At 44.7% G+C, this 72,089-nt stretch overlaps 2 protein-coding genes across 3 annotated transcripts in view; one reads left to right on the top strand and one right to left on the bottom strand.

The window, feature by feature from the left end:
- Positions 1-32,016, bottom strand: part of LOC116967832 (transmembrane protein 87A-like) — a 42,112-nt gene extending 10,096 nt beyond the window's left edge. Inside the window, exons 1-17 of one of the 2 annotated variants that reach the window (XM_033014448.1) lie at positions 31,865-32,016; positions 28,666-28,732; positions 27,785-27,876; positions 24,230-24,349; positions 22,862-22,912; positions 21,985-22,050; positions 20,239-20,307; positions 19,355-19,466; positions 17,886-17,947; positions 17,252-17,435; positions 15,593-15,692; positions 12,782-12,875; positions 9,742-9,813; positions 6,810-6,918; positions 3,737-3,795; positions 1,738-1,841; positions 441-514 (exon numbers count right to left, since the gene is read on the bottom strand). In XM_033014448.1, coding sequence (XP_032870339.1) covers positions 441-514; positions 1,738-1,841; positions 3,737-3,795; positions 6,810-6,918; positions 9,742-9,813; positions 12,782-12,875; positions 15,593-15,692; positions 17,252-17,435; positions 17,886-17,947; positions 19,355-19,466; positions 20,239-20,307; positions 21,985-22,050; positions 22,862-22,912; positions 24,230-24,349; positions 27,785-27,876; positions 28,666-28,732; positions 31,865-31,990 — 1,561 coding nt within the window. In that variant the 5' untranslated portion in view covers positions 31,991-32,016. Of the gene's footprint in view, positions 1-440; positions 515-1,737; positions 1,842-3,736; positions 3,796-6,809; positions 6,919-8,478; positions 8,548-9,741; positions 9,814-12,781; positions 12,876-15,592; positions 15,693-17,251; positions 17,436-17,885; positions 17,948-19,354; positions 19,467-20,238; positions 20,308-21,984; positions 22,051-22,861; positions 22,913-24,229; positions 24,350-27,784; positions 27,877-28,665; positions 28,733-31,864 lie in introns of both variants that reach the window. The other variant, XM_033014450.1, reaches the window with a different exon arrangement.
- Positions 32,017-38,126: 6,110 nt separating this feature from the next.
- capns1 (calpain small subunit 1) lies at positions 38,127-62,304 on the top strand. The gene is made up of 11 exons (XM_033014451.1): positions 38,127-38,240; positions 38,543-38,666; positions 48,459-48,477; positions 50,249-50,341; positions 52,989-53,046; positions 55,935-55,999; positions 57,001-57,069; positions 57,346-57,424; positions 58,726-58,842; positions 60,477-60,535; positions 61,717-62,304. Exons 2-11 carry the CDS (start codon positions 38,584-38,586, stop codon positions 61,741-61,743), a joined length of 669 nt encoding a protein of 222 aa, XP_032870342.1. The 5' UTR covers positions 38,127-38,240; positions 38,543-38,583; the 3' UTR covers positions 61,744-62,304.
- Positions 62,305-72,089: the final 9,785 nt, after the last annotated feature.

The following is a 72,089-nucleotide window of genomic DNA, read 5'->3' as shown; positions in this document are numbered from 1 at the left end:
TGCCTCATAGCCCTGTCCCACGGTACAAGTTCATTCCGAGAGCTTTCCTGAGTTTAAAAAAAATAAAACTTGTGGTAAGCATGGAGAATGAACGTAGCGGGTACGTCGGAGCTCGGGGACGTCTCTTGGCGGCTCGTAATGCGAACGGCAGGTACTCGGAAAGACTCGCTAACGGCAGGTAAGCACAGGAAGACTCGTGAAGAATTTTCAACATATTGAAAAATGTCCACGAGATCCCCGAGTACCGACGAGCGGCCATTACCGTAAATCTCCGAGTTCGAATCAGGGCAAACTCGGGAGAGCTCTTGGAATGAACTCGTACCGTGGGACAGGGGTTTTAGGCCTGTACAAAAACGACTTATGAGGTGCTTTGGAATACTCTGAGCCGAGTAAATAAGAGAATATTTTTAATGCATGTCACAAGAACCATCCAAACTCACCAAAAGCTTCACTGATCAACTGTTCCTCTTCCTCTTCCTCATCAATGTCATCTACCAAAGGAGAGTAAGCATATCTGAAAAATAGAGGATAGTGACCAGTCACCGTGAAGCACAGAATAACTAACGAGCAACTTCTAGGTAACACTCATTAAAAACAAATATTCATATAAAAATGGAAATGCCCGAAGGCAGGGAATGGAACCATTGAAATCGCCGGCCCATACCAGCTCACTAAAGAGCTGCTCAACATTTTCCCCCCATGCTGTTTCTCAAAGTTCTGTAAATTATTCCTTTTGATATACTCAATTACCTTTTGAACGTTCTTACTACATTTTGTTCTGTGCAGTGTTTCATGCTGCCTTTAGGCAAATAAATTCACATCTCCCGTCTGATTATTTTGTTGAATGTATCACAAATCTGTCCTCTCTGGTTATCAACCTTCCTGCTGGCAGAAACTCTTTCTTCTTATTTATTCTATCAAAAGCCTGTGATTATGAACACCTACATTAAATGACTTCTAAAACCTGGAAGAAGGAACTGCAGGTGCTGCTTTAAATCGAAGATAGACACAAAATGATGGAGTAACTCAGATGAAGTTTAATGTGGATAAATGTGATCTTATTGAAACATATAAGATTGTTAAGGGTTTGGACACGCTAGAGGCAGGAAACATGTTCCCGATGTTGGGGGAGTCCAGAACCAGGGGCCACAGTTTACGAATAAGGAGTAAGCCATTTAGAGTGGAGATGAGGAAACACCTTTTCTCACAGAGGGTGGTGAGTGTGGAATTCTCTGCCTCAGAGGGCTGTGAAGGCAGGTTCTCTGGATGTTTTTCAAGAGAGAGCTAGATAGCTCTCCTAATCTTAAAAATAGCAGAGTCAGGGGATATGGGGAGAAGGCAGGAACGGGGTACTGATTGGGGATGATCAGCCATGATCACATTGAATGGCGGTGCTGGCTCGAAGGGCCGATGGCCTACTCCTGCACATATTGTCTATTGTCTAATATGCATCAACAGTGAAAGTAGTACCATTTTCACTGAGCTGCTCCAAGTACCAGTTCAAGTAATGACAAACGATTCCAACGTGCGTGCACTTGAGCTGTGATTCCACTTGACTCATTTCGAGAGCGTTACATGGAACTTGGGTGGAGTGGAGAACCAATGGAAACCAACTTGAGGAAATAATTTTGAAGTCACACAAAGCTTTTATACAGCACGTTAAATTGAATGGGAATGTGTGTTTTTCCCTGACAGTAATGCTGGTAACATGGATGTCACCAACAACACAAAACTTACCTCTGGTTATTTGCAGAGGGTCTCCACAAGAACATTATGACGAGCAGCAAAATCGAGAAAAGGAACCGCCAAAATGCGTCTTCTATCCACAGCTCCCGCCAGTCCTGGTGCAACGAAAAGAAATGTATTTACATAGTAAGCAAGTAAGTTTATTGGACAAGTATTCACATACAAGGAATTTGCCTTGGTGCTCCGCCCACAAGTAACAACATGACATAGTGACAGTTACGAATGACTCAGAAAACACTAAACATTAATAATAAAACATTAATGATAAAACACCATTGATCAAGCATGTGAACCAACAAAATACCAGATCAAAGCACATTGTAAGTCTCAAAACATGAAAAAACATTTGGCAATTATTAGGGAGCTGCGTTGTATACAACAAGCAACATGGATGTCACCGTGATGAATGACCAGCTACTTGATATTTTTCATAGTCTGGGTTAGGAAGAACAGCAGCCACCATTACAACAACAATGTCCCTCTTCCATCACCACTGTTTCAGTTTGGTTTACAGACTGAGCATGGAAATAGGCCCTTCGGCCCACACCACCGATTATCTGTTCACATCAGTTCTATGCTATCCCACTTTCTCCTCCTCTCCCTATACATTAGGGACCATTTTACAGAGGGCCAGGGGACAACCCGCTCGGTCAAAAAACGTGCAAACTCCACACAGATGATAAGTTTGTTGATCAACTAAACATATCTATATTGAGATGGAGGATTTCTTTAGACAAGGGTTAAAGGAATGTGGAAGAATTAAGGCAAAAGGTAAAGACACAGATTATCCATGATCTAAACAAGTTAAGAAACAGGAGGAAGGACATCCTTGTGATTGAGGCAGTGCAGCGTAGGTTCACGAGTTTGATCCCTAGGATGGCGGGACTGTCATACGAGGAAAGATTGAAAAGACTAGGCTTGTATTCACTGGAGTTTAGAAGGATGAGGGTAGGGATCTTATAGAAACATATAAAATTATAAAAGGACTGGACAAGCTAGATGCAGGAAAAATGTTCCCAATGTTGGGCGAGTCCAGAACCAGGGGCCACAGTCTTAGAATAATGGGGAAGCCATTTAAGACTGAGATGAGAAAAAACTTTTTCACCCAGAGTTGTGAATTTGTGGAATTCCCTGGATGGATTTAAGAGAGAGTTAGATAGAGGTCTAGGGGTTAGTGGAATCAAGGGATATGGGGAGAAGACAGAATACCTCTTGGATAGGAAAGTACTACCCATAAGGAGGGATTGGACAAACCTGGACTTTTTTTCTCAGGAGCAATGGGTAACTTGACCGAAGCAGATGAAATTATAAGGTAGATAGGGTATCAGAGCCATTTCCCCCAGTGGTAATTTCAAGTACAAATGGGCAGGGGGATACGTACAAGTGAGAGGGAAAATGTTGAAAGGAGTTTTTCTTGTACACAGAGCGGTAGGTGCCTGGAACGTGCTACCAGGAGGGGGAGAAGTAGATATGATACCAATGTTTAAGACGCATTTCAACAGACATACCAACATACAGGGATTAGAGAGATACACACTATTGCAGGCGGGAGGAATTAGTTAATCTGGCATCATAGCACAGACATGATGGGTTGAATGGCCTGTTCTTGTGCTGTACTGTTCTACCTTCTATAATACATCAACCTAAGGGGACTAGCAGGCAAGGACATTTTTTTCAAACTTGAAGCGCTGAACAGAATTAAGGCCTCTTGATTGGAATGGGTTGAGCATAGAGCAAGCATGCAAGATAAACAGAATTATCACACAACCAGTCAAAATGAAAGAAATCATCCTGAAACAGATTCTTTTCTGAAGCTGGGTGCGACGGCCTGCATTCCGGGTGCTGTTTGGACGTGTCACTCGAGCAAACTTAACTTAAGGAAAAAAAGCTTCCAAATGGGTTGGCTGGCGTTGATCAGACAAATGATCAGAAGAGCCAGGGAAACGGAGGCAGGGCTGCAAACCATTTGCCGTTTGCAGGGTTTACTCACCGACTGGCAGGATACAAGTCTGAACGTCATGGTCACCCAGATGACAAAGATCACTGAAGCTGAGGAAGGAACACAAACACTTGGTCAAGAAACTCTTCACTCTGCAATAAAGCAGGAGAAAAAGTGAAACATTGTTAGATTGACATAAAATAACTGAACTTCTCTGGAAACATTAAAGAACTTTAAAAACAAATTCTGTCTCTCCAACTACCCTATTCTGATTTTCACCTTTCTACTTGATCATAACACACCATCCATATTCAGTGGGAATGAAGGCTACCCATAACTAACCCTCTATGAACAGCCTGTTATCTCATTGACTTAGAGAACATAAAACATGAGACTTCATTTTTAACTCCCATCTCTTCCTCCAACAGAAATGTAACAACCAAGATGGGTGCCCCAAAAGAATGAATGGGCTGGACTTGTATTCACTGGAATTTAGAAGGATGAGAGGATATCTTATAGAAACATATAAAATTAAGGGATTGGACAAGCTAGATGCAGGAAACATGTTCCCGATGTTGGGAGAGTCCAAAACCGTGGACCACAGTTTAATAATTTGGGGTAGGCCATTTAGAACGGAGATGAGGAAAAGCTTTTTCACCCAGAGAGTTGTGAATTTGTGGAATTCTCTGCCTCAGAAGGCAGTGGAGGCCGATTCACTGGATGCATTCAAAAGAGTGTTAGATAGAGCTCAAGGGATATGGGGAGAAGGCAGGAACGGGGTACTGATTGCGGATGATCAGCCATGATCACATTCGATGGCGGTGCTGGCTCAAAGGGCCGAATGGCCTACTCCTGCACCTATTTTCTATATTTCTAAAAAGGTTAGATTAATCGCAGACCCACGCAGGGATAATTGTTTGGATCAGCATCCAGATTTTGATGTGCCCCTGCTGATCCAAATACTTAGCACTGAGTGACCAGTTGATAGATCTGTGACTAATCCTAAATATAATCCAGAATGGATCTTTGAACCTAGACAGTTATTGCATGAAAATGCAGCACAGCTGTTTAATGCTGAGAACATAACTGCTGGGATGAATTATAAAATAGAATCAATGGATAAAGATCCTCCTCTGCCCGAGAGAAAGAACAAATACATTTCACTTGGCATCTTTCCCCATTCACCAGATCCAAGGAGTGCACGTGACTGCATTTTATGTTTGGACTTCACCCTGTGACCGCATGGGTTTTCTCCGGTTTCCTCCCACCTCCCAAAGACGTGCAGATCTGTAGGTTAATTGCCCATAGTGTGTAGGTAACGAACGTGGGATAACATAGAGCAAGGGTTCCCAACCTGGGGTAAATTTACCCCCCAGGGGGTAAATGTCGCCTACCCAGGGGGTAAATTTGTTGATTCTGGATTTGTAGATATTTTTTCTCATTGACTGACTGTGTTTGGTTCTGGTATACCGGTATCTGTTCATCGTTAGTTGTTCATAAATAAGTGAAGTAACATTGTTATGTGCTATTAAAGTTGCCAGGGGTAAACGGGACAAAAAAAGTTGGGAACCCCTGACATGGAGCTCGTGTGCATGGGTGAGCAATAGTTGGCGAGGACTTGATGGGCTGAAGGGCCCATTTCCATGCAATATCTCTAAACCAATGTGTGTTAATTTCCAGCAACCCTTTTGCTGTCTTTGTGATTCCAACATGCTTGGTGGCGCGACTCACCCGTTGCAGCGCCCCCTACAGCCTGTCTGTCTTTTTTTTATTTTTTGTCTAGTTAAATGTAGTGTTGGTGTTTTTTAATACTGGTTTTAAATGTGTATATGTGGGGGGCGGGGGAAACTGTTTAAAATCTCTTCCCTGTCCGGGAGACCCGACCTTTTCCCTGTCGGGTCTCCGTTGTCGTTGGGGCCTAGCACCGTGGAGCGGCCTCCAACCTGAACGACCCGGGGGCTCGGGAGACAGCGGAGCTGCGGACTACTCATCATCGTGCGGCTGGCCGGCCTCGGAACGTGGGGAGCGGTGGTGACTCGCTGCTGCTGCGACTCGACTCCTGGGGCTCGGAGGCTCCAGCAACGCAGCCGCAGGTCCGGTGGACTGGGACATCGGGAGCTCGCGGGTCCGGGGGGAGAGAGAGAGAGACCGCTTCCCGGAGCTCCCGCAACGCGACTTCTCCAGCCCGTGTCGCAGGGTTGGAACGACCTGGAGCGGGGACGTACATCGCCCGGCGCGGCTTCATGGCCGTGGGACATTCCAGCGCTCGCCGGGGGCTCCAACACTGTGACTTTTAGACCGGGAGCGGGGCCGTAAATCGCCCGGCACGGCTTAAAATGGCCGTGGGACTTAGCATCGCCCGCCTGGGGCTTGGACATCGGGAGAGACATGGAGAACAGGGGAGATAAAAGACTTTGCCTTCCATCACAGTGGGTTCACTGTGATGGATGTTTATGTGAATTAAATTGTGTGTATGTCTAGGAATTGTCTTTGTTTGTATGGCTGTGGAAACAGAATTTCGTTTGAGCCTCACTGAGGCTCAAATGACAATAAAAGGTATTGTATTGTATTGTATTGTTGTTGTTGTGCTGGCATCAGTTCTGTGGTCATAGTTGATTTCAGACCATCTTGAAAATGCTGGTTGTAATCTTAATTGTAAAGCATAATTTGTTTTTGGAAAGGGGTAATAAAGTAATTATTTCAGTTGGTACAAAACTGATGGCCAAACTGACACCTGACATGGAACAAGAACGAAGAAAGGCACATCAGCCCAGGGTTTGAGTGAAGTAAAATGAGACAGGGTTTATACTCCTGAGCTAAATCTAGCAGCTTCCACTGTGGACACTGGCTCAGGCTGAGCACTGAACATCAAACCACAATTAAAACATTTAAATCCAAGTGATTTTATGAAATAAAAGGGTTAAAATCGAAATAGTGTACAGGAATGCCCGGAGAAAACCCACGCGTCCACAGGGTGAACATGCCAACACCACACAGACAGCACCCGAGGTCAGGATCGAACCCAGGTCTCTGGCATTGTGAGGCTGCAACTTGGCCGTTGTGTCACTGTGCCATTCTGCTTTCCCTCCCAAACAACTCCCAATTAATTTACTATAAGACTCACCAAAAACAGCAAATATTAACGTGTTGGTAAAGTGCCTGTACAGCGAAAGTTTCACCAGAGTTCTTCGGAGTTTCAGCTGCTTCATTGTCTGGGATAGGCTTACGAAGATGTACAAGGAGTCAAGGAAACTATGTGTGTGTCAAAAAGCAATTGAGATTTCCTGGCTAGAAAATCCCTCATTCACATTACAGGTGCAGATTAATTACCACAATATAAGCAGCTCTTAACTGACATTTTGGGACCAACCCTTAACTGAACATCGTAGTGTACCCTTAACTGAACATAGCACATGTAGCAGGAAGAAAAAAAATTGTTAATTGGGGTACAGAGAACTGGAAAATTCAGAATGGAAAATTGAAACAGTTAAGCGTTTATAAGCGCACACCTCCAGATTCAGGTAGTTTCTTCCCAGCTGTTGTCAGGCAGCCGAGCCATTCTACCTACAACTAGAGAGCCGTCCCGAGTAGACAAGTCCACTTCATTGAAGACGCTCGGACTATATTTGATCAGACTTTACTGGACTTTATCATGTTAGTCACGTTATTCCCTTTATCATGTATCTGAACACTGTGGATGGCTTGATTGTAACCCTGTATGGTCTTTCCGCTGACTGGTTAGCACGCAACAAGCGCTTTTCACTGTACCTCACTACATGTGACAATAAATTAAACTCAAACTGTTTCCTGCTTAAACACGACTTGCTTGCACTTCAGTTTTGTGTGTCGAGGTGCTTGATGAGGCTAACATAATTCCCTAAAACTCTGCAACGGGTAACGTTTGACTGGATGTGCAAGTGGGTAGTTAGGGATGTAGGTGGTACAATTCCTCCCCAATTTGCATCTTGCTTCTCTTCCAATCAAGAGTCTGCCAATTGCTCTCCATCTCCATGTTGGTTGAGTGTGGGGCGTCAATTCCTATCAACCAGCTGGTGACAGAAACATAGAAAATGGGTGCAGGAGGAGCCCATTTGGCCCCTTGAGCCAGCACTGCTATTCATTGTGATCATCCCCAATCAATAACCCGTGCCTGCCTTCTCCCCATATCCCTTGATTCCACTAGCCCCTAACTCTCTCTTAAATCCATCCAGTGATTTGGCCTCCACTGCCCTCTGTGGCAGGGAATTCCACAAATTCACAACTCTCTGGGTGGAAACGTTTTTTCTCAACTCAGTTTTAAATGGCTTCCCCTTTATTCTAAGACTGGTTCTGGATTTGCCCAAGGTAGAGAACATTTTTCCTGCATCTAGCTTGTCCAGTCCTTTTATAATTGTATATGTTTCTATAAGAATCCCCCTCATCCTTCTAAATTCCAGTGAATCCAAGCCTAGTCTTTTCAATCTTTTCTCATATGACAGTCCCGCCATCCCAGGGATCAATCTCGTGAACCTACGCTGCACTGCCTCAATCACAAGGATGTCTTTCCTCAAATTAGGAGACCAAAACTGTACACAGTACTCCAGATGTTGTCTTACCAGAGCCCTCTACAACTGCAGAAGAACCTCTTTACTCCTACACTGAAATCTAGACGGTGTTACATCTTTTCCAAGGAGGTGTGGAAAACATTGTTGATATATATCCTCTACCCTCCTGGTATGCCAGTGTTTAATACAAAAAAAAAGTGATCTTTCCATGCACACTGAATGCAAACTAGCCAAGCGTCAGTAGGATATCCACCAGTAGAGTGAAGAGTCTAGTATAGCAAGAGGAATGGCAGCCAGGAGGACTACATCATCCTGATTCTACGAAACAGAAAGACAGAGAATACACAAGAGTAGAGCAGGGAAATAGCATTGCATACAATACACAAGCATACAGCGAGCAGGAATTTAATCTCTATCAATTAGCTATCAAGATATAATTGTTTAAGAAAGAACTGCAGATGCTGGAAAATTGAAGGTAGACAAAATGCTGGAGTAACACAGCGAGTGAAGCAGCATCTATGGAGAGAAGGAATTGGTGACGTTTCAGGTCGAGACCCTTCGTCTGAAGAAGGGTCTCGACCTGAAACTTCATCAATTCCTTCTCCCCATAAATGCTGCCTCACCCTCTGCGTTGCTCCAGCATTTTTGTGTCTACCCTCAAGATATAATTATTGCATCTGAGCAGTCTGTTTTCACTTGATGAAAGATCATCCACCTGAAAATTCCCATCAATTATCAAATGTTCTATCGGTCATCCATCTAGCTTGATAGTCCTTGCATAAGCTAAGGGATCGTCCGACCCATCTCTACCCCTTTGCCGACATTAAACTTTGCCAATGGACTAGTGTGCTGTTACTAAGAACTATATTCTGCATCTTCCTTATTGCTCTACCGATTGTAGTAGAGTTTAACTTGATTGTATTGATTGATGAATAGTATGATCTGATCATGGATAGGATGCAAAACAAAGCTTTTTTACTGTACCTTGGTACATGTGACAATTATAAACATAAACCTCAATGTTAACTCCGTTTTGCTATCTCTGCAGATGCTGCCTGACCTGCTGAGTGTCTCCAGCATATGTTTTTTTAAATTTCAGATTAACATCATTTGCGGACTTTCCCCTTTTCCTTGTCCAAAACCCAGTATTTAGATTATACTTTCATCCATAGATAGACGGGAAAAACTGACACGTCATCATTCCAATTCTAGTTAATACTTAGCATGTTTTTATTTTGTTTCAAGCAAATTTACGTGACATTTCCAATCTGAATTATTAATTGTAGCTAATTTTTAGCAGACAGAATTGAGGAGGAGAATCTAACTTTCCCCCATTTAAATGCTGGAGTAACTATTTAGTTTCTTGGGCATAGGTTTGACAAGCCATAGCGAACCAGACAAGCTGCATCATGAGTAGAACAAGCATTAACACAAAGCTTCGGAAAGTTGTGTAGAAAATAACTCATGAAGGGGGGGGAGGGGTGTGGGGGAGTGAGTGAAAAAAAAGGATATCCACCAAACAATGCAGGAGTCTATTAGCGCAAGAGAAATCTCACAGATGGTCATGGCTGCCAAGGAACGATCCTGAAGAGGGACATCAGAGTTAGTTTGCAACCAGTAGAGAGTAACCCAAGGGATGCTTTATACACCCTAAAAAGTTTTTACCTGCTGCCCAAAGGAATGGCATTACTACATCACGACAGTTATGTCGACTGAAGATAAGACACAAAAAGCTGGAGTAACTCAGAGGGACAGGCAGCATCTCTGGAGAGAAAGGATAGGTGACGTTGCAGGTCGAGACCCTTCTTCGGACTGGTCGACTGTCATGACTCTCAATCTTGTTAACCGAGTTGGATTTGGGATCTCTTTTGTTTAAGAAGGAACTGCAGATGCTGGAAAATCGAAGGTAGACAAAAGTGCTGGAGAAACTCAGTGGGTGCGGCAGCATCTATGGAGCGAAGGAAATAGGCAGCGTTTCGGGCCGAAACCCTTCTTCAGACTGATGTAGGATGGCCGGGGAGGGGGGGTGTGGGAAGAAGAAAGGAACATTGACTTCTGCAATTTCCGGTAGCCCTTATTGTCCCCTCCCCTTCTCAGCTCTCCCTCAGCCCTCTGGCTTCTACTCTTCCTTTCTTCTTCTCACCCTACATCAGTCTGAAGAAGGGTTTTAGCCCGAAACGTTGCCTATTTCCTTCGCCCCATAGATGCTGCCTCACCCGCTGAGTTTCTCCTGCACTTATGTCTACCTTGGGATCTCATCTGTAGCCTTGACTCCAGGTTTTAGTTTAGTTTAGAGATGCAGCGCGGAAACAGACCCTTCGGCCCACCGAGTCCGCGCCGACCAGCGATCCCCGCACACTTACACTATCCTACACACACTAGGGTCAATTTACAATTATACCAAGCCAAATTCACCTACAAACCTGCACGCCTTTGGAGTGTGGGAGGAAACAGGAGAAAACCCACAAGGCAAACCTCTGGATTCTTTCTGCATGGAGGGAAAGTAGCCCAGAGATGGGGAACTTGTCTGATGCACTGGGTTTGGGAAGTCGGTATAAATGACCCAGTATTCCTCTGGGTAGATCAAATGAGAATGTATATCCACTTTCACTGCAGGCAGTTTATAATCACACTACAACTTAGGGGACACATTGCTCAGTCACCATATAATAGTCAATTGTCGGCGATCATATTTTTGCTAGCCTGAATTTTCAATTTTGCATTAAGAAGTGTTCAACTGACCCAACAAATAACTTAGTCAAATTAGAGAGACATTAGAGTCATACAATCATTTATAGATTGACGTTGAGAGTTGACTGCATTTATTACGCATTCTTTATTGCTCTTGAGGAAGTGACAATGAATTACCTTTCTGAACCACAGCAATGAAGATGAACCAGGGGCTATTACAAGATTTTGATCCTGAAATGATGGAATGTTAAATCATGCACAAGTCAGGACTACATGAGATTTTGAAGTAACTTTAGTGGCGATTCCATGCATCTTAATGTCATGTGTTTGCGAGTTACAGAGGAAGACTTGGCAGGCTTCTGTAATGAGGCCATGCAGGACACTTAACCCTGTGAAGGGGTCCCATTTATCCCGTCAACCCTCCAGTAATTCACTGGTGGCCCCACAAAATGAAATTAACTGGCGAATTATAATAACAATAAATGTCGAGCAGAAAAAAGCATCAAAACCAATCTCAAATCTGTTCTTGTTCCATGTTCACTTTTCAGTCATGAATCAGAGATTTTTCTGGGCGATTCACATATTTCCTCATGAGGTTGTGGTACAGCACTGGGCTGTAAAGTTAAAAGTTAACACACTGACCCGACACAACTGTCATCCAATTTAACTTTGCTAACCTAGACACCTTAGTACAGCACTGCATTTTATTCAATGCATGAAGGAAATCCTTTATTTCTTTTTTGAAAATACTATAATCATAGGGTTGTGCCACCACACCTCACTTTGCACGTTAAGTTTGTGCAGGTGGCAGTCTTACTCAGCACTCTCACGAAAGCCCTCGGGGCCAGTTCAACAGCAGCATAGTCACAGAACTGGTGAATCAACTTTGAGAGTTGGAGGATGATTGAGATCAAAGATCATAAGGCTGACTGGACTCGAGGAGCAATAAGGAAAATAAATGACCCAGTCGACAATTAAGGACAAAACAAAGATTCAACTGGGCTCCTATGACTCAACACTGATCCAGAATCAAAGCTGGCATGTTTCTTTAACATGTCACATTCAATTTCAAAATTTGGTATTTCATTGCACACTTGTGTGTGAAAAGATCTTGGGTTTGTTAGACAAAAATACAAATTGCTTGTAGCTCAGCAGATCAGGCAGCATTCCTGGAGAATGTGGATAGATAATGCTTTGGGTCGGGACACTCCTTCAGACTGACTGACAGGGTGTGGGGGAGAGATAAGAGAAATCTAGAAGAGATTCTTAAAAAACTCTTTAAAATAGCAGAGTCAGGGGATATGGGGAGAAAGCAGGAACTGGGTACTGATTGGGGGATGATCAGCCATGATCACATTGAATGGCGGTGCTGGCTCGAAGGGCCAAATGGCCTACTCCTGCACCTGTTGTCTATTGTCTAAGAGAGGGGAGGGTCAGGCCAAAGCATGGCAGTAATATGCAAAGATCTTTGGTAATATGTGAACAGAGGTGAGGGGAGAGGAGGGTTGGGGCCTGAGCCGCTGAGTTACTCGAGCATTGTGTGTCCTTTTTTGTAAACTACCATCTGCAGTGCCTCGTTTCTACTTCTTGGTTATGTTAAATGAAGAAATAGACAGTCTCTGCAGAATCTCACACCCAACAGATCATTTACAGCTGTGTTTCCAGCTTGGGCTGTGCAGATACGCTACGTGAATTTAAATTTACGATAGTTAAAGCTGGATTACAAAATAGATTGGTTTAATTTAACAAACAGCTGGTTAAAAAAAAATAACCTTAACCAACAAGCACTGCCATACACTCTGTAATTATCATCCTCTTGCTGAATCTTATTAAAAATTCCAAGTTATCTCTAGTTTCTTACCACAGATACTCTTAGGACTCCCTCTACTGATGAAAACAGCAAGTACAGCAGGCCGATGCCAACTACTTGATATGATGTGGTTCCCAGCCGAGGCCTGTTTAAATGGCAAAGAATATTTAATTACACACACTATCTAACATCCACTTCCACAAATTACCTTGTGCTGAAGAAAAGCCTAACACAGGACACCATTCTGTCAGAGTGGAGCACTGGGTCGGAAAGAACTGCAGATGCTGGGTTAAACAGAAGATAGATACAAAGAGCTGGAATAACTCAGCGGGTCAGGCAGCATCTCTGGAGAAAAGGAATAGGAGGGTCTCGACCCCAAACTTCAGCTATTCCTTCAGAAGAAGGGTCTCGACCCGAAACATCACCTATTACTTTTCTCCAGAGATGCTGTCTGACCCGCTGAGTTACTCCAATATTTTGTGTCTATCTTCTGTTTAAACCAGCATCTGCAGTTCCTTCCAACACAGGACACAGGAGGGACCTCTTTTCTCTTTATCCATTTTACCTGCATGAACATCAGCATGGTGTTGGAAGGAAAATTAACTCGTGTTTGACAATCTCCAAGATAGCTTTAGAGCCCAAGAACATTTGAAATATAGTCAAAGTTGTAATGTAAAAAAAATGGTAGTAAACTTGTGCACAATGACCGGTAATGAGGACAAAGATAATGGCCAAGAAATGTGTTTCTCACTGATGTGGATTGATAAGAAACATTGACCAGTAGATATTCTACTTTCACCCGACTGGTCAGATGGACATTTGGTTTAATGTCCCACTTAAAGTTTAGAAGAATGAGGGGGACCTCATTGAAACATACAGAATAGTGAAAGGCCTGGGTGGAGAGGATGTTTCCATGAGTGGGAATCTAGGACTAGAGTGCATAGCCTCAGAATTATAGGACGTTATAGGAAGGAGATGAGGAGTAATTTCTTTAGCTAGAGGGTGGTGAATCTGTGGAATTGTTTGCCACAGAAGGCTGTGGAGGCCAAGTCAGTGCATATTTTTTAAGGCAAAGATAGATAGATTCTTGATTAGCACAGGTATCAGTTATGGGGAGAAGGCAGGAAAATTGGGTTAGGAGGGAGAGATGGATCAGCCAAGATTGAATGATGGAGTAGAATTGATGGGCAGAATTGCTCCCATCACTTATGACTTTCAGACCTAAAGGCAATAGTACTGGGAATCGTCAGCACAACAGTGGCTAACCAGACTCGATGGCCTTAATCTCAGGACTTTTACCTGCATCCTTGTGACACAGAGGCAACACTGTGGGATTACGGCCCGATTCTTGCATCACTCTGTGCAGTTATCCAGTGTTATTCACAGCTGCTTAGACTGGAAAACACACCTCATTTCCCACACTGCCAATACCAGCTGCTAAGTACCAAAGCCAATTTTAACACTCAAGGATAATGTAATAGAGGTTTTATAAAATGATCAGGGGCACAGATAAGGTGGATGGGTCAGGCTTTTTCCTCCAAGGTCAGTGAGATTAAAATAAGAGCGTATGGATTTAAAATGGGAGGGGAAAGATTTAAAGAGGATCAGAGGTTCTGATTTTTCTCATGAAGGGTGATGCTTATATAGAAACATAGAAAATAGGTGCAGGAGGAGGCCATTCGGCCCTTCGAGCCAGCACCGCCATTCATTGTGATCATGGCTGATCATCCCCAATCAATGACCCGTGCCTGCCTTCTCCCCATATCCCTTGATTCCACTAGCCTCTAGAGCTCTATCTAACTCACATGTAGCGAGTTGCCAGAAGAAGAGGGAGAGGTGGGAACATTTAAGACAGGTACATGAATAGGAAAGGTTGATAGGGAAGTGGGCCAAATGAATGCAAATGGGGCTAGCTCAGGTAGGCACATTGGTCGGCATGGATAGTTTGGGAAGGGCCCGTTTCCGTGCAGTATAACTAATAACACCCCCTGCTCTACCAACGCATCAATCTGAAAAAGATGGAGATTGAATGTCTTATTTTCATCATATCATCTTTTCTCATATTCCTTGATGACTTAGCTGGTGGTCATTTGGCCCACTGAGTCTATGCTAGCTCCAAGAGCAATCCTGTCAGAGCAATCTATTCTCATTCACGTGCCCTTCAACTCCAACATGACCCCACTATTATGCACCTAACCAGGAGCAATTTACAGTAACCACTTACACTCGCAGGCAGCACTGCTGAGGGATGTGAGGAAACTGGACCACCGGAGAAAACAGAGGCGCTCATAGGGAGAATGTACAATGCACACACTGCAAGGACCAGCTTGAATTTATAAAGTCATAAGGAATAGGAGTAGAAATAGGCCATTCGGCCCATCAAGTCTGCTCCGCCATTCAATCATAGAAACATAGAAAATAGGTGCAGGAGTAGGCCATTCGGCCCTTCGAGCCTGCACCGCCATTCAATATGATCATGGCTGCTCATCCAACTCAGTATCCTGTACCTGCCTTCTCTCCATACCCCTTGATCCCTTTAGCCACAAGGGCCACATCTAACTCCCTCATGTCTGATCTACCATTCCCTCCTAACCCCATTCTCCTGCCTTCTCCCCATAACCTCCGACACCTGTACTAATGAAGAATCTATCTATCTCTACCTTAAAAATATCCACTGACTTGCCCTCTACAGCTTTCTGTGGCAAAGAATTCCACTGCTTAAGCTTTAAGACAGCAGCAACACCTGCGGCATCATTCAACTATCCCAGAGGCATCCCCGAGGCTGCTTGGCTCAGCTCTGCAGTGCATGCCAGCTTTAATGTGCACGGCAAAACTCAAGAGAAACTCAGGAAAACACCTTACTTGACTATTCCGTAACCAAGTGCAGCGATAATGACCAGGATCCGAGCAAGGGTGCGCTTCACGGCTGACAGCAGCTCTGCAAAGACCACTGCCCCATGCACTGCAAACGAAAAGCAGGCTTTAATTCGCAATATTTACTAGTCAAGTCAAGTCACATTTATTTATATAGCACATTTAAAAAACAACTCTCGTTGGCCAAAGTGCTTTACATTTGTTATAAGAATAGTGTAAACAAACAAACTACATACATATATACATATAGCCCTCGCTCAGTGGACGTCAGGAAAGGCTTGGGAGTATAGATAAGATTTTAGTCTTGACTTAAAGGAGTCGATGGAGGGGCAGTTCTGATGGGAAGGGGGATGCTGTTCCACAGTCTAGGAGCTGCAACCGCAAAGGCGCGATCGCCCCTAAGCTTATGCCTAGACCGCTGGATATTCAGCAGCCCCAAGTCGGCCGATCTGAGGGACCTGGAGGTGGAGTGGTGGGTGAGAAGACTTTTAATGTAGGAGGGGGCAAGCCCATTGAGGGCTTTGTAGACAGAGAGGAGGGTCTTGAAATGTATACGGAACCGCACAGGGAGCCAGTGGAGAGAGGCCAGGATCGGGGTGATGTGGTCCCTTTTTCGGGTGCCCGTCAGGAGTCTCGCTGCGGCGTTTTGGACCAGTTGCAGGCGGGACAGGGAAGATTGGCTGATGCCAGTGTAAAGAGAGTTGCAGTAATCTAGGCGGGATTACTTACTGAACTACTCTCTTGCCCCAATCCACCATGCTAGCTCACATCATTAAAAAAAAATCCAGCAATAAAAAAATACAGATGGAGTAAAATCAAAGACATTTTTAAAGTTAATTTCTAACCCGTGCTCCTGAGCCATTATGGATTTGTGATGGTGGCTGGACCAACAAGTTCCTGGAGCATTTATTCAGCCCCTAATTGTTGGACGTCCATCGCACCACATCTGAAACCTTGCAGCTTTCAGCAAACCACCCAAAAATCTGGTTTCATCTTTCCTTGGCCACTGAGGTCCAAAGACCAATCCATTTTTGTCAAAATCAAGAAATGGGACATATAGGGATATGGTTGTTTAAGAAGGAACTGCAGATGCTGGGAAATCGAAGGTAGACAAAAATGCTGGAGAAACTCAGCGGGTGAGGCAGCATCTATGGAGCGAAGGAAATAGGCAACGTTTCAGGTCGAAACCCTTCTTCAGACAAAGTGTATGCAAACAAGGGTTTCGACCCGAAACCTGACCCATTTCCTTCGCTCCATAGATGCTGCCTCACCCGCTGAGTTTCTCCAGCATTTGTGTCCACCTAGGGATGAGAGTTATCACCTGATACACAACATTGTAGTCAAGACAATGAGTGGGAGCCCTGGTTGCTTAACATCCACCCACTCCACTTCTGAACCCATCAACAAAATTAACACGTGTTCAAGAAGGAACTGCAGATGCTGGAAAATCGAAGGTACACAAAAATGCTGGAGAAACTCAGTGGGTGCAGCAGAATCTATGGAGCGAAGGAAATAGGTAACGTTTCGGCCCAGAAACGTTGCCTATTTCCTTCGCTCCATAGATGCTGCTGCACCCACTGAGTTTCTCCAGCATTTTTATGTACCAACAAAATTAACACTGCGGATTTGCTCGGAAAAGATATATACCTGATACACCCAGCCGTGAGATACTTTGGAATTCTGCATAGAAGACGGCTTTTTCCAGCATTCCAAGCAAGATGATCCCTCCAATCCAGAACTGTATCCTCAGCAAATCCTTCCAGTAGCAGGCTAAAAGGAGGAGCCAAACCAGACTGTAGAGCACGTAGATGATACACATCACCATGTAAAACTGCAGGAAGATAAACAGCAAGTCAGGCTTGTATGATCCAACCTATGTAACACTTAGGGCAATTAACACCATGCACACAACATAAGCTGCACGGAAACAAAATGGAGTAGGAAATATCTTAGGATTGTGTTTTAATGTCTGTTGTATTCAGCTTCGAATTCCTTATTGAATTTATTGGTGGCCATCTTGTAATTCCTTCAGGTCACCGCCTATATCTGCCTCCATTTGCAAATGTGTGCACAGAAAATCTGACTGCCCTGATGATAGATTATGTGTTCGGTTGGATTTTTGCAAGCAAATCTTTTCATTACTGTTTGGCGTTTAATTACTGTCCGGCTGTGATTATTTCATCAGTTCAATTTTGAATTCACTGAAATAACCAGATGGAATTAATTATCCTTTAAAACAATGTTGGTAAACTGCTGCCCATGAGGCTTGTGCAAAACTTACGATCATTAGTGGCCATTGCGAGGCAGAGATGTATCCATAGGGTCCTACCATTTCCACTTCTACTGCAAAGAGATAAATGATAGCAATCAATACAGAGGCCAGGGTATGAAATAGGCTTATACAAACATGCATATATTGAGGCCACATACTCATTCACACATTGAACATTCCCTTCATTATTTGCATTGGAATGATTTATGCAAACATTATTGATCTGGGCAATAATCTATATCTCATCAAGAATCTATATCAACAGGTGGGATCTGTAGCAAAATTTAGTTATAACATCTGAACAAAATAAGCCACAGTGACGGGAGGAACAAGGACACCAGCCAGTGAGAAAATAAAATGCTGCCACACAGTCTTACGTAAAGACCATCTACCACATAACCAAAACGTGGGACTCAAAATGCAGGCCTTTGATGAGCTGCGATCACCATTTCATAATGTGCACTCTCTACACCATATCTGGTTGGAGCAATGATACAAATATCATTTCACGTAGAAACAAGGAAACGTCGATGCTAGGTTACAAAAAAAAGTGCCGGAGTAACTCAGCAGCTGCGGCAGCATCTCTGGTGAAGATGGATAGATGATTCAGGTTGGGACCCTATTAGGTAATTTAAACCACCCCTCCCTCTCAACCACCCCCCCCCCCCCCTCCTTTCTTCTATCTACCTGCTTCTCTCTCCAGTGCCATACCTGGACTTGCACCCATTTCTTCCCTCCCCCTCTCTTTCCACCCAAATTCCTTTCTCTAGCTTCACAACTCGCCAATCCTTTTGTCTCACACATTCATCTTTTTATTTCTGCAATCACCTTCCTATCAAAAACGTACCTCACCGACGTCCACCTATCACTAGCCAAGTTTTGTTCTGTTCCTTCTCCCTTCCAGCTTCTACCCTCCCTCCCCCCACACAATCAGTCTGATGAAGGGTCCCGACCCAAAACGTCACTCACTCAAGATCTCCAGAGATGCTGCCTGCCCCACCGAATCAGTCCAGCATTGAGCCACTCCAGTTATTCATGCTTCCCAGATTTAGTCCCAGTGGTCGTTCACAAGCAAAATAATACATTATACCAACCACTTTATCACAAAGCCATGTGTAAATTTAAATAGCTAAAAAACAAAATGGTACTGAAAGCCTGCCACCACCTTAATAATACTTCACATCTTGTCTCATCTACCCATTCCTCTATTCCAAGCTGTAAAGAGCCTTGAATTTTTCCCCCCAAAATTTTTGCAATCAATTGATTATGTTCCATTCTGCTTTCCCAGTTTTTAGCTTCACAAAAGATAAAGATTGGGGGCCCAGGCACAATTGATGCTCTTGGTTACAAGAGACAGTGGTTGTGGACTGTAACGGTAAAATGATTTCTTCAATCAGACCCATTCCTCTGCAGCCCACTTCTACCTTGTTTGAGATAACAATGTAGTGTATTACTTTACTGTTGTACTGGGAACCTACAAGTTAGATGCCAATTTCTGTTTCCAGGGGAGTCAACCAATGGCTTTTTGACTTCAATGATGAAAAGGTATGGAGCATCCTCCCAGGTCTTTGCCACGGAGTCCCGTAAAACCTGTCAACAGAAAGGAATTTAAAACAAAATCAATTCACTGTCAGCAGACTTGAACAATTTAGAATTCATCTTTAGCTTGTTTTAGAGATACAGTGCGGAAACAGGGCTTTCAGCCCACCAGCGATCCCCACAGATTAACACAAAGCTGGGTGGCAGTGTGAACTGCGAGGAGGTTGCTATAAGTCTGCAGGGCGACTTGGATAGGTTGAGTGAGTGGGCAGGTGCAGTATAATGTGGATAAATGTGAGGTTATCCACTCTGGTGGCAAGAACAGGAAGGCAGATTATTATCTGAATGATAGGAAAAGGGGAGGTGCAACAAGACCTGGTGTGCTTGTACACCAGTCACTGAAAGTAAGCATGCAGGTACAGCGGGCAGCGAAGAAAGCTAATGGCATGTTGGCCTTCATAACGAGAGGACTTGAGTATAGGAACAAGGAGGTCCTACTGCAGCTGTACAGGGCCTTGACGAGACCGCACCTGGAGTATTGTGTGCAATTTTGGTCTCCTAATTTGAGGAAGGACATTATTGCTATTGATTCAAGAGGGAGTTAGATTTAGCTCTAAAGGCTAAAGGAATCAAGGGATATAGGGAGAAAGCAGGAACAGGGTACTGATTTTTGATGATCAGGCATGATCATAACGAATGGCGGTGCTGGCTTGAAGGGCCGAATGGCCTACTCCTGCACCTATTTTTTGTTCCTATGTTTCTACCAAAGACTTAAAGACGCGTGCTCTTCAATGGTTGATAACAAGAAAGTAGAAAAACATACTGGATGTTTGATTACTCTGCTGGTCTTATTTATCTTTCGATCTTCATTCACCGATGGTTTGTTAGCTTTCTGGAAAAAAAGACAAAGATTATTGTTTGTCGGTATTTGCCCGTTTCTTGTCAACTTGAAGAAGCCACTTTACTGTACCTCAAAGATTTCTGATCTAAACCACCCTTAGAGAAAATGGCCCAGCAAGTCTTGGGTTGCATATACCGAGGACCCACTGAGTACTATAACGGAAAAAAGAAGAAAAAAAACCCAAAAAACTAGAGACAGACACAAGGAATTGCATATGCTAGTTTACAAAGAAATACACAAAGTGCTGGAGTAACTCAGCAGGTCAGCGTTTCTGGAGAACATGTATAGATGACGTTTCTTCTACGGAAACGTTACCCACCCATGTCCTCCAGAGACATTGCCTGACCTGCTGAGTTACTCCGGCACTTTGTGTATTTCTTTGTAAACCAGCATCTGCAATTCCTGTATTTATACTATATTTGTTATTTATCTTCACACTGTGTTTTTGATTTTCTGTTTTTGGATTGAACTATGTTTTTAATTTGTGTCTCTGTGATGTCTTTATTACTTGTTATATTCCGATTATATGTTATTCCGAATACTATGTAAGGTGTCCTTGAGATGTCTGAAAGGCGCCCATTAAATAAAATTTATTATTATTATTATTATTATTGAACATTTTCTTTTTTTCCCGTTATATACAATGTTTACATATTCACATATTCTGTTGCACTGCAGCAAGTAAGAATTTCATTGTCCCGTCTGGGACTCTTGACAAGTCACAGTGCCATTCGTTGTTTTGGACACCCAAGGTATGTAAAGAGTCACCACTTAAAGGGTGCTAACAAAGCTAGAAAATATCCCATTTAGGTTCAACTTCATTGGAAGTTTCAATCCCAACTAATCAAGGTACAAGTGAGCAGTAATCAGAATCAGAATCAGATTTTATTCGTCAAGTATGTTTTGCAACATACGAGGAATTTCACTCTGTAAAAAGATAATTTCAGAAGTGTGAAGGATAAAACATAAATATAATGGGGTCAATAACCTGGAGGAAGATAAATAAGAAAATAAGTAACAAAGATTGTGGAAGATGTCGGGACTTCCTCCGATAGATTCTGTCAATACATCTGCGCCAAATGGTGAACTATTTTTCCCCACAGATTAGCTTCCAATACCAAATAAAATCTTCACATTTTCACTTTAAGTTATTAAACAGATTTAATTAATTTTTGAATTGATAATCAATATTAAAAATCATTTTAATAAAGATTCATAAAAAAAGATCTTGCTGAAAAGATACCCTAAATATCCATGACAGCATCTTTAGACAGTAAAGACATCTTTTCACACACAGAGAGTGGTGAATCTCTGGAATCCTCTGCCACAGAAGGCAGTTTATTGGCTACATTTAAGAGGGAGTTAGATGTGGCCCTTGTGGCTAAAGGGATCAGGGGGTATGGAGAGAAGGCAGGTACTGAGTTGGATGATCACCCATGATCATATTGAATGGCGGTGCAGGCTCGAAGGGCCGAATGGCCTACTCCTGCACCTATTTTCTATGTTTCTATGTTTCTAGTACTCACACCCATGGACCGTTGGTATCGGAAAACATATTCCAGAGGAGATCTCGGCTTAATATTTGCTCTGGCCCATGATTATACTGCATAATAATGCTAAATAAATACCTGATATTGTCTATAAATACATCATGCACACTAGTCATACCTTCCTGCTGACTGCTTCTCTTTTGGACATTGGTTTGGGATTGGGCTCGGGTTCAGGTTGAATGTCCTGCAAAAAATCATTTAAACAACATTTAGTGGAAGAATTGCCGCATACAAAAGGTCACATGGCACAAATGACAATTTGATCAGGCAGTGAGGAGACGAGCTATTTAAACCGTAGTTCAGTTTCCAATTTATACAGATGTCAACTGGCATAGTAAGAAGGGTAAAGCAGATAGATTAGTCAATTTTGTACTTGTGCTTTTACATATATAGCTTTGAAGCATTGTAGTGGCACAGACATCGGCATCTGGGCGGCACGGTGGCGTAGCGGTAGAGTTGCTGCCTTACAGCGAATGCAGCGCCGGAAACCTGGGTTCAATCCTGACTACGGGTGCTTTCTGTACGGAGTTCGTATGTCCTCCCCTGCGTGGGTTTCGCCAAGATCTTTGGTTTCCTCCCACACTCCAAAGACCTACAGGTATGTAGGTTAATTGGCTTGGTAAATGTAAATATTGTCCCTAGTGGGTGTAGGATAGTGTTAATGCTCGGGGATCGCAGGTCGGCGAGGACCCGGTGGGCCACAAGTGCCTGTTTCCGCGCTGTATCTCTAAACTAAACATCCATCATGGAGCCTAAAATGGAACATCAGTACCAACATCCCTGGGACAGCTAGCTCCGCATTTCATTGGATTTTGTAGGTGATTCATAAAAAGATGCTTTTATTCCATTGAACAACAGACATTTTCAGAACTAGAGACATGAGAAGAACAGATTTCAAAAAGGTTACAACATTAATAGAACTTAGCAGAGGTTAAATCACTAGCATAATGACATAAATTGGAGAACTCAGCAACTTATTAAAAACTTTTTATTACCGGAGTCTCTTTTTTCAATAGCTCTGGTTGGTCAAATAATTTTACTTGTAGCTGCAAAAGAATTCAAACAGATGTATTCAGAATTGTATAAAACATGCTTGCATACACAGTGCCCTCCATAATGTTTGGGACAAAGACCCATCATTTATTTATTTGCCTCTGTACTCCACAATTTGAGATTTGTAATAGAAAAAACACATGTGGTTAAAGTGCACATTGTCAGATTATATTAAAGTGTATTTTTATACATTTTGATTTCACCATGTAGAAATTACAGCTGGAGTTCAAATTCACTGCAACCGCAACGTTCCAATCGATCGCGTTCCACAAAAACCCACTCGCAAGATGATTAAAATGTCCCTGAATTTACGGGAATTAAGCATTAAATTCCTTCCATTTGGCCTATAAATTCATGACAATGAGATTTTAAAATCATGTTATATTGTGAATTATTGTGTGAATGTTATTTGGACACTTAGGCTATTTAAAAATGTTAACCTTTTCTTAAGAAATGGATAGATGTTTCGATCTAGTAATTGAATTTTGCAATTAGCTACGATTAGGTAACTAACTAATTATATGCTTTAATTTCAGGTCATCCAAGTAAGATTGTTTCATATTTGTTTCAGAATGCTTCAATCTATAACAACTGAAAATTTCATTCAGTTCTCTTAATTTTTAAGAAAGTTATGGGCTTTTAACTGTCCTCGATCACAGCTTTTGAGTTAAGTCAATGGAAAAGCAATAGGGAACAAGATGCTAATTTCAGAGTATGAAAATGGCCATAACTTTTTTAATACTGAAGATGTGAGAGTGAATTAGGTGTCAAATTAAACTTATTTTTATGCTTTATCTGATGGGATAAATTGCAGACTTGATTTTTAAAATCTCAACATTTTGTGACATTGCTACATTAAGAAGAAACAGAGTGCTGCTGAGCTTACTAATTACAAAGGGCCAAGGAAGACCTCCACAGCTGATGACAGAAGAATTATTTCTATAATAAAGAAAAGTCCCCACACACCTGTCCGATAGATCAGAAACACTCTTCAGGAGTCAGGTGTGGATTTGTCAATGACCACTGTCCGCTGAAGACTTCATTAACAAAAATACAAAGGCTACACTGCAAGATGCAAACCAACGGTTAGCTGCAAAAATAGGATGGCCAGGTTACAGTTCGTCTCATCTGTCCACAAGACCTTTTTTCCAGAACTGTGGTTGCTCTTTTCAGTGCTTCTTAGTAAACTGTTAGCTGGCCATCCTATTTTTGCAGTTAACCATGTGGTAAAGTTGGACGAAGGGTTGGGGTGAAGTTATTGAACTGAAGAGAGCATAGAATATTAACATGCCAATTATAATGTTACCCACCTGTCCAAAAGTTTTGTTATTTCGACATACAAAGGTGCTGTATTGATGAAGTATGTAATAACCATTTCCACCAATTTCCTGCACAATCACAGAGCCAAAGTATTTTGTTGCCATTTCATCCTATGGAGGAAAAAAAACAAGAATTATTACTGAGAACAAGCAAAGAATACGACGAACCTAAAAAATACTATGAAATATTCATATACAGTAGTTTGCATTTTGTCAGCTACAACATGGCTTAATCATACGGAGATAGATCATAGAACAGTGGTTCTTAACCTGGGCGTCGTTTGGGTCTTTGCCGGGGACATGAAGGGGTCATAAATAACATATCCATTTGTTGAGCCCATGTTTAGGAACTAACAAAGCACACTAACAAAACTACATACCACATACAGTGTTTTGTTCACGTATATGCATACATATGCCAAAAAGGTTAAGAACCACTGTCATAGAACAACACAGCTCAGGAACAGTTCCTGCAGCCCGCAATGTCCATGCTGAACATGATGCCAAGTTAAAGTAAGCTCATCAGCCCGCACATGATCCATATCCCTCCTGTTTCTGCATATCCATGTGCCTTCCGAAAAGCCACTTAAATACCACTAGGGTATTTGTCTCCACCTGGCAGCACATCCCTGGCACCTACCCTTCACCTCTTTAAACATTGCCACAATCGCCTTAAAGTCATGCCGCTGGGTTCTAAACATTTCCACCCTGAGAGAGAAAGGCTCCAACTGTCTGTCCCATCTATGACTCTCACAATTTTATCAGGTGTCCCCTCAACTTCCTACAATCCGGAGAAAACAATGCAAGTTTGTCTAATGTCTACTTGTAGGTAACACTCTCTAAGGCAGGAGCTTTCTGGTAAACCCTCTTCTGCGCCTTCACCAAAACCTCAACATTCTTCCTAGAATGCGACAAACAGAACTGAACACAATACTCCAAATACACCCTGACCAAAGTCCTAAAGCCAGCAACATCCAGTATGATCAACGAAGACAAGCATACCATAAGCCTTCTTTACCTCTCCACCTACTTATGTTGCCGCTGTCAGCGAGCTCTGGACTCGGACCCGAAGATCCGTCTGCACATCAAAGCTCCTTTCCCAGCAACCCTTAGGAAGTTGTTTATTTATAATGGAAAGCTGGAAGACCGCCTGGGTCAAGACGAGATGGAGAGACCAGTGGATATCAGCAGAACCATCTAGGCTACACCATTACATCGATGACCCCATGGACATCCATTGCCAGGACCTGCCCCGAAAGCAGTGGACAACCCTCAACCACTTGAGGACAGGCGTCGGACTCTATGGAGTAGCGAAGAAGAGGTGGGGCCTCGTGGACAGCGACTCTTGCGAGTGTGGGGACCCAACACAGACAATGGAGCACATAATCACCAGTTGTACCAAACACCGGCCACCGAATGGTGAACGAGGTCTGATTGACCTGGACGATGACACGTTGGCCTGGCTCGCCTCAACGGAGCTGCAGGTCTAAAAGATACACGACAGAAGAATAATAATGCTGGGAAACTACCGTCCATCTATTCCCCAAGACATGAGGTTGATGACATTCTGCAATATAGACTTTTAACCACAAAATGGCACTCCACATGTTTAGAGATTATCACCAGCTGTTTGAGGACAAAAAACAACCACTTTATTCTCAGCAACCGAAATGTTAAAATTTCAAAACTTCAAAACATGAGCTGTAAAGTGACATTCATAAATCCTTCTCCCACTGATCACAGAAAGCACTTTGACGCATGGCTTATTTGACCCATTATAGGCACAATGAAGTTCACAGCAGGCAGTGTTAACAAAAAATTGCTTTAGTTCTTTCATTGCCTTGTGAGGCTTTGAAGTAGATTTTTATTTTTCTGTAATTATTCAATATACAATATATTATTACATGCCATTTGAACCTCAGTGAGGCTCAAATGAAACTCCGTTTCCACAGCCATACAAACAAAGACAATTCCTACAAGACATACAAACAATTCAATTTACACAAACATCCATCACAGTGAATCTCCTCCTCACTGTGATGGTTATAGCTTCTTTTTAACAGTAAAATCTTAGGCAGTGACTGTTCCAGAGGTTGTGCAATGAGTGTTTACATAACGGTTGTGGGCAAACCACATTGATGCAACAGCCAAGGAGCAATAAGCAACACTGACACCTCTACTTCTTTTAGAGACTGAGGACATTTGGCATATCTCCAGTAACTCTTACAAACTTCTACAGATGCACCATAGAAAACATGGTGCTTTAGGGAACAGTTCTGCCCAAGACCGCAAGAAATTGAAGAGAGTTGTAGATGTCGGCCGGGTTCATCGCTCATTGACGCCATCTATACTTCACGCTGCCTTGGAATAGCAGCCATCATTTGGGCAGATGATACAGAGAATTTAAAACATGCACCACCACACTCAGGAACAGCTTCTTCCCCTCTGTAAGGCTTTTGAATAGTCCTTCCATGAGCTAGGGTACTGTCCGATACACATGCACCTATTGGGCTTTATCTATACAACCGATATTCTAAAATGCTGAGAATTACATTCTGCATCTTCCCCTTTGCTCTATCTATTGTACTCAAGTTTGACTTGATTGTCTTTGTGTAGAGTATCTGATCAGATAGCATGCAAAACAATGCTTTTCACTGTACCTCCACACCTCTGACAATAAATATAATAAACCTAAAATAAAATTGCACAAAGAAAAGATGCAATAAAATGAAATAAGGTGGAAAGAAAGCGACACAGTATAATGGGCTTGGTTCCAATCACAACTCTTTTTCAACAGCAAATTTATAAAAATAAGCAGTGGGATTGGTTCTGGAATGGCCAGTGGCTCAAATGCCAAGGGGGCTTGCACATTGCATTCAAAGAAGAGGGCCTCATTTTAACATTTCATATGAAAAGGGGCCTCTTTGGAGTAATTGTAAGGTGACAAGGAGGCACTCATTCAAACCCATAACCAGAAAATGAAAAATTAACTCAGGGAGTTCAACATAGGAAAATGAAGGTGTTTTAGAAAAATATCAGGGACTTCAACATAGAAAGGTGGAGTTGTAATGGACCCGTCTCACTTTTTCGGCGACTGCCAGCACCCGTCATAGGTCGGTACAGGTCACCGAAAATGTTCAACGTGTTGAAAATCCAGCGGCGACCAGAATAAGGTACGATTCTTTGGGCGACTACTCACGACCATACAGGCTTCACCCCGCGACATGTCGCCAGGGTGTCATCTGTATGGTTGTGATTAGTCTCCTCGTCACCCAAAGAGTCGTAGCGTCTTAGTAGGCCCATTAGTCTTGGAAGAGGAGGCAGATAAGATCTGATCTGTAATTACCTTGCAGTAGTTACATATAATAAATAACAAGTTTCTCCTCAACTCTGAGACCATAAATTTTGGAGATGCACAGAAGTCCACAAACTGAGCTAACAAATTAGATGCAAACTACATTCCAATGATTTGAAATGCTAACCATTTCACATCAATATTTACACTATTAATGTTTTTTATTTAAATTTCGGTCAAATATCACTTACATTCACTGAAAAGAATTCATCATAACAATGGGAACTCCTCAAATACCACGCAACGCTCAGATTAACTGGAGAGTCGCAGTTCACATTTGTCCCTGAAAAGCAAGAGAATGGCAACGGTTAACTTCTAGGTGAATATCACAGTTACAATACAATTTATTTGTCATTTGAACCCCATTGAGGTTCAAACAAAATGTTGTTTCTGCAGTCATACAAACAAGAACCAAGACACAACACAATTTACACAAACATCCATCACAGCGCATCTCCTCCTCGCTGTGATGGAAGGCAAAGACTTATCTCTCCCAGTTAAATATTGAATCAGAGCTGTGCAATAAACGAGTCTCCTGATCTGGCTGTTAATGGCACAGAATCCAGGCAGCATTTAAAGAACAGGAGTCAGCGCAATGGGTGTTTCCATAACAGTACATTCAAAGACTCCATTTATAATCCCATCGGCACCACTCCACCTCAGAAAAGCAGCCAAGGTAATCAAAGATTTATCCCACCCATCACTGTCAAGGTATAGAAGCTTGAAAGTGTGCACCACCAAACTCGGGGACAGCTTCTTCCCCTCTGTTCATTAGGCTTCTGAACAGACCTTGCATACGTTAGGTAGACAAAAATGCTGGAGAAACTCAGCGGGTGAGGCAGCATCTATGGAGCGAAGGAATAGGTGACGTTTCGGGTCGAGACCCTTCTTCAGACTTTAGGGTACTGCATATACGTTAGGGTACTGTCTGATTCACCTCTACCCCATTGAGGACAATGGGGTATTGCTTGACTCTGTAGTCTAGTGTGGTGTTACACCAGGGATTAAAGAAATAAACTCCAATCTATTCCACCCTCAATACACAATGTAGAGTTAAAGCCCGGCTACTCACATTTGAGTTTAATGTAAGAATTGTTAAACAAAGTCTTTCGCAGTGGAAATCGTGTCTGTGACTGGCTCTGCAAAGAGATGAAAACAAGAGAAAGTTATACTAACACTAATTTTGCCCTTTGACTTTCTCTTAGAGCTATACAACATGGAAACAGGCCCTTCGGCCCAACTCATCCGTGCCAACCAAATTGCTTAACTGACCAGTTCCACTTACCTGGACGATATCCATCCAAATCTTTCCAACCATATCTCACATCATAAACTGGTTACAAGTTTAATATTGAGTTAGAATGCTACCAGTGATCTATCAGTAAATGTTTAAGAAGGAACTGCACATGCTGGAAAATCGAAGGTACACAAAAATGCTGGAGAAACTCAGCGGGTGCAGCTGCATCTATGGAGCGAAGGAAATCGGCAACGTTTCGGGCCGAAACCCTTCTTCAGACAGTGAATGTTCTTTGGATGAGTCCTGGTGTTGCATCACAGGGTATTCAAACTTCAAAGTGGACTGATGGAGGCTGGTTTAAAATGAATGTCCAATTCTGATCTACCCTTGCATTGCATATTCAGGACCTAATGATAATTTCAGACAAAGATTGAGTTGAAACTGGGCTAAGTTTTGCCCTTTGTCGAGAGCGTTGATTGCAGTGGCTTCACGTATCAGATAACAGATAGGTGGAACTGTAGATCTGTTAGCTTTGGTATTACTCAGTCATTTATGCTATTAATGGTTAAATCATTGATTGATTGTTCCGATATCTCTCGAGTAACAAATTTGGAGGACTGGTTAGACTGGTATAGATTAGTCATTGAAGTTGAGAAGAATGAGAAGTGATCTTACTGAAATACAAGATTCTTAACTGCAAAGGTGTTTCATCATGGGAGAGCCCAGGATCAGAGGGCATTTATTATTAGGATGAGGATAAATTTATCTTAGGGCTGTGAGCCTTTGGGACTCAATGCTAAGAGCATTGCAATCCGATTTATTGTGCATACTTAAGGCTGAGATCAATAGAATTATAAATGGTAAGGGAATCATTTCAAATATCCCTCGATGTTGTTGTAGTGGCCTGTTTGGCATGTCATTGATGATGGCATGTGCCTTTAAATTTTAGACTGCCCATTATATTGTGGGTGGGATTTATGATGTGTTTTTGGGCATGTTTGGAGCTAAGATGCTTGCGCAGTAGTTTAGTTTGTAGTGTATTTTGGAGCGAGTGGGGAGATGGTTAACCCTTCGAACATGTGAGCCATAAAGGAGATCATGCGAGGTCTAAAGGAGATCATGCCAGTGTTACGGAGACACGAGGAGTTTTCTATTGTTTGAAGTAATAAGCTGGAGGTCGATGAAGATTGTAGTAACGAGTCGGAAGAAATTTGGATGTACCTTACTGTTTTCTATTAACAATAAAGCATTTATTCATCAAAAGACTGTTTTTAAGCCATATATGTGAAGAAGCTTTGAAGGTCTCTTGCATGCGTATCGAAGATATTCCACCTTATCCATGCTCATCCTAAAGGCAGCTAGGGAGTTAATTTCTCGAAAGATGTGAAAATTTGCCACTATCGTTGTTCTTTCAAGGTAATGATTCTTGCTGGTTACAGCTCCTTCATAAGTCTGGTATCCAAACAAGCAGTTATTCTTTGCACAAGCTCAGGCTACAGGTTACTTAACTGAATTCCGTGAATGTTAGGTTACATAGGAATTCACTGCTCCTCAGAATCATCAGCTATAGCAACCATACATCTCACTTTTAAATGATCAGACACTAATTTTTTAACTATGTCCTTTTATTAGTGACTTTCCCCACATGAAAATATCTCAACATCTCCCTCTCATTCCTCCTTGGGAACTTGTATGTTTGAATAATGTCACCAATATTCTTCCAAATCCACAGAATACAGAACTACACAATTACAGGGACACTGTACAAACTCAGTATCACAGCCAGGTCCTAAGAGTTGTGAGGCAGCAGCTCCAATTGTTTCTCCATTGTGCCATCACATCGACGGTTGGTAGGAACACAAAGGTTGTTGGTGTTGAGGTGAGGAAAGGGAGATTCTTCCTCCAGGTGGGAAGAGGGGGGAGAAAGAGCAGAATTACAGGAAATAGGGCAAATTATGTCAAGAGGCTATCAATTGCAGTGGAGGGGAATTACTGCCTGGTATTCCCAAATGAATACAGAGTGTATAATAAGCCAAGCAGATGGTTTGCTGCCTGGCCATTTACTGTGCAGAGATTGCCTATCACAGTCACTTACAGGCACAATGTGACCCGATATAGAGGGAATAATCTAAGCACTTTCTTCCGTTCCAATATTTCAAGCCGTTACTAAAACCTCTTGAGATTGGTGGGCCAAGCAGATCAGAGAGGAAGTAGGTGTGGGGATGCTCACTAACCAAAAACACAGAAAAGTACAGCACAGGAACAACCCTCAAGCTGTGCCAAGCATAATGCTAAGATAAACTAACCTCCTCTAACTGCACATGATCTATATCCCTCCATATCCACAAGCCTTTCTAAATGCTTCTCATACACCACTATTGTACCTGCCTCCACCATCACCATGGCAGCACATTCCACCCTCTCAGTAGAAAACATGTCCACACTTTGACCCTCTCAACTTAAAAGATATGCCCTGTAGCCATTGACATTTCCATCCTGTTTTAGCCCACACCGACCAAGATGCCCAACTGCACATCCCATGTGCCCTAATTTGTCCCCATATCCTTCTAAACCTTTCCTATCCATCCTGTCCTCAAGGGCTAATTCTCGCTTCACAGAACAGTGCAGCAGCCATTCTTCTGAAGTGTTTTATCTCACAACTCCTGGGACTTGGCTTTGAAACTGAATTTGCACAGACTCCCTGCAACTGTGGTTCTGTATTGTTTGGATTCGGCAGAATTATGGATGACATTATTCAAACATACAAGAGGGAGATGCTGAGATGTTTTCATTCTTCTTCTTCTTCTTCTTCTTCCTAGTCCCCCAGCTCTCATCTTATTCCCACCGCTGGTCGGCACAAGGCACCAGCCCGCCCTGGGCTGAGCTGAGCTGTCGTGACACTGCCGGGGATGGGGAGCAGCGGACAGGGGGCGACCAGCCTCAGCCCCCAGGCCCAGGCTGATGCCTGGCGTCTCCAGGCACTGTCACTAACGCCAATTCCCCCCTCCCTCTCCCTCCTCCCTTGGCTTCCTACCCCGGTTACGCTGATGCTCCATTTGCCCGGCTCCGACACGGCCCCGGTGAAGTCGAGGCCGCAGCACAACACCGTGAACAACCACAAACAGAGCGAACTCCAGCCCCGCCGCCTCCTCGCCGCCATCTTGTTTACACTCTGACCGGAAGTCCCCGGTCACTCGGGGCCAGCGACGTCAACACGCACAGACCAGCGTGCCGCTTTGTGACGTCAGCACGCCACCCCTCCCCCCACCCCCACCCCTCCCCCCACCCCCTCCGGCCGACTGCGCAGACTCAGTGCCGCCCAAAGATCTTTGGTGCCGCCGCCGCCGCCGCCGCCGGGTGATGTGACGTCATGACGGGATGCCAATCACGCGGAAGTCCCGCCCCTCATGGCACTCTTCACCAACAGGCCCTTCGGCCCCACTCGGCCATACTGACCAACATGCTTCATCTAAGATAATCCTATTTACCCGCGTTTTGTCAAGTCAAGATGACTTGGAACCCTCTCCAAGACAGACGTGAAGCTCACCGTTTGACCTGTTTTTACAAAATGTTAAATGGTCAGCTCGACATCGACTACAAGACCTACACCAAACCCAAACCAATTAGGAGCAGACGAGGTTATTCGATCCAAGTTGTGATCCCAGCTACAAAGACAGATGTGTACAGCAATTCGTTCTTGGCGGATGTGCAGGAGTGGGCGCTGTCTGTGTATGGCAGCCTGCCCGCAGTCCGTCTCTTCACCTTTTTTTATTTTAAGTCCTGTTAAAAAAATGTTTGTTAGTTAGTTGGAGGTCTTTTATGTGGTGGGTGGGGGAAACTTTATTTCTTAGTCCCCTACCTGGTCGGAGAGGCAGCATCCCTCCAAGCTGCTTCTTCACCCCGTCCTCGCGGCCTGCCATCGAGAGTGGAGCGACGTTTCCTGTCGGGACTGGCTGGGGCTACAGCTTCGGCAGTGGTGCAGCGCTGGGATACCAACAGGGAGCGGGCGATGCCTTACCGGGTCGCCATGCGGTAAGCTCCGGAACGTGTGGCCGCCAACTCCCAACATCGCGGAGCTGTGGCTGCGGGCGTCCGGCGCTGGATTTGGAGCGCCGCGGAGCCAGGGATCGAGTTCACCGGGGTCGGAGCTTCAAACGGCACGGCCTGAGGGCTACGAGTGCCCCGGTCTCCAGTCTCCAGGGAGGAGGCAGCCGCTCCAGATTTTCCAAGCCGCTTGAGGAATTGTTTCACCCGACGCCGGAGTTCCATCTTCTTGGCAAGAGGGCCCTGAAAACTGGCTGCAAGGCCACAAATGGGCCCCGACCTCGGGTGTTTCAGAGGAAGAGGACTTAACTTTCTGGTGCCTTTCCCCACAGTGGAAATTTTTGATTCTGTGGGGAGACGTTTGTGTTGAACTCTATAATGTGTTGTGTTCATTTTCTTTATTTTTTTTTAACCTTTTTCTATGGTATGGAAACTTATTATCTATTTTATGTAAAGCACTTTGGTGTCTATGCTAGTTGACTTAAAATGAGCTATATAAATAAAACGTACTAAAACGTACTTCCCCCGAACAATTAAAGCATGGAATAATCTCCACCCAACTATAGTTACCCAACCAGATGCAACTAAATTTAAAGTAGCTCTTTCTTCCCAATAACCCTTTCTGGCTTAAGCCCTCCCTTCACCACCTCCAGTTTAAATTCCATTTGGAATATTTTTGAGGACCAAGAAACCAAGAAGAAGATAGTCAAGAGTGTTTTATTGACAGGACAATGAAATTATTACTTGCTGCAGCAGAACAGAATATGTGAATATTCCTTCTCCCTCTCAACCTTTCCTATCTGTATACCTGTCTTTTAGTTTGTTTGTAGAGACAGCGTGGAGACAAGCCCTTCGGCCCAACTCGTCCATACTTACCAAGATGCCCAATCCAAGATAGTCATATTTAGTCGTGTTTTGTTCATATCACACAAAACCTATACTATACTAAACTAAACACCACCATCATATCTGCCTCAACCACCCTAGAACCATATTCCTTACGCACGCACGCACACACACACACACACACACACACACACACACACACACACACACGCACACACACTCACATTCACACTAAAAAGACAAAAATTGCTGGAGTAATTTATCCAACCAGTGTATCAAATCACGAGAGGAATAGATCGGGTAGATGCACAGAGTCTCTTGCCCAGAGTAGGGGAATCGAGGACACAGTTTCAGGGTGAAGGGGAAAAGATTTAATAGGAATCTGAGGGTTAACATTTTCACATGAAGAGCGGTGGGAGTATGGAACAATCTGTCTGAGGAAGTAGTTGAGGCTGGGACTATTGGACAGGTACAAAGAAACAGTTGGACAGGTATGAATAGGACAGGTTTGGAGGGTTATGGATCAAACGCAGGCAGGTGAGACTAGTGTAGCTGAGACATGTTGGCCGATGTGGGCAAGTTGGGCCGAAGGGCCTGTTTCCACACTGTATCACTCTGTGACTGTGAATCTACCTGCCTATCAAAATCCCCCCACACCTGTTCCTTGAACCATCCCTTTGATCTCTCATTTTCACACCTTACCTTTCCATATCTCTCGTTTCCCTCTCCCCTGACTCTCAGACTGAAGAAGGGTCTCGACCCGAAACATCACCCATTCTTTCACTCCAGAGATGCTGCCTGACCCGCTGAGTTACTCCAGCATTTTGTGTCTATCTACGATGTAAACCAGCACCTGCAGTTCCTGCCGACACATCTATCTATCACTTGCCAGGCTTTGATCTGCCCTTCTCTTTTCCAGCTTTCTTTTCCCCCACACAATCAGACTGAAGAAGGGTCCCACCCTCACATCAGTCTGAAGAAGGGCCTTGACCCGAAACATTGTCTATTTCCTTCGCTCCATAGATGCTGCCTCACCCGCTGAGTTTCTCCAGCATTTTTGTCTACTGCTGATCCGAAACGTCACCTACCCATGTTCTCCTGAGATGCTGCCTGACCCGCTGAGTTAGTTCAGCGATTGTATCTTTTTTTTGTAACAAGTAAGAATTTCACTGTTCCGTTCCTGGTGCTTACGACAATTAAACACTCTTGATGGTGGATTTGTGAAGGTTTGTGTGACAGTCACTCTGAATAACTTAGACAAAGCTCCACAAATGAGTAATCACCATGCAGGTGTGCCCAAACCACCCATAGGCACATTCCACAAGGCTGATTCATTGTTAATAAAGAACTCCTCCTGGTTCATTACACACGAATACTTAATCTCAGTATTAAAGATCCCTAACAGCATAGAAGCCATTCAACCCATCATTCTTTACCAGCTCAGTGTAAGAGCAATCCTGCACTGATCTCTCTACTCACAGTCTTTCTGGTTTCATTTATTTTAGTTTAGAGATATAGCATGGAAACAGGCCCTTCGGCCCACCAAGTCCACGTTGACTTTCGATTACCCATTCACACTAGTTCCATGTTACGCCACTTTCACATCCACCCCCCCCCCCCCCCCCCCCCCACACACACATATTGGGGTACTTTACAGTGGGCATTGACTATTGACGTACAAACCTGCACGTGTTTGGGATGTGGTAGGAAACCAGAGCACACACATGGTCACAGGGAGAACATGCTAACTCCATAATGACAGCACCCGTAGTCAGGATCAAACCCGGGTGTCTGGCATCGTGAGGCAGCAGCTCTACCCGCGGCACTTATTTTATCCTTTTACTTTTCCAGAAAATTGTTAACCCAGAAATATGTAGAACCTGTTCCCATCTTAGTGCAGAAGAGTTGTACCTCGAAATGGTGTCCAAGAGCAAATAGCCTGAGTTAGCATGCTATGAATTTCATCCAACGACACCTCAACAAGATACAAACCAGTGCATTGTTAATGAGTTAGTGCCTTAAAGATCACATTGGGTCAAGTACTTCAGTGTGAATGTGTTCAGCGCCATCACAGTCATATAGGGCATTCATGAGACAGTGCGAGTATGAATATGGTGTTATCGCTGGTTAAATGGTGGAAGAATAACTTGAGACTGTGCTTCTAATTCTGGAGTTAACATTGCTTTATGTAAACAGTGAACAACAGGTGGTAGAGCCACTGCCTAACAGCATGTGTGCATACTTCTGTCTGGCAGTGCATAGAGTCATACAGCATGGAAACAGGCCCTTTGGTCTAACTCTAATTCATCCATGTCGAACAAGATGCCTCTTCTCAGCTTGTCACATTTGCCCGCATTCTAAACCTTTCCTATCCTTGTACCTGTCCAGGAGTCTTTTAAATGGTGTTAGAGTAATTGCCTCAACTAGCTTCTCTGGCAGCTTGTCCCATATAACCACCTCCTTCTGAGCAAAGATCTTATAGCAGAGCTCCTCTATAATCTTTGCTTCTGAGTGTGAAGAGATTAGCAAGGGGACAGAAGAAAAAAGACTCAAGACTAGTGGCTGGTAGAGCCACTGCCTAACAGCGCCAGGCTTGACTCTGACCTCATGTGCTGTGTGTTTGGAGTTGGTACGTTCTCCAAGACCACGTGGATTTCCTCTGGATGCTCCGGTTTCCTCCCACATCCTAAAGACGTGCGGGTTTGTGGCATAATGGGGCTCTGTAAATTGACCCGAGTGTGTAGGGAGCGGATGCGAACGTGGCATAACGAACTCGTGTGAATAGGTAGCCAAAAATGCTGGAGAAACTCAGCGGGTGAGGCAGCATCTATGGATGGGTGATCCATAGTCGACGTGGACCCCATGGGCTGAAGCATCTGTTTCTGTGCTGTATCTCTAAACTCTGAACAGCGGTCCAAGCTCTGATCTCTGTGAAACACTATTTCCTACTTTTTCCCAATCTGTACATAAAACTCCAATAATCTGGCATACTTGGGACTTGGTCCTGGAGAGACAGATTTTCCAGAAAATTCGATGTTACTCCTCATATAATACCCTAAGTAATATCTCTCTGAATATCTGTCCTGATCCCAGCACACTGATGCAATCATCTATGCCTCTACTTCCTTAGAAGATTGAGAAGATTCTGTAAGTCGATGAATGCTCTCTTGAACATCTACAGGTGTACAGTAGAGTATGTTGACTGTACACAAAATTGCTGGGGAAACTCAGCGGGTGCAGCAGCATCTATGGAGCGAAGGAAATAGGCGACGTTTCGGGCCGAAACCCTTCTTCAGACCCCGCTGAGTTTCCCCAGCAATTTTGTGTACCTTCGATATTCCAGCATCTGCAGTTCCCTTTTGAACAGAGTATGTTGACTGGTTGGTAGACAAAAATGCTGGAGAAACTCAGCGGGTGAGGCAGCATCTATGGAGCGAAGGAAATAGGCAACGTTTCGGGCCAAAATCCTTCTTCAGACTGATGCAGGGTGGGGGGGCGGGAAGGAGAAAGGAAGAGGAGGAGGCAGAGGGAAGAGGGAGAGCTGAGATGGGGGGAGACAGAAAGGGCTACCGGAAATTGGAGGTCAATGTTCAGGCCACTGGGGTGCAGTGGTTGCATCACAGCCTGGTTGGTAACTCGAATGACCAGGAATGAAGAAGATTGCAAATGGCGGTGAACACTGCCCAGTCCATCATGGGTACTGACCTCCCCACCATCAAAGGCATCTACAAGAGTCACTGCCTCAAAAAGGCAGCCAGCATCACCAGAGACCCACACTGCCCTGGCCACGCTCTCATTTCATTCCTGCCATCAGGAAGAGGGTATAAGAGCCTGAAAACTGTAACGTCCAGATTCAGGAACAGCTTCTTCCCAATATTAAATACAACAACCTCCAATTTAGCTCTGAAGAAGGGTTTCGGCCCGAAACATTGCCTATTTCCTTCGCTCCATAGATGCTGCTGCACCCACTGAGTTTCTCCAGCACTTTTGTCTACCTCTGAATTACATAAATTTGGAATTACATAAACTTGGGGTGGGGGGGGGGAGGGGCATTGTTTTTTCCTTTGTATTATTAATATTATATTATTATTATTATTATTATTATTATTATTATTATTATTATTATTATAATTATTATTATAATTATTATAATTATTATTATTATTATTATTATTATTATTATTATTATTATTAGTGTTTTTATATACTGAACTTTGTTTGCTTTTCATTGTGGTGTTTACAGAGTAAGTATCAAGTTTACATATCTGTTGCGCTGGCTACGAGTAAGAATTTCATTACTTATTTTCGGGACATAACGACAATAAAACACCCTTAACATCAAAGATCTTTGCTTAACATTGCATCCTTTTTGAGCACTAAACAGGCGTGCGTTAGGACCCAGTGATGGTTTTGTGCGTGGATCGTCAATGGGTGGGGACAGGGAACCGGGGACTGACAGCTTTTAGGCACAATTCCGGTCGGTGAACTGCGCCATTTGCAACAAGCTGGGTCTATAGTTGGTGAGAATGTTTGGCTGCTGTGTTTTTTTTGACGATTATATGTACATTATTTCAATCAGTGTTGGTTGGCAGTGGTCGAGGTTGTTGCGGGACGCTGAGACACATTGTATCCACCAGGAGAGACATTGTATCTGGCAGTGGAAACGTTGTATACAGCGGTAGATACATTGTATCTAGTAGTGGGAACGTTGTATCAAGCGGCGGAAACATTGTATCTTGTAGCTTGGGGCTGAAATTGACGCGGATCGGCCTGCCTGGGGTTCCACTGAAATTAACCTCGTCTCTCTCTGTCTCTCTCGCAGCTGCAGTTAGTTCCCAGTCGCTTCATTCCCCCAACTTCATCATGTTCCAAATCGGCAAGCTTCTGGGCGGTGGCGGCAGCGGCATAGCCGGACAACTCTTGCAAGGCCTGGCAGGCGTGATTGGGTGAGTTTTTTTTTTGTCTTATCCCCCCCAACCCCATGTTAGATTTTGATTTAAGTACTGTTTATATATATTTTTTAAACTCACTGCATTCTTCTGAACGGGGTGTGTATTAGAGCGGAGAGAGAGGGTAGGAGACAGCTCGGCCATTCGGCCCATTGTGGCTATGCTAGCTCAAAATATCCCGACCCAGCCTAATCTGGAGAAACTCAGCGGGTGCAGCAGCATCTACGGAGCGAAGGAAATAGGCAACGTTTAAACGTTGCCTATTTCCTACGCTCCATAGATGCTGCTGTACCCGCTGAGTTTCTCCAGCTTTCTTCGATTTTCCAGCATCTGCAGTTCCTCCTTAAACAAAACACCCAGCCTAATCTCACTGGTCAGCACTTTGGGTCTGTAAGAATGTTAATTGTCTCATCCGCCCTTTTAATTTAAAAAATACAACGATATTGCAAAATTTAGATTTTAAAATCAGAAAGTTTACTTTTTAATGACTTCGGAGGTATGCGCGTTAGTATGCAGTGTCGCCTGCGGGTTGTTACAATTTACTGGATCCACATTTCATTCTGGAACTTTTGATTGGGGAGCGGGCGTGGTTCACTGGCTCTGGCAGAGTAGCGCAAAGCCGTTGTCAAACCGGTTTGTTCGATGTGCATAGTCCACCCTCGACCCGTCACTGGTTTCCGAACCAAGTTTCCAAGGGTTAGCATCGAATGGACCGGGAGTTGGGGGTTGGGGGGGGATTTGGGGTGAGAGGGGGTTCTCTCGTGAAAAATGAGCTTTAAAGTCAGCCGCGGTATTTTTATAGTTAGCCTATTTCATTCCACCATTTACTACGAGCATTTTGGACCCACCCTGTTTGTACAGTATCTATACTGACGCCAGCCACTCCCAGACATTCATGTCAAATTGTATTTAATTTGTCCTTTGCAAAGTACACCATGCTACGATTCTATTGGTAATATGAATCAATATTTATCTACACCTTCCGGCCAGCTCGGAATATTGAATTACAGTGAGGTTTTCAGAGCTACATTTCAACTCGAAATTTCCTCCTGAGACGATTCCTTCACCCAAGAAGAAGTGAACCTTTAATGAAATGACATTCTTGCCATAGAGGGAGTACAGAGCAGGTTCACCAGACTGATTCCTGGGATGGCAGGAGTTTCATATGAAGAAAGACTGGATAGACTCGGCTTGTACTCGCTAGAATCTAGAAGATTGAGGGGGGATCTTATAGATACTTACAAAATTCTTAAGGGGTTGGACAGGCTAGATGCAGGAAGATTGTTCCCGATGTTGGGGAAGTCCAGAACAAGGGGTTACAGTTTAAGGATAAGGGGGAAGTCTTTTAGGACCGAGATGAGAAAAAAAAATTCACACAGAGAGTGGTGAATCTGTGGAATTCTCTGCCACAGAAGGTAGTTGAGGCCATTTCATTGGCTATATTTAAGAGGGAGTTAGAAGTGGCCCTTGTGGCAAAAGGGATCAGGGGGTATGGAGAGAAGGCAGGTACAGGATACTGAGTTGGATGATCAGCCATGATCATATTGAATGGTGGTGCAGGCTCGAAGGGCCGAATGGCCTACTCCTGCACCTATTTTCTATGTTTCTATGTTTCTATGAAATGTTCACCACTTAATTAACCTTTATGCAATAACAAGGGACTGCAGATGAAATGTGTAGGAAGGAACTGCAGATGCTGGTTTAAACCAAAGATAGACACAAAAAGCTGAAGTAACTCAGTGGGACAGGCAGCATCTCTGGGGAGAAGGAATGGGTGACTTTTCAGGTCGAGACCCTTCTTCAGGTGCTGCAGATACTAAAGATAGACACAAAATGCTGGAGTAACTCAGTGGGCCAGGCAGCATCTCTGGAGAAAATGAGTAGGTGACGTTTTGGGTTGGGACCCTTCTAATCAGCCAAATGGTCTGAAGAAGGGTTGTCACCTATCCTTTTGTGTGTATCTAGTAAATGTTTATAATAATAATAATAATAATGGATGGGATTTATATAGCGCCTTTCTAATACTCAAGGCACTTTACATCGCATTATTCATTCACTCCTCAGTCACACTCGGTGGTGGTAAGCTACTTCTGTAGCCACAGCTGCCCTGGGGCAGACTGACGGAAGCGTGGCTGCCAATCTGCGCCTACGGCCCCTCCGACCACCACCAATCACTCACACACATTCACACACAGGCAAAGGTGGGTGAAGTGTCTTGCCCAAGGACACAACGACAGTATGCACTCCAAGCGGGATTCGAACCGGCTACCTTCTGGTTGCCAGCCGAACACTTAGCCCATTGTGCCACCTTCCTAAGCCAATCTTAAGGAATCAGATGCAAACTAAGTGGGTGGATACACCTAACTAGGCAGGTAGGTGTGGTGCCACTAGCCTGCTGTGCAGTTGTAGCAAAATCCATTTCCTGGTTCCAGTAAAGACTTTTTAATCACGCGATGTCTTCACTACTAGTTTATTACAAACATTGTTATAATACACACACTGTGCCCTAGCTGTCCGTGGTCTGTCACTGGAGCTAGAGATAATGGGGAGTGGTTAGTAGTGGTGAGGTCACTATGTTAAAGGAGCATGCACTGATCTACAGTTCCCACCCCCTCATAGTAAAGGCATTACTAATCTAGTATTTTCAAGCCCTTTGTTAAAAAGATCAGTCTGAAGAAGGGACCTGACCAGAAACGTCACCCATTCCTTCTCTGCTTTGTCCCACTGAGTTACTCCAGCATTTTGTGTCTAGCTTTGATTTATAGACAATAGACAATAGGTGCAGGAGTAGGCCATTTGGCCCTTCGAGCCAGCACCGCCATTCAATGTGATCATGGCTGATCATCCCCAATCAGTACCACGTTCCTGCCTGCTCCCCATATCTTCTGACTCCGCTATCTTTAAGAGCCCTATTCAGCTCTCTCTTGAAAGTATCCAGAGAACCGGCCTCCACCGCCCTCTGAGCCAGCATCCGCAGTACTTTTTAGTTTAGTTTAGAGATAGCGCGGAAAACAGGCCCTTTCAGCCCGTCGACCAGCGATCCCCGCACATCACCATTATCCTACACACCCTAGGGACAATTTTTACATTTACCAAGCCAATTAAGCTACATAGACAAATGTGCTGGAGAAACTCAGCGGGTGCAGCAGCATCTATGGAGTGAAGGATATAGGCAACGTTTTGGGCCGAAACCCTTCTTCAGATTGGATGCGCTGAGTTTCTCCAGCACTTTTGTCTACCTTCGAATTTCCAGCATCTGCAGTTCCTTCATAAACAATTAACCTACAAACCTGTGCGTCTTTGGAGTGCGGGAGGAAACCGAAGATTTCGGAGAAAATCCACGCAGGTCACGGGGAGAACGTGCAAACTCCGTACAGGCAGCACCCGCAGTCGGGATCGAACCTGGGTCTCTGTTGCTGCATTCGCTGTAAGGCAGCAACTCTACCACTGTGCCACCGTGCCGCCTGTCTTCCCTACATAATCTAGTAAAGGCGCCCTGTCTGCCAAATGCCTGCAGGATATCCTGGTTGCTAACTATTTTCTCAGTTCTTCCTGTTCCATTACTGAACTTTCTGTCCCTTGTCCTTGTCCATTGCAAAAGTGAGGCCCTATGCAAACTGGTTGAACAGCAACGCATATGCTCCTTGGGTAGTTTACAGCCTAACAGTATGAACATTGAATTCTGCAATTTTAAGTGTTAACACCCCCCACCCTTTCCTATGACCCCCCCCCCCCCCCCCCCCACCCAGTAGGCACTGAGTTCTCCCAGCCCACAGCCATTTTGTTCCTTCCCTCCCTCCATGTACTGCTCTCCCATAGCTTTTATCCCTCCTTTTTGCCCTTGGTCTCGCCTGAATGGCACTGATCACTTCAGCCCAGCACGCCTCTGGTCCGTGAGGTGATCTGTCCTTGGGTGCAGTGGGAAGCGGAGGTTGGTGTTGAGGGAGAAGCTCAGTTATGGGTTCTTTGTCACCCACTCTACCAGATCCCTGCTTTCACTGGAAATACACTTGTGATAATGGGATATGCCAGTGGTGGTTACCTCAGGAAGCCGCCTGATAATGGTAGAAGCAAGGAATTGCCGGTGCTGGTGTACAAAAGAGGTATGGAGTGGGTCAGGCAGCATCTCAGGAGAATGTGGATAGGTGACAATAGACAATAGGTGCAGGAGGAGGCCATTCGGCCCTTCGAGCCAGCACTGCCCTTCAATGTGGTCTTGGCTGATCAGCCCCAATCAGTACCCCATTCCTGCCTTCTCCCCATATCCCGTGACCCTGCTATTTTTAAGAGCCCTATCTAGCTCTCTCTTGAAAGCATCCAGAGAACCTGCAGAGAGGCAGAGAATTCCACAGACTCGCCACTCTCTGTGAGAAAAAGTGTTTCCTCATCTCCGCTCTAAATGGCTTACTCCTTATTCATAAACTGTGTGGCCCCGGTTCTGGACTTCCCCAACATCGGGAACATGTTTCCTGTCTCTAGTGTGTCCAAGCCCTTAACAATCTTATATGTTTCAATGAGATACCCTCTCATCCTTCTAAACTCCAGAGTGTACAAGCCCAGCCGCTCCATTACCCTCTCATCCTTCTAATCTCCAGAGTGTACAAGCCCAGCTGCTCCAATCTCTCAGCAAATGACAGTCCTGCCATCCCGGGAATTATCCTTGTAAACCTACGCTGCACTCCCTCAATAGCAAGAATGTCCTTCCTCAAATTAGGGGACCAAAACTGCACACAATGACGATTCGGGTTGGGACCCTTCAGTTCGAAGAAGGGTCTAGATCCAAAACGCCATCTATTCATGTTCTCCTGAGATGCTATCCCCCCCCATCAGTCGGAAGAAGGGTTTCGGCCCGAAATGTTGCCTATTTCCTTCGCTCCATAGATGCTCCCTCGCCCACTGAGTTTCTCCAGCACTTTTTGTCTACCTTCGATTTTCCAGCATCTGCAATTCCTTCTTAACCAAATGCTACCCGACCCGTTGAGTTCCTCCAATAATCTGTGACTTCAACAGATGAATGGTAGTTATTTGTTTAAAAAAGAACTGCAGATGCTGGAAAAATCGAAGGTAGACAAAAAATGCTGGAGAAACTCGGTGGGCGAGGCAGTATCTATGGAGAGAAGGAATAGGCGATGTTTTTTGGATTGAGGGTGGAGCTGAAACACAAGGGAGGTTTTCTTGGTCGCAAGTATCACCTTTGACACCTATTGCTCAAGGAATCCTGAAACTCCTGTTTCTCCGAATTGTAAAGGTGTGTGCACACTGCTAATTAAACCACTCAATGATGGTTCCTGTGGAATCCCAGTAGGAGTAACTTTAATACTCTAATTGCGTTTGGGACGTTAGCCCTTCCCTTGGGCACCTGATGAAGAACAAGTCTTGGCAGCTTTGTCACATGGAGTTTACTGCTGCCTTTGTGAAATTTCTCATCCAGCTTTATAACGTCGAGAGCTTTATCCTGTTCTGCATAAGTTGATTCAATGATATTTAATAAAATGACTCGATCATACTTAATTGTCACAGGTACCTAGGTACAGTGAGATGTTTTGCATACAACCTGGTGAAATCATACAGCGGACCTCACCTGGGCAGTAGACAAGAGGCGCCACATTTCTCGTGCCAAAAAAATTATAAAAGTTCACTGAACAGTCCTATCTTCTGCCTGCCGCTGCATGTGGCAGCAGGTGCCCCCCCCTGCCGGGACCCTCCCATTCATTCTGAGTGTTCCCCCCCCTCTTCATTCTGAGTGTTCTCCCCCCTCTTCATTCTGAGTGTTCCCCCCCCCCCTTCATTCTGAGTGTTCCCCCCCCTCTTCATTCTGAATGTTCCCCCCCCCTCTTCATTCTGAATGTTCCCCCCCCTTCATTCTGGGTGGTCTCCCCCCCCCCCTCCCCCCCCTCCCCCCCCCCCCCCCCCCCTTTGCCAGTCCCCCCCCCCCTCCCCCATTGTTCTGGGCATTCCCCCTGCAGGGTCCCCCTGATTGTTCCTCGGCGCTCGCCCCCTGCCAGGTTCCCCCCCACCCCTTCATTCTGGGTGTTTCCCCCCCCCACCGAGTCCCCCCCATTGTTCTGGACACTCCAGGTCCCCACATTGGTTCTCGGTTCCCCCCCCCCCCCCCCCCCCCTCCTGTTCTCGGGGGTTATCAGTCAATTTCCTTGCCTCTATGGATGCAGCCTGATGTTGCCTCCAACATGCAGCAGTTGCTTCCATTCTGCATTCGGCCCATCTGCTGGGATAGCACTAGAAGCCTTAAATGTGGTTCGAGCTTCACCTGCCTATTAAATGGTGGGCCAATACATTTATGATGCACATCAGATATCACCCCTGCAATGGGTGTAATGTGGCCGAACTTCCTCTCCACCTTCTCTTGGCCTTTGCTTATCAAGAAGGTCTTCAGACATGCAGTGGTATTTGATGGGGTTTAACTTGAGAGCTCCCTGCTAAAATGGCTCCTCCCTCAGTCGCCTACCAAGTCAAATGGCAACTGTTGCCAGAGACTATCAGCTTGGTGAATGGTGCACATTGGCCTGCACAAGACATGGAACAGTACAGCACAAGAACCGGCACTTCGGTCCACAATGTCTCTGCTGAATACGATGCTTCTGTCTCATGTCTTGAGTTATGCCAAACCTGATGCCAAGATCATCTCTCATCTAGCTGCATCTGATCCATATCCCTCCATTCCCTGCATATCCATACACCTGGACGAGTTGGCCTTCCAGTGCAGGGAGATGTCGGTAATCAAATGCCATTGGAGCTCAGTTGGAGAACTGGGATGGGGGAGGGTGCAGGAAGGAACTGCAGACGCTGGTTTAAACCGAAGATTGATGCAAAAAGCTGGAGTAACTCAGCGGATCAGACAGCATCTCTGGAGAAAAGGAATGGGGTCATTTTGAGTCATGACCCAATACGTCACCCATTCCTTTTCTCCAGAGATGCTGCCTGACCCGCTGAGTTACTCCAGCATTTTGTGTCTAACCGTGAAGGTTCTGTTGGGAATGACCACAGCCTAGTCTTCTCCTGCCACCTCTGGACACCGAGAGGCAGGGCCCTGTGTAACTACCTCTTAAACACTTCGTAGTGTATTTAAAGAGTAAATGTGACTCGTGTTTATACGTTACATCAATCAATTCAATACATTCTCTAACAACCAAACTAGAGAAAGATGTGGGTAGACAAAAATGCTGGAGAAACTCAGCGGGTGAGGCAGCATCTATGGAGCGAAGGAATAGGTGATGTTTCGGGACGTTTCTCCAGCATTTTTGTCTACCATCGATTTTTCCAGCATCTGCAGTTCTTTCTTAAACGTGGAGAAAGATGTGTATCGATTAATCTATTAAAATTTGGGGGGGGGGGGGGGGGAAGGAGTTAAAATTAATATTTTCACTTGACTATTTTTGCAAATGAACACTGCCAGCAAGTAAATACAGCCTGAATTGAGCAGAATATGTAGTATAAATCATTTTTCACACAGAGAGTGGTGAATCTGTGGAATTCTCTGCCACAGAAGGTAGTTGAGGCCACAGTTCATTGGCTATATTTAAGAGGGAGTTAGATGTGGCCCTTGTGGCGAAAGGGATCAGGGGGTATGGAGAGAAGGCAGGTACAGGATACTGAGTTGGATGATCAGCCATGATCGTATTGAATGGCGGTCTGCAGGCTCGAAGGGCAGAATGGCCTACTCCTGCACCTATTTTCTATGTTTCTATGTTAGCCACCAATGCAGTTTATATTGATTTTACAAATTTAGCTTTTGTCTTTTAAAAAAAGCCCAATCAAAATACCCGATTGCAGATAATATCTCCTCATAAGTCAATTCCTTTCAGCATCCAGATCTTTCTCTTTAGAAAATATCAGGTATTTGATTTGAACCGCAGCCAAAAACTTGCATGAAGCCTCCTATCTGGAACCGTCAACTAACAACACTGATTGAATTGGCTTTGATGACACTTCCCATTTTGACTTTAAAGGGGTCACTGTTTCACACTCAGTGGATCACAATACATGGTGGATTGTGTGGCTAATATGACAAAAGACTGACCGCTAACCTCTAATCAGCATTTCCATGGGAGTTACATGGATACGACAAGTTTGGAGGTGTATGGACCAAACGCGGGCAGGTGGGACTAGTGTTGATGGGACTGTGTGGGCAAGTTGGGCTGAGGGGCCTGTTTCCACACTGTATCACTCTATGACTGAGAGAATTTTGTGGCTATTGATTTACAACTAATACTGTGCTGCCAAATGTGTCTTCACTCTAGACGTAGTTATCTTCTTAGTTTGGTATTGTCCTTTCTCGAGTTGGGCGCACAGATTAAAACCTTGTCTGTAGCCTCAGAGTGGTGAGCAGTTGTGGTGTGCCAGTGTGGCATCTCGACAAAGGATCGAGCGTGTGGGCTTAGACTTGGCGCTGTCTCGGGCATCTATGCGATCGGGAGGGTGATGGATATCTATACTGGGGCCGAATGGGTGGGGTCCGGTCTGGCTGGGTGTTGGAGGTTTATGGGTTGGACACACTGAGGCGTTTGATTGTGTGTGGAACTTGTTCACTTTCTGATGCTTAATAATTATAGAGTTATACAGCGTGGAAACGGGTCCTTCAGCCCAATCTGCCCACACCAACCAACACTACACTAATCTGTCTACACTCGCACCTGCCTGCCTGTGGCCCGTATCCCTCTAAACCTATCCATGTACCTGTCCAAATGCTTTTTAAATGTTGAAATTGCACTGGCTCTACTACCTCCTCTGGCAGCTCGTTCCATGTACCTCCCACCCTTTGTGTAAGAAATGAAAGGGAAAAAAAAAGTTGCCCCTTGAATTACTAATAAATCCACCCCCCCCCTCAACTTAAATCGATTCAGATTCAAACTTTATTGTCATTGTGCAGTGTACAGTACAGAGACAACGAATTGCAGTTAGCATCTCCCTAGAAGAGCGACATAGAATATGAGCAATAAATAAATATATTTACGTGCATAGTCAGAGTAGTGCAAATTTTTTTTCCCTGGTGGAAGGAGTGTCCGGGGGAGGGGGTGATTGGCAATCATCGAGGTACAGTGTTGAGTAATGTAACAGCTGCAGGGAAGAAGCTGTTCCTGGACCCTCTGGTATTTAATTGGGACGACAGATGGCACAATGGGCTAAGTGTTCGGCTGGCAACCGGAAGGTAGCCGGTTCGAATCCCGCTTGGAGTGCATACTGTCGTTGTGTCCTTGGGCAAGACACTTCACCCGCCTTTGCCTGTGTGTGAATGTGTGTGAGTGATTGGTGGTGGTCGGAGGGGCCGTAGGCGCAGAATGGCAGCCACGCTTCCGTCAGTCTGCCCCAGGGCAGCTGTGGCTACATAAGTAGCTTACCACCCCCGAGTGTGACTGAGGAGTGAATGAATAATGCGATGTAAAGCGCCTTGAGTATTAGAAAGGCGCTATATAAATCCCATCCATTATTATTATTATTAATTCCACTGATCTGGGAAAAGGGATGTTGGTTTATGCATGAGGGAAGGAATCTTGCAGGCAGCGTATGTGCTGTGTGGATATTCTTCTTGTGTATGGCATGAACAGCCTAAAGTTGCCGGACAACTTGTTTTATTTGATTGTGCACGCCGGGTTGATTGCATTTGTCGAAACAGGGTGGACCATGTGAAGGTTGCAATCTCCCACCCCGCTGTATGCATGGAGCTATCCCTGACATGGTGCACTGTTAACATGCATATCGAAAATCTAAGATGTGTGGAAGTTTTAACATTTTTTCTCTCTCTCTTTCCCTTTCTCCTTTGCCGTCTTATAGCCAAATGTCCAGCGGACCGGTGAGTACATCCAACCTGCCTTTGTCTTTAAAGCCAGTCGGGATTAATACTTGGTTTAAGTTTAGAGTGTTCACACTTGCGCTATGCATCATGTTATAACTGTCGACCGATTTTCGATAGTCTGGGACAGCGGGGGGGGGGGGGGGGGGAGTGATCAACCCTGAACATATAAAATCATAAAAGGACCGGACAAGCTAGATGCAGGAAAAATGTTCCCAATGTTGGGCGAGTCCAGAACCAGGGGCCACAGTCTTAGAATAAAGGGGAGGTCATTTAAGACTGAGGTGAGAAAAAACTTTTTCACCCAGAGAGTTGTGAATTTGTGGAATTCCCTGCCACAGAGGGCAGTGGAGGCCAAGTCACTGGATGGATTTAAGAGAGAGTTAGATAGAGCTCTAGGGGCTAGTGGAATCAAGGGATATGGGGAGAAGGCAGACACAGGTTATTGATTGGGGACGATCAGCCATGATCACAATGAATGGTGGTGCTGGGCTGAATGGCCTCCTCCTGCACCTATTTTCTATGTTTCGATGACCCTTGTGCTCTGGGGAAGTAGTAACGTTGCCTGAAACCATTGGCTTGCATTCTGATCGTTTGGCCTTGAACAATCATTCCTAGATAGTTACTGGAGGATAAAGATTACATATTTTTGTTTATTGAAGATTTGGGCTCACTAGGTGGGGAGGATTCATGGATTAATCAAATTTGGAATACTTCATAGACACAAAATGCTGGAGTAAATCAGTAGGTCAGTAACTGACCCGGTATAAACCAGCAGATGCAGTTCCATCCCACATTACTGAAACACTTTGTTACCACCTATGGTGACGGGGTGTTTACAACTGTGAATCCTTGGATGTTAGGAAGGGAAGAGCTGGAGGAATGGAAAGGGGCAAGTGTGGTCTTCCCTGCAGTGGCATGTGATGGGCTGTGGTTAGTGCAATCGGTTGTTTATTGGGGTCATTATCTTGGGGGGTGGGGGGGGGGGGGAAGGGGGGAAGATCAAAGGAGGAACTGGTATGGGGAAACTACTGTGGGGAGGGGAAGAGGGGGACCTCTTTTTGTGGGGGGGGGGGAAGGGGAACCAAGGAGGACCCGGTGATGGGGAGGGGGGGTCGAATAAGGAGGACTTGGTATGGGTTACTTTGTAACCTTGTCTGTGCCCTTTATGTAGCGACTCTTTGCATACCTTGGGTCTGCAAAACGAAGGATCTCACTGTCTCGTCGCATGTGACAGTTAAGGGCCTGTCCCACTTACGCGACATGTTGAAAATCCAGCGGCGACCAGAAGGACGCTATGACTCTTTGGGCGACTGAGGAGACGACTCACGGCCGTATAGGCGACACCCTGGCGACATGTCGCGGGGTGAAGCCTGTATGGTCGTGAGTAATCGCCCAAAGAGTCGTACCTTTCTTCTGGTCACCACTGCATTTTCAACATGTTGAAAATTTCCGCTGACCTGTAACGACCTATGACGGGTGCCGGCAGTCGCCGAAAAAGTTGTGTAAGTGGGACAGGCCCATTAATGTAATAGCTTGCAAGAATATGTGCAGTCAGAATTTTCAATGCAACCAATATCCTGGAGCAGGCTGGCTCCTTGAACTAACGTTATCAACTTTTAAGGGTTGGGGAAAGTTGTGGGCGTTGATTGTGGCCAAAATGATTTCCTTATCTCGAGCTCATTAACACAAGATTATGACCACATTTTGTAGTAGGGCTGTCTGTTGGGCTTCTAGGACTTCTGCTGACTTTTTGACTCTTGCTTCCTAGGCCGAACAGCCCCGCCATGTTTCACAGATTGAGTCCTCTGAGAACGACGAGGAAAGAAAGTTCCGGCAAATCTTCAAACGGCTGGCTGGAGATGTAAGTTTGAAATGTGCACGCAACTGACCACTCCCTCGTTCGAAACTCTTCGACCCCCCTGCAAGGTCTGCAGGCTTGACCCATATTAAGTCGGATACTGCTCTTAGGGCTAACGGAATCAAGGGATGTGGGGAGAGAGAAAGCAGGAACGGGGCACTAATTCTGGATGATCAGCCACGATCATATTGAATGGCTCGAAGAGCTGAATGGCCCACTCCTGCACCTATTTTCTCTGTTTTTATGTAAGTGCCCATGGATCTGGGACAGAGGAAGAGATGAAACCTGGGGCAGATCAGCCTTTGTCATGTTGAATGCTGGTGCATTTTCTAGGGAGTTATGTGGCTGATTACTGCTCCTATTGCTCAGTGTATGGGGGCGGGGGTAATGAAGGGAAAGTGAATGATCATATCCTGTAACATTAGGGAACTTGATGTAGATCAATAGTTCCCAACCTTTTTTAGCTCATGGGATCTTTTAATTTTTCTGTGCCCCCCCCATGACATTATTAGCAGAAAAAAAGTACTTCAATATTATAATACCTTCCATAAAAATATCAGTCTATTAATTGCATATATTCTCTTTTATTCTATTCCACAAACATCAAAAATATTTCAACTACATAGATCTACATTTATTAGAACTGAAATTTAAGAGGCAACAGGGTAGCTCTGTGGCCCCCTTCATTGAACCTGTGGCCCCCTAGATCCCAAAATTTTTCTGTGGCCCCCCCTGAAATTTGCCATATGGCCCCAGGTTGGGAATCACTGATGTAGATGTTGCTGGTGAGATTTTTGCACGCTGTGTGTGTGAGTCACCAGACCTACCCTTAATTAGCTTTCGACCCAACCTTTAATAAGCAACTGCTGGAGGCAGTGAGCGGGAGAAGCCTGCCTTGGGTCATTCCTTCCCTCCCCCCCCCTCCCTCTTTTGGGAAACAACAGACAGAAACTATTGTGGGAGGCACAGTGGTGCTGTTGGTAGAGCTGCCACCTTGAAGCTCCAACAACTTGGCTTCAATCCTGATCTCTGGTCCTGTCTTTGTGGAGTTTGCATGCTCTCACTGTGACCACGTGGGTTTCCTCTGGGTGCTCCGGTTTCCACACACATTCCATAGACGCGAGGATTCAACGGGCTAATTGGCTGCTGTAAATAATCAAGAATGTTTTTTAAAATGGTCAGATGCACTGGAAACAGAACAATGCAATTCTTGTTTGGGAATGAACTGCAGATGCTGGTTTAAACCGAAGATAGACACAAAATGCTGAAGTGACTCAGAGGGACAGGCAGCATGTCTGGAGAAAAGGAATGGGTTTCGGGGCAAGAACCATAAATTCTTGCTGCAGCTTTACAAGCGCATCAATGCAACAAATAATTGATTGTATTATTGCTTCTAGTATATTTATCAGTTATATTAGGTATATTAAAAAAAAAAAAAAAAGTTCAGGAACTGAAATAAGGTAGATTGGACTATCAGGAATTCATCCTTGGCTTACAAGAGGTCTGTTCAAGGTTTGATAACAGTGGAAACATAGAAACATTGAAACATAAAAAATAGGTGCAGGAGTAGGCCATTCGGCCCTTCGAGCCTGCACCGCCATTCAATATGATCATGGCTGATCATCCAACTCGGTATCCTGTACCTGCCTTCTCTCCATACCCCCTGATCCCTTTAGCCACAAGGGCCACATTAACTCCCTCTTAAATATAGCCAATGAACTGGCCTCGACTACCTTCTGTAGCAGAGAATTCCAGAGATTCACCACTCTCTGTGTAAAAAAATGTTTTTCTCATCTCAGTCCTAAAAGATTTCCCCTTTATCCTTAAACTGTGACCCCTTGTTCTGGACTTCCCCAACATCGGGAACAATCTTCCTGCATCTAGCCTGTCCAACCCCTTAAGAATTTTGTAAGTTTCTATAAGATCCCCCCCCCCCCCCTCAATCTTCTAAATTCTAGTGAGTACAAGCCGCGTCTATCCAGTCTTTCTTCATATGAAAGTCCTGACATCCCAGGAATCAGTCTGGTGAACCTTCTCTGTACTCCCTCTATGGCAAGAATGTCCTTCCTCAGATTAGGAGATGAAGATATTTTTGAAAGTGGTTGTGGGTTTCCTTGTGTTCTTCCTGCAGTTGGTGCCTGAATAGTCACTTTGAATTAAGGCAAGGCAAGGCAACTTTATTTACATAGCACATTTCATACACGAGGCAGACTCAAAGTGCTTCACATAAAAACATGTCATACAATAAAATGAAATAATAAAATGAAATAAAATAGAAGAATTAAAAGAAAAGAAAAGCAAAATTAAAAATGCATTATAAAAAGTGCAAAAGTTAAAAGTGCAATGTAGTTAAGATTTAGCTGAAAGCTAAAGTAAACATAAAAGTTTTCAGTCTTGTTTTAAAAGTGGTCAAAGTTGAGGCAAGTCTTAAATCTTCAGGAAGTTTATTCCAGCTATTTGTTGCATAGTAACTAAATCCTGCTTTCCCATGTTTTGTATTTACTCTGGGAATCACTAACAGATTGGTTTCAGAAGATCTTAGCGGTATAGAAGGCTTATATAGTGGAAGCATGTTAGTGATATACTTTGGTCCTAAACCATGTAGTGATTAATGCCAAGTATTGTAGTCTAAAGGACCTTTATTTTGCAGGACATGGAGGTTAGTCCCACAGAACTGATGAACTTGCTCAACCAAATTATATGCAGACGTAAGTAGGGTTTTTTAAATATTTTGTGCCCTTGAATCTATATAGCTCTGATTTCTATATGAAGTTTTGTATTTTTAAGAGTTAAGCGTGGCACCATTTCAAACACAAGAATCTGACCATTGCTTGCTAACATCACAGTTATGAAAGGGTGTAGGTCTGACAGGAAGGTTTTTTTGGATACTTTTTTGCGAATTCCCAGTTGGTTTTCTATTCAATGTAAGTTCCTCTACTTACACCAGTTGGATTGGATTTTGTTTTTCTTAATTAGCTGCAGGGTTCAGCCACAGGTCACATTTTATGTGAAGGTTTGTTAGAAAATTAACCGTGGGAAACCTTAGCTAAATAAATGATTCGTGGATAAACACGTCCTCACTTCATTTGTACCATTGCAAAGAAAAAAGTGCACCAAAGTGGCTTTAGTTGGTAAAGCTGCTGCCTCACAGCTCCAGAGGCTCGTGTACGATCCTGACCTTGGGTGCTGTCTGTGTGAAGTTTGCAGGTACTCCCTGTGACCGTGTGAGATTGCTCTGGTTTCCTCTCGCTCCTCAAAGACGTTGGTTAATTGGTGTCTATAAATGTCTCTAGTGTGTAGGGAGTGATGGGAAAGTGAGATAACATAGAACTAGTGGGGTCGGCATGGACTCATTGGGCCGAAGGGCCTGTTTCTGTGCTATATCTTTCAGTCAAGTGTTTCTAGTCAAAGGGTTAATATAAATATACTAGGGAGCTATGAGGGTATTGGGAATATGATAAAGTTGCCATATACTATAATAATAATAATAATAATAATATCTTGTCATTGCACATAAGTGCAACGAGATTTGGTATGCAGCTTCCATCCGATGTCATAACTTAAATAACGAATAAAATTTAGATTTAGATACCCCGAGAACATGGATTAAATGCTATTTGAGTTTGTGATCTTTGCTTCATTTCCCAGTGGAGCTTTATTAGATGAGGAAAGATACACACATTAGTCTTTGATTTATTCCCACGGTGAATTGGGTGCATATTCATTTCTAAGTGAAGTAAATCTGATGTTTACTGATATCCTTGCCGTCGCTCAGCTGAGCAATAGCCAACCTTAACCACGGCATGGCTTGAGACTGAACTAACTAAAGGGTCTACTTTCTTTATCAAAGAAATGTTGGATTTGTTTACAATAGAATTAATTTGCGTTGAGCACTTATTTTGTGAAAGTTAAATGTACTGACTTCATTTGCCACTTTACACTTCATTGGGCCACAGAATAACATTCTAACATTGGTCTAAAAATGGCAGTCACGGTGGCACAATGGTAGAGTTGCTGCCTTACACCAAAATGCAGCGCCAGAGATCCGGGTTCGATCCTGACTACGGGTGCTGTCTGTATGGACTTTGTACGTTCTCCCCGTGACCTGCGTGGGTTTTCTCCGAGATCTTCGGTTTCCTCCCACACTCCAAAGACGTGCAGGTTTGTAGGTTAATTGGCTTGTTAATTGGCTTGATAAAAATGTTAAATTGTCCAAGTTGGCGATATGCAGAGTACTACAAAATTCAGGATTCATTATTCAAAATTTAAAATTATTTTACAAACGACAAACTTCAGATGCTGGCTTACAAAATAAAGACACGTTGCTAGAGTAACTCAGTGTGTCAAGCAGAATCTCTGGAGCAGGTGGATCGATCATAAGTGTTAGTAGAATTAGACCATTTGGCCCATCAAGTCTACTCCACTATTCAATCATGGCTGATCTATCGTAGACACAAAAAGCTGGAGTAACTCAACGGGACAGGCAGCATCTCTGGAGAGAAGGAATGGGTGACGTTTCTGTTCGAGACCCTTCTTCAGTCAGTTACACCAGCATTTTGTGTCCACCTTCGATTTAAACCAGCATTTCCTACACATGGCTGATGTGTATGATTCGATTTAAAACAGTATTTCCTACAGCATTTCCTACACTCCCTTTTAACCCCATTCTCCTGCCTTCTCCCCAGAACATCTGACACCCATGCTAATCGAGAATCTATCTATCTCTGCCTTAAATATATCCACTGACTTTGCCTCCACAGCCTTCTGTGGCAAATAAAGAGATTACAAAAAAAATAATAATTCCTTTTGGACTGGACATGGCATAATGGTGATGGTGTCCAGAGCCTTTTCATTTAAGTTTGTTGTTTTATTGATGATTTGCCTCAAAATGGGCACCTGGTTGTTCTTTGATCATTGTGGAGCAGCCCTTGGTGGTTTAAAGTGGCAGAGGGTGTTTCATCTACAATGGTCATTGGAGCCATTCAATTGCACTAGAAAGTGGGATTGGTATAGAGGTGAACATGAGTGGCTTCGACTTCATTGCTGTGTGACTGGCAGTGAGATTTGAGGACAATGTGGAAATACACTAGGGCCTGTCCCACTTGGCGTTTAAAAAAACTTTTTTTGGGGGGGGGGGGGGGGGGGGGGGGGCGACTGCCAGTGTCATATCAGAGTTGCCAAAAGATTTTGAACATTTCAAAATCCAGCGCGACAAAAAAAATGTCGCAACTTTCTTCATTTACTCGTTTTCTTTTTTCACACACTATATATTTCACATCTTTCTATCCTTTACTATCTAACTTCTTTTTCTTATTCTAATATTTTTTCAATGTAACAAAAAAAAAAAAAGAAGTTGTACATAAAATGGATTATGAAAATATATATTAGGCACTTTGGTGCCATATGACTGTACTTACTTCTAATAAAATAAAATATTAAAAAAAAAAAAACGATGCCGGCAGTCGCGGTAAAGATCGCCAAGTGGGACAGGCCCTTAATGTTTCCTTTCCAGTGCCTTGAGTTGCCTGCCAATTCCTGGCAGTAAAGACTTGTCTGAATTTGACTTGTATGTTCACCAGTTTGTTCTCTGCTGCAGATCCCGACCTCAAGACTGATGGCTTCAGTTTGGAGTCCTGTCGCAGCATGGTGGCTGTCATGGATGTATCCTTTCACTGAAGGCACAATTGCCATTTTTGGCTTAATTATCAGGCCTTGCCTGTTTCTCGCTTCAGCGAGCTCCTGCTACCATGAATAGAATAGAATAGAATAGAATGCCATTTATTGTCATTCAAACATATGTGGTTCAAACAAAATGTCGTTCCTGCCATCATAACAGCAAAAAACCAACACACACATTTAACACAATTCCACACAAACATCCATCACAGTGAATCTCCAAACACCTCCTCATTGTGACAGAAGGCAAAAGTCTTATCTCTTCTCTGTTCTTTATTCTTCTTCTCCCGCAGTCAAACTGCTGCATCGAGCTGATCAAGGCTTTTGATGTTAGAGCCCCCGGTGGGCGATGGTAAGTCCCGTGGCCGTTTTAGGCCGCACTGGGCGATGTAAGGCCTGCTCCGGGTTGATTTAAATCCCTCGATTCGGGCTGTTTCAATTAAATATCCTCTCATCCTTCTAGATTCCAGTGTATACAAGCCCAGTCGCTCCATTCTATCGACATATGACAGTCCCGCCATCCTGGGAATTAACCTTGTGAACCTACGCTGCACTCCCTCAATGTCCTTCCTCAAATTTGGAGACCAAAACTGCACAAAACACTCCAGGTGTGGTCTCACCGAGGAGAGTTCATCTCAACAATTCCGAGGATGCATTCAAAGTTTCCCTGAAGAATGAAACTGTGCCCACTCCCAGACCAATATCTCCACCACTGAAGTTATGCCCCTGTCCCACTTAGGAAACCTGAACGGAAACCTCTGGAGACTTTGTGCCCCACCCAAGGTTTCCGTGCGGTTCCTGGAGGTTGCCGGTGGTTGCAGGTAGTGGAAGCAGGTAGGGAGACTGACAAAAACCTTGGGCGGGGCACAAAATCTCCAGAGGTTTCCGTTCGGGTTTCCTAAGTGGGACGGGGGCATTATACTTTGTTTAGAAAACTGTATAGAGAATGTCCAAATTAGCTATGCTGCCTTAACTGATCTGATTAGTCTGACAGCACTGGGAGACTGGGCTTTGAAGAATTCAAGTACCTTTGGAACAAGATTAAACTATGGCAGGTATGTTGCATGTTGAGTATCTAATTGGCAATTACTCCATACGTGAAGCTTGGTGTGTTCAATGGGGAAACTGGTTCCCTGACTCCTTGCTCTCATGTTGTATTGAGATTGTTTTCTGAGACAATGTTAACCCATAGATTCCCCCACTTTGGCGGAGATTTAAAGGACAATTTCTTTGCTTTATAGTTTTCAAAGTGACCCCATTTTTTCTGATGAAATTTGTCCCCCAGGTGACTTTTAGTGGTGCTTGGTGTAACTCTGATTTTCTCACTGCAGGGTGTCTACAAAAGATATGATGCTGACAAGTCGGGCACAATTAACAGCCAAGAGCTACCTGGGGCATTTGAAGCAGCAGGTAAGACATGGTCGAATGCATTGAGGGTTCTGCAACTCCCTTGTAGTTAGCAGCAGTCAAGGACATGTTTTCTAGTGTAGGAAGGAACAGCAGATGCTGGTTTAGGATCTTATCCGTAGGATATCTTATTGGGACACCACTACGAGGCTTGGAGGGCATCCACCACACACGGTGCCTCAGGAAGGCCATCAGCATCCATAAAGACTCCTCACACCCTTGTAATGGACTGTTCGAACTACTTCCCTCTGGCAGACGTTACAAGGCCTTCTACGCCCGCAGACTCCAGACTCAGGAACAGCTTCATTTCCAGAGCTATAGCGGCTCTGAACCGGCCCTGCTGAGTGCCCCCCACCCCCCCCTGGACTGTCTCCCTCGGATGGTCACGTCGCACAGACACATCTGCACTTTAGTCTGTTTGAACTGTTTTGACTTTCTGAAGAAGGGTTTCAGCCCGAAACGTTCCCTTTTTCCTTCGCTCCATAGATGCTGCTGCACCCGCTGAGTTTCTCCAGCTTTTGTGTCTACCTTCGATTTTCCAGCATCTGCAGTTCCTTCTTAAACATTACTGTTTTAATGTTCTTTTTACAAACCATGTTCTCGGGGTATCTAAATCTAAATGTTATTAGTTATTTAAGTTACGACATCGGATGGAAGCTGCATACCAAATCTCGTTGCACTTATGTACAATGACAATAAAATATATTATTATTATTATTATTATATTATTAGCAGCGGTAGGCCCCTCTCGGTCATGACTGACCATGGGTGATGCATCCTGGTCGGATGGATGCAAGCCTGGGCGATCGATGTCATATGGAGGACAGGCTGTTGCCCATGCAGCACGTCCCCCCTCTCCCCGTCGCTGATCGATCCAAAGGAACAGCAGGGCCGTTACAGTTTGGCACCAGCGCCGTCGCAGGAGCTGCCAGAGCGAGGTTGTAGACAACGACAAACTGTCTTAGGGGCTCCGACTCCGGATTTCCTTGAGGTTTACTCCTGGAGCCTTTTCCATGACTGGATACGGCCACAAGGCAGTGGAGGTTTTAAATCCGAGTTTTCCCTCTCCTAGATGGACTGCCTTCCCAGGCTGACGAGCCCCATTTATACCGAGGATAGACAAAAATAGCTTGAAGTGTAGGTGGAGTCAGTGGAAGGGAAGTTGGTTTGTGTGATGGTCTGGGCTATGTCCACAATTCTGCAATTTCTTGTGGTCTTGGATGGAGCAGATCCCACACCAGGTTGGGATGCATCCCGATGAAGTTTGACCCCTTTGTTAACCAACTCCATTCCTCTCCCTGCAGGATATCCCCTGAATGAAGAGCTGTACCGATTGCTGTATCGCCGATATGCCAATGAGTCTGGAGACATGGACTTTGATAACTACATTGCCTGCTTGGTCCGGCTGGATGCCATGCTCAGTAAGTGATGAGTGACGGTGTCGTTCTTTTCAATGTCTTTAGTGAGAACGCAGTGAGTTCTCTGGTAGAGGGTGAAGGGGCTGTCCCACTGTACGAGGTAATTCAAGAGTTCTCCTGAGTTTCCCCTGATTCAAACTCGGAGAATTACGTTAATAGCCGCTCGTAAGTACTCGGGGCTCTCGTGGACATTTTTCACAGTGCTGAAAAATTTTCACAAGTTACCGCGTTTCCCGTGTACCTGCCATTAGCGTTAGGAGCCGCTACGAGACATCCACGAGCTCCGATGTACCTGCTACGTATATTCTACGTACTTAGCAGGTGTCCTTGAGACTCTTGAAAGGCGCCCATAAATAAAATTTATTATTATTATTATTAGCACGGGTTTGATTTTTTTTTTAAACTTGGGAGAGCTCTTGAATTACCTCGTACAGTGGGACAGGCTCTTGAGGAGAAGGAGGAGGGGGTGTTGGAGGAAGAGGTTCAGGGTGCGGAGCCCCCATCTCCACAGGCTGGCGTTGAAACGCCCAACTCCAGTACCAAGTCTGTTGAGCTTCACCCATGCTCCTCTGGGGAGGTCAAACCCTGGACAGCTTTTAGTGGCATGGATGTAATAATTAATAGAGTCATTGGAGTCATAGATTAATACAGTGTGGAAACAAGCCCTTCGGCCCAACTTGCCCACACTGGCCAACAATGTCCCAGCTACCGTAGTCCCACCTGCCTGCACTTGGTCCATAACCCTCCAAACCTGTCCTATCCATGTACCTGTCCAACTGTTTCTTAAACGATGGGATAGTCCCAGCCTCAACTACCACCTCTGGCAGCTTGTTCCATACACCCACCACCCTCTGTGTGAAAATGTCACCTCTCAGATTCCTATTAAATCTTTTCCCCTTCACCTTGAACCTATGTCCCGTGTCCTCGATTCCCCTACTCTGGGTAAAAGACTCTGTGCATCTACCCGATCTATTCATCTCATGATTTTGTACACCTCTATAAGATCTCCTCTCATCCTCCTGCGCTCCATGGGATAGAGGCCCAGCCTGCTCAACCTCTCCCGATAGTTCACACCCTCTAGTCCTGGCAACATCCTTGTAAATCTTTTCTGAACCCTTTCAAGCTTGTACCAGGAATATGATGGAGGGGACCAGGGAAGGACAAGGACATGGAACGGTTCACATCACCCCAAATGTCGTGACTCCAATCCTTGGTTCTTTTAATGCCCCTGTCCCACTTAGGAAACCGGAACGGAAACCTCTGGAGACTTTGCGCCCCGCCCAAGGTTTCCGTGCGGTTCCCGGAGGTTTTTGTCCATCTCCCTACCTGCAACCTCCGGCAACCACCTCCAACCTCCGGGAACCACATAGAAACCTTGGATGGGGCCAAAGTCTCCAGAGGTTTCCGTTTAGGTTTCCTAAGTGGGACAGGGGCGTAAGCTAAGCATTTATATTGTGAAGTTAATCAAGTGAAGTTAAAGTAGGTTCACATTGAGAACAAGGCCAGTAAGGCAAAGGGTGATAGTGAAATATGATAGTGGTCCCCTCTTCAAGGAAGAAGTCATTCAATGCATCCGTGTGAGACATCTTGGCGTATTGAGTCTTTGAATGTACACTTAGTTTCTATTTCACTTGCAGGATCGTTCAAAGCTTTGGACAAGGACAACAATGGATGCATCAAAGTCAACATCGTAGAGGTAAGGTTGAAGCCTTGTCGTGAGACAAGAATGGTTAATTGGAGAGTCAAGCATCAAAGAGTGTTTTATTGTCATATGTCCTAGGTAGAGTGATGCAATTCTTGCAGCAGCACAACAGAATACAGATGCTCCCCGACTTACGATATTTTGACTTTACGATGGCGCAAACGCTGGGCAACGTCAGCGAGCTGCGCGTCACGTCCGGTCAAGTGATCACATTGTATTAAATGTGTTTACGGCTTGCGATATTTTTGATTTACGATGGGTTTATTGGAACGTAACCGCATCGTAGGTTGAGGAGCAGCTGTATATAAACAGAGTACACTGTAAACAATGATAAACGAGAAAAAAGTTCCGTGTACACACGTGCACACATGCGCACACACACGCACACATGTATATATATATATATACACACGCGCGCACACATACACGCGGGCGCACACATACACGCGGGCGCACACATACGCGCACACACACATACACGCGCGCACACACACATACACGCGCACACATGCGCGCACACACACATACACGCGCGCGCACCCACACACACATAAATTATTACATGCTGTAGCTTTACAGGCCCGTTAATGTAAGAATACACAATTAAATAAACAAAAAACAAAAATAATCAGCACCCTTTAGATACCATAACTCAAATGACGATTCTGCCACTTGGTGTGTCTCTGTCCTATCCCTGGTGGACACATTGCAAACTCAGCATTGATCATGCTGATAGACACCAAATGCTGGAGTAACAGTGGAACAGGCAGCATCTCGGGACGGAAGGAATGGGTGACGTTCGGGGCAGAAAATGATGCTCGTACGAGTAAAAAGTAAAAATTTTTTTTCATCACGAGTATTTTTTTATTCATGGCCATATTTCACGGTGTTGAAAAAAAAGTCACGAGTTTACTGGATTTCCCGAGTACCTACAGTCACTCGTACGAGCCGCTACTGGACATCCATGAACTCCTACGGACCCGCTACGGACATTCTCCGAGTTCGAATCAGGGGAAAACTCAGGAGAACTCTTGAATTACCTTGTGCAGTGGGACAGGCCGTTTACTAAACTACTTGTCTGATATTATTACTGTATCCTGAGAAGCTGTTATACAAAAAGAAGAGGGTAGCATGTAGTGACAACTGTGTTAAATTTATTCTGCTCTCTGTTTCAGTGGCTGCAGCTCACCATGTATTCGTGAATGTTGTCCTCAACGCCAGTCCTTCGAAGAGTGCAATGGACCTTGGCCTTGCTTGCCTGACCTACGTGGAGAAGAGGTCCTTTGCCAGACTGAGAAGGAGTGGGGATGTGTGCGGGGGAGGGAGCTGAAATATCTATATATATTTTTTCTGCATGTTGGCTTTTTATAGTTACTGAGATTCCCACTTGTTGGGGATGTTACTGATTCTCCGAAGGCAGGTGTACTTGACTGTTCCAAAATCCACTCTGTATCTGCTAGCTTTCCAGAGCTGAGGTCCACGTGTTTGCAAGTCTGAACTTCTGCAGAAGCAATACCGCAAACGGGAAAAATAGAGCACTTTTTCTTTTAAATGCAATGTTGAATTCAGATCAGCATTCTCTGTGCAGATGCCCCATCCCATGGCTTCCCTGCATCTCCTGTTTCCAGTTTCCTCCCTTTGGTTTCTCTGACCCCCCTTTGTTTGAACATGGAAGATCTAGGAGCATTGATAAAATGAAAAAAGTGGACTTTCTGTGTGACCAAATGATACACTTTTTTTTATGGTAAATCGGATATGCTAACAAAATACTCAGCTGGTCAGGCAGCATCTTTGGAGAGAGAAACAAGAGCTAATGTTTTGGATGGATGTCCTCCGAACTTATGAAAGGTCCTCAACTTGAACTTAAACTTTTGTTTCTCGCTCTCTTTGCAGATGCTACCTCATCTATTGAGTATCGCCCTAGGAGACATTAAACATTAATATAGATTGCAGTGCAGATTCTATTGTGGATGAAAGGGAGACTAGATTAGTGTTTGTGCATTTTTGTTGAAATGTCAAAAGTCCCATTCAAAGCTTAGCATTTTGAGATCCATACTTAAATATTCATAAATAACAGACAATAGGTCCAGGAGTAGGCCATTCAGCCCTTCGAGCCAGCACCGCCATTCACTGTCATCATGGCTGATCATCCACAATCAGTACCCCGTTCCTGCCTTCTCCCCATATCCCTTGACTCCGCTATCTTTAAGAGCTCTTTCTAATGCCCCTGTCCCACTTAGGAAACCTGAACGGAAACCTCTGGAGACTTTGCGCCCTAACCAAAGGTTTCCGTGCGGTTCCCGGAGGTTTTTGTCAGTCTCCCTACCTGCTTCCACTACCTGCAACCTCCGGGAACCGCACGGAAACCTTGGGTGGGGCACAAAGTCTCCATAGGTTTCCATTCAGGTTTCCTAAGTGGGACAGGGGCATAATAACTCTCTTGAAAGCATCCAGAGAATTGGCCTCCACTGCCGCCTGAGGCAGAGCATTCCACAGATTCACAACCCTCTGTGTGAGTTATTCTTGTGTTATTCACCCTTTTATAACGACGCTGAAACTCGAGCTATTACTTTAACTGCAGCAAGGCATCATTTTAAAACTGGTCCATTAATGAATCTTAATGAACAGTATTTGAGTCCAGATAGTTACAATTTTGGAGAAGTCAAGTTGACATTTGCAGCCTTGTGCTTTGTACTTAATGGGGGGTAAAGTATTGTAAAGGGGTTTAAAACCATCGTCACTATCACAACATTATTGTTGCTCTCACCTGTGTCGTGGTTTATCTCTAATGCAGGAACATAAATCTATTTATGAGTACGCGGAAATGATTAATATTTTATCCCATGATTTATTTTTCACCTTTTCCTGTTGCACAAAAGCAGGATCTTCTGAAAGTGTTGAGTGAGAGAGTAACGGGCGTCGATCTCTAAAGAGCCTGTCTCACTTGGGCGTTATTTGCGCGTCATTTACGCCACATCATTTGCGCGGCACAAGGCGCAACGCAACATTTGCGCGTCATGGCGCGTGGTGAGACGTGGTGGCGTAGGCAGGTTCGCACGCGGCGCCCCAGGAATTTGGGATTCACAAAATCTTCGCGCGCCACCTGCGTGACACGCAAATGATGCCCAAGTGACGGCCAAACGACAGGCCCTTAGTTTCCTTCAAAGAGGATACTGTTAGAATGTTCCCGAGATTAATTTTTGTAGTTTGTGTTGAGCAGGGATCTATCCAACACAAAGTTGATCATTTTCTTTCTCCACCCCCCCCCCCCCCACCTCGCTTGTATTCGGAATTGGACTGCTCCTTGCAATCGAATTCTGTTCATTGAATTTTGAGTGAACGGAATTCTTTGAATTGATGTGGAACTCATCACTTCCTGCGCTAATTTCCTGGGAATGAAGGCGATTCCAATTCCATCATTTGTGATTGGTGCCATAATCCAATGACCTTCCATCTTCCCATTGCCTGACACCTTGTTGTTGATCATGTTTGGCCAGTTGAGCCCAAGTCATTATTGAAGGACCATGCTTCCTCCAGCCAAGTATTGTGCTAATAGAAATATCCCTCCTGGTGCCTGGACTTGCAGGTGTGCCAAAGTATGGAACTTGCAGGATGGGAGGGATACATGCCATTGGGATGAATGAATGAATCAGTTTATCGGCCATGTATGGACATATACAAGGAATTTGCCTTGGTGCTCCGCCCGCAAGTAACAACACGACTTACAGTAAACAATTAAGAATAAAATATTATAGCTTAAACATGTGAATGAGTTAAAATGCCAGAGCGCAAGGAGGCTACAGACTTTTGGTTATTGAGTGGAGCAGTCCAGCGCACACAGACTGGGGGTCTTGCTAGAAATAGCATCATCTCCATCATGAAATTGCCAAACCCTATTTTGCCAGGAAGGTCATTTGCGCTTTTAACGTTTGAGGTCTCGTTGGGCAATGTGCGACCTGCCTTAGTGTAACGGGGAAGGGAGTGAGAATTCTAGGGTGAACAATTGGAAGGTTGCTAATCTGCTTCTGTTGCTGCTTGACCTGTTGCACCTTTCGTAGCCACGCTGTACGGTTTTTATTAAAGGAAAATCTATCCACTTTTTACAAACTCGTTTGATTTAAAAATATATATATATATCACGATGTCTGCACCCACCTGTGAACCACAATATCAAATTAAGACTACACATTGAGTACATTGCAGATTGGGATTCAAGAGAGTTTATTGTCATGTGTCCCAGATAGGACAATGAAATTCTTGCTTTGCTTCAGCACAACAGAATATAGGCACGAATACAGAACAGATCAGTGTGTCCATATACCGTTATATAAATATATACACACATGAATAAATAAAACAGATAAAGTGCAAATAAACTGATAAAGGGCTATTAATGTTCAGATTTTTGTTTGAGTTGAGTTTAATAGCCTGATGGCTGTGGGGAAATGGCTATTCCTGAACCTGGATGGTGCAGTCTTCAGGCTCCTGTACCTTCTACCTGAAGGTAGCAGGGAGATGAGTGTGTGGCCAGGATGGTGTGGGTCCTTGATGATGCTGCCAGCCTTCTTGAGGCAGCGACTGCGATAGATCCCCTCGATGGTAGGGAGGTCAGAGCCGATGATGGACTGGGCAGTGTTTACTATTTTTTGTAGTCTCTTCCGCTCCTGGGCGCTCAAGTTGCAAAGGGATTTGATCTGGGATGAGAATTGTCCAACAAAGAGATGAGTAGGACCAATGTGGAATAAATGAGAGGTGATTTTGTTGAGTCAGAGACGTACGTATGGCATTGAACAGTCAACTAATTCCATGTCAACTATCAAATACACATGCATGCATATAAAACCTCATCTACCAAGCCCATATGAAGGGTCTCCACCTGAAGCATCAACCATCCATTTCCCTCCATAGATACGACCTGACCCACTAGATTCCTCCAGCAGTGTGTCTTCTGCCCATCTACCCGTTCTTGATTTATATCCTTCAGTGTTTTTGTTAGTGGGCAGCACAGTAGCCCAGCAGTAGAGCTGCTGCCTTACAGCGCCAGAGACCCGGGTCCACTCCTAACTATGGGTGCTGTCTGTACGGAGTTTGTACGCTCTCCCTGTGACCACCTGGGCTTTCTCCCATATTCCGAAGATGTGCTGGTTTGCAAGTTCATTGGCTTCTGTGCTTTTGTAAAATGCCTCTAGATCGCTGGTTGGCATGGACTCGGTGGTCCAAAGAGTCTGTTTCCATGTGGTGTCTCTAACTTAAAGTAAAATTCCAATGCTGTTCTAGACACATTAAATGTGGTGACAGTACAAACAAACAATGATGTTTTCAAATTCCAACCACACTGAGTGGAAAACAATCTTCCTTGTATCCTCTCTAAACCTCTTGTTCCAGAACTTAACCCTACAACCTCTGCTTACAGCCACCTCTGCTTACTAGTGCCTATCCCACCCTTCATATTTTTGTTAGCTCCCTCTCAGGCACATCCAAAGGCAATTGAACCCATGCACCATTAACCCCCCCCCCCCCCCAACCTTTAATTCTTCCACCATCAACGTTTGGTTGCAGCATGCAGCATCAATGTTTGGTTGCAGCATGCAGCATCAATGTCTGGTTGCAGCATGCAGCATCAATGTTTGGTTGCAGCATGTAGCATCAATGTTTGGTTGCAGCATGCAGCATCAATGTTTGGTTGCAGCATGCAGCATCAATGTTTGGTTGCAGCATGCAGCATCAATGTTTGGTTGCAGCATGCAGCATCAATGTTTGGTTGCAGCGTGCACCATCTACAAACTTGGAGCAGATACTCTGCGACTGAACCTCCCAGACATCTACTGCTGTGGGCAAAGGAAGTAAATGCATATGGACACCACCCTTTGCAAGATCTCCTTCACATTGCATACAATTGTTATTTCCAAATACAGCGCCCTCCATAATGTTTGGGACAAAGCCCCATTTATTTATTTGCCTCTATACTCTCTACAAATTGAGATTTGTAATTAAAAAAAATCACATATGGTTAAAGTGCACATTCACATTGTCAGATTTTAATAAAGGCCATTCAAGATTCAAGAGAGTTTATTGTCATGTGTCCCTGACAGGACAATGAAATTCTTGCTTTGCTTCAGCACAGCTTCAGCACATTTGTATACATGTTGGTTTCACCATGTAGAAATTACAGCAGTGTTTATACATAGTCCGCACCGCACCGCCCTGCCCCCCCCCCCCCCCTGCTCCCCCCCCCCATTTCAGGGCACCATGGTGAAACCAAAAAGTATAAAAACACCCGTTAAATCTGACAATGTGCACTTTAACCACGTGATTTATTTTTCTCTGTTACAAATCTCAAACAGTGTCCATGGAGAACACAGAGAGGTGATGTTTTGGGACACCTCTGACCTTTGGAGGGGCGCAGGGAGGAGGTTTTGGAGGAGTGCAGGGAGGAGGTGATGCCCCCCCCCCCCCCAATTTGCAGAAAGTCAGCACGGGAATAAGGGGAGTTAAAATGTATGGCAACCAGAAGGATCCAGTGGGCCTTGGTGGTCTGAGTGCAAGTGTAAGGGATTGGCAAGTGTATGCTTGTACATAGGTAGGTTGACTAGCCAGTTGCAATCAGTGCATAGACCACCAGGTGGCACTGTCTACCACCACCGTGAGCCCAGAGACCCACAGCGGTGATCAGAAATATGGTGAAAACTATTCATAGAAAATAGGTGCAGGAGTAGGCCATTCGGCCCTTCAACCCAGCACTGGACATTTCTGGACATTTAAACACAGCTTGGTTGCATCTATGTTTAAGAAGGAACTGCAGATGCTGGAAAATCGAAGGTAGACAAAAGTGCTGGAGAAACTCAGTGGGTGCAGCAGCATCTATGGAGCTTTGAAGTAGGCAATCCATAGATGCTGCTGCACCCGCTGAGTTTCTCCAGCACTTTTGTCTACCTTTGGTTGCATCTATCTTGTCCGTTCTCCATCCTTCTGCTTAGAAATGCCCCTTTCCATTCATTGTAGTCAGGAACAAGGCCTCCACCTGACTAGCCCCTCAGGAAAGGTGGGGATGTTACCAGGTATGTCTCTGGCTGCCTGGAAGGATGGAGGCAGGCCCGGCCATTAACTCAACCCTCATCCCCCAACCCCTTTCCCCAAGGATGGCAATGGTTCCAGTCAGCACCCTTCTTGTATAGGAAGGAACTGCAGATGCTGGTTTACACCGAAGATAGACACAAAATGCTGGAGTAACTCAGCGGGACAGGCAGCATCTCTGGAGAGAAGGAATGGGTGACGTTTCGGGCCGAGACCCTTCTTCAGAATATGGAAACATTATATCCTGTAAACTACAAACTAAACGAGAAAAAAGGTTTGCAAAAATCCTGGAGAAACTCAGCGGGTGAGGCAGCATCTATGGAGCGAAGGAAATAGGCAACATTTCGGGCCGAAACCTTTCTTTCAGAAAAAAGGTTTCCAGTCCGAAGAAGGGTCTCGACTGGAAACGTCGGCCATTCCTTCTCTCCAGAGATGCTGCCTGTCCCGCTGAGTTACTCCGGCTTTTTGTATCTATCTTCGAGAAAAAAGATTCAAGCAGCATCTCTGGAGAGAAGGAATGGGTGACGTTTCGGGTCGAGACCCTTCTTCAGACAGCTGCATTTTTTCACAACCATCTTCACTATCTGGGGTGAAACTATAGATACCACTGAGGGAATAGATTGGACATCAGGCAGAATGGTCTTTTTCCATGCAGGGTGATTCTGTAAGTCAAGCCAAGTCACATTTATTTATATAGCACATTTAAAAAACAACTCTCGTTGGCCAAAGTGCTTTATATTTGTTATAAGAATAGTATAAACAAACAAACTACATACATATATACATGTAGCCCTCGCTCAGTGGACGTCAGGAAAGGCTTGGGAGTATAGATAAGATTTTAGTCTTGACTTAAAGGAGTCGATGGAGGGGGCAGTTCTGATGGGAAGGGGGATGCTGTTCCACAGTCTAGGAGCTGCAACCACAAAGGTGCGGTCGCCCCTGAGCTTATGCCTAGACCGCGGGATATTCAGCAACCCCAAGTCGGCCGATCTGAGGGGCCTGGAGGTGGAGTGGTGGGTGAGAAGACTTTTAATGTAGGAGGGGGCAAGCCCATTGAGGGCTTTGTAGACATAGAGGAGGGTCTTGAAATGTATACGGAATGTAAGTAAACCATTTATTTTCCTGCCTTCAATATTTCTCGAGACCTGTAACATTTTAGGATATATTTTACAGCCCGCGGGTAAGGCCACATCTTAGAGCTTGGTGTTGATGTAGTACCTTAATAAGGCCTTTGCTAATAAAATGTTCCACTTTGTACAGAGTGCACAAAGCAGTGGATTCCTCATTGAATTGAGTGGAGAGCAGTGAGTGGGAGTGCTGACAAAAAAATCTTATCAAGAGACTGGAATGACTCACTCTCTCTCTCTCCCAATGTGTCATCTTCATCACAAGAAGAGATGTTTTTCTCTCTGCGAGAAACAAATTACTGGGAGGACTTTGCGGGTCAGACAGCATCAGTGGGTGCAGAATGCCACGCATGTGGCATTTAGAAGGATGAGAGGGCATCTCATTGAAACATATAAGATTGTTAAGGGCTTGGACACGCTAGAGGCAGGAAACATGTTCCCGATGTTGGGGGAGCCCAGAACCAGGGGCCACAGTTTAAGAATAAGGGGTAAGCCATTTAGAACGGAGACGAGGAAACACTTTTGTGGTGAGTCGAGGAAACACGAGTGGTGAGTCTGGGGAATTCTCTGCCTCAGAGGGCGGTGGAGGCAGGTTCTCTGGATGCTTTCAAGAGAGAGCTAGATAGGGCTCTTAAAAATAGCAGAGTCAGGAGATATGGGGAGAAGGCAGGAACGGGGTACTGATTGGGGATGATCAGCCATGATCACATTGAATGGCAGTGCTGGCTCGAAGGGCCGAATGGCCTACTCCTGCACCTATAGTCTATTGTCTATTGTCATGTCCCTCAGATGCCTGTTCACTTTAAAAATGTCAGCCACTCCTGCGCAGTTGGGGGCTATGGGTGAGTGGTGGAATATTGTGTTAGAGGAATGGGACCCAACGGGTCCGCACTTGGTCTAGTATCTATATCCTTACAACTGACCTTAGGCTCTCTCAGTCTGAAGAAGAGTCTCGCCCATTCCTTCTCGCCAGAGATGCTGCCTGTCCCGCTGAGTTACTCCAGCATTTTGTGTCTATCTTTCGGTGTAGTTCAGCATCTGCAGTTCCGCCCCACACACACACACACACCTCAGCTGACCATCCGGGGAATTAGACTCAAAACGGAAATTCTCTTCCTCCAGCCATCTCTCCTCTCCTCCAGTCTTGAAGAAGGGTCCCAACCCGAATGATCATCTGAGGCTGTGACCTCTAGCCCTAGACTCTCCCACTAGTGGAAACATCCTCTCCACATCCACTTTATCCAGGCCTTTTGTATTCTGTACATAGAAAATAGGTGCAGGAGGAGGCCATTCGGCCCTTCGAGCCAGCACCGGCCATTCATTGTGATCATGGCTGATCACAATGAATGTACGTTTCTATGAGGTCCACCCCTCTCCTCCCCCCCTCCCACCCATTCTTCTAATCTCCAGCGAATGCAGGTAACAGTGCCGCCAATGTTATATTCCCCTCTGTTCCACTAGAGCAACGATAGCAAACGACAGCTCGCTGCTTCCCCACCCGCGTGAGATTCTGATGCTCAGTGAACTGTGTGTCGCACCGTGGAGGAGGCTGAGAGGACCCATCGTTGCTTTAATCACTCGTTACTGCTCTGTGAGTGAAGGAAGGGCTGTGATAATCTTCGACAGGCTGGCTGGGGGCTGGGCAGCTGTGGCTGGTGGTGGAGGAGAATCTGTCATAAGGGGGTTGTTCCACCTTTGTGTTGACTTCCTGCTCAGCAAATAATCTGTTTACTCTGCGACCTATTTTCTGCACAGTTGCAGGAGAATTCTCCCATCAGGAAATGAAACAGAATTAGTAATGGCTGTTTGTTTTCGAGCCCCCCCCATATGTGCATATATGTGCATTTAACCCCTTCAAGGCTTCAGAGAGTCTCCCCCACACCTCACAGCACAATGACTGTGGTTTGAGTCGGATTCATTCTCTAATCATTGTTGCTATGAATTAAAACATGTCATCGTGAGTTCCGGAGGAGGCTGGCAGGGGGCAGTAGTGAGACAAGGGCCTACCCTCTGTGGAGAGATGAGTTGATAGACCAAGAGTGGATAAGCCCAAAATCAGAATTCAATAAATATATACAAATTAAACTGGAACTAGGATTTGCAGTCCCCGGAAAACAAATCATTTTCAGCCAGAAATAGACACAAAAAGCTGGAGTAACTCAGGGGGTCAGGGAGCAAGTTCAAGAAGGAACTGCAGATGCTGGAAAATCGAAGGTAGACAAAAGTGCTGGAGAAACTCAGCGGGTGCAGCAGCATCTATGGAGCGAAGGAAATAGACAATGTTTCGGGCCAAAACCCTTCTTCAGACTGATGTAGGGTGGGGGGAGCGGGAAGAAGAAAGGAAGAGGAGGAGCCCAAGGGCTGAGGGAGAGCTGGGAAGGGGAGGAGACGGCAAGGGCTACCGGAAATTGGAGAAGTCAATGTTCATGCCGCTGGGGTGCAGACTGCTCAAGGTGTTGCTCCTCCAATTTCCGGTGGTGCTCACTCTGGCCATGGAGGAGGCCCAGGACAGAAAGGTCAGATTCGGAATGGGAGGGGGAGTTGAAGAGCTGAGCCACAGGGAGATCAGGTTGGTTGAGAAAAGGAATGGGTGACGTTTTGGGTCGAGATGCTGTCTGACCTGCTGAGTCACTCCAGCATTTTGTGTCTATCTTCGGTTTAAACCAGCATCTACAATTCCTTCCTACGTATTTTCAACTGGAAGACAGATAATTAGCATAAAATGCATTGGGTGGCCCAGTGGAACAGCTACTGCCTCAAAATTAAACATGAATAAATTAAGGCAGGTTCTCCAGGAAAGTAGCACGGCCAGTAGATCTGCTATGACTTGCAGTATAGAATGATAGAATCATATCATGCAAAGGAGGCCATTTGACCCATCTATGTTGTGCCATCCCTTTGCTAGAGCTATCTAATCGATTGGAAGATAGACACAAAATGCTGGAGCAACTGAGCAGGACAGGCAGCATCTCTGGGGAGAAGGCATCTCTGGTGATGTTTCAGGTCAAGATGCAATCAGTCCCATTCCTCATGTCTCTGCAAACGCTTCGGGTGGAGACCCTTCTTCAGACTCATCCCCCAATATGTCCATCAAGCTTCACCCTCATTACATGCCTTATGGCCTCTTGTGTTTATTGCCGTAGAGTGGTACAGGCCCTTCAGCCCAACTTGCCCATACTGACCAACATGTCCCAGCTACGACACTAGGGACGACAGATGGCACAATGGGCTAAGTGTTCGGCTGGCAACCGGAAGGTAGCCGGTTCGAATCCCGCTTGGAGTGCATACTGTCGTTGTGTCCTTGGGCAAGACACTTCACCCACCTTTGCCTGTGTGTGAATGTGTGT

Source organism: Amblyraja radiata, chromosome 41 (genome assembly GCF_010909765.2).
Source record: "Amblyraja radiata isolate CabotCenter1 chromosome 41, sAmbRad1.1.pri, whole genome shotgun sequence".
Classification (NCBI taxonomy): domain Eukaryota; kingdom Metazoa; phylum Chordata; class Chondrichthyes; order Rajiformes; family Rajidae; genus Amblyraja; species Amblyraja radiata.
This window is presented reverse-complemented; position numbering and strand designations above follow the sequence as displayed.

Excerpts from the sequence above, each read along its gene's own strand:
- capns1 (XM_033014451.1), top strand. The coding sequence starts at position 38,584 with ATGTTCCAAATCGGCAAGCTTCTGGGCGGTGGCGGCAGCGGCATAGCC. Across the intron at positions 50,342-52,988 it reads TCAAACGGCTGGCTGGAGAT|GACATGGAGGTTAGTCCCAC; the intron begins GTAAGTTTGAAA and ends TTTATTTTGCAG. Across the intron at positions 57,425-58,725 it reads TGGGGCATTTGAAGCAGCAG|GATATCCCCTGAATGAAGAG; the intron begins GTAAGACATGGT and ends CTCTCCCTGCAG.